The sequence below is a fragment of the Pipra filicauda genome, unplaced genomic scaffold, assembly GCF_003945595.2.
Source record: "Pipra filicauda isolate LSUMZ 115617 unplaced genomic scaffold, ASM394559v2 scaffold79_size2787110_pilon, whole genome shotgun sequence".
Lineage (NCBI taxonomy): Eukaryota > Metazoa > Chordata > Aves > Passeriformes > Pipridae > Pipra > Pipra filicauda.
In genome coordinates, this window is record NW_024104975.1 from 602045 (window position 1) to 674133 (window position 72089).

Sequence of the window (72089 nt, forward strand, 5' to 3'; positions counted from 1 at the left end):
CATCTGCTCTCTTTTAGAGATTCTGAGATTGCAAAATATAAATGAGATATTTTTGAGCAAAAATAACATTTATTTTAAGTAGATATGAGAAAGCAAAAAAATAAATTGTGAAAGTCTACGAGAATGTCTATCTCAGTTATGTGAGTAGTCTGAACTTTTTGAATCATATGTTAATGAACATATCTGTCTTCCTCAGGATATGTTCGATTATTTTAGAGCTTTAGTAAGCTCTTCTTTGGCCTAACTTCATTAACTGAGGAACTGTTTCTTCTGGCCTATTCCTTCCCTCCTTAGGTCTTTCATCATAGAGCTTTCATTTAAAATAACCCAATATATACTGACACACAAAGTGTCTCAGCAATTTACAAAACATGTAGTGTACATAAACTGCTATTAGAAGCTTCCAATTTCTCTCACAAACTGACTGTAAGTGGCTATCTCCTGGGACTAAGAGGAATCCATGATAAAACAGCAGGTTTTCAGAGTCATCGTGCCTGGAGCTGCTCTAATTTGCACAACACTTTCAGCCTGCGGCTGTGTCAAGTTTTATTAGCTGGAGTCTGCAGGGCAAACAAGTACTGAGGTCAGTTCAGAAAAGTTTCCAAACTTGGATTTTAACTCAGTTACACAGGAATTGATAGAATGCTGGGATGTATGCAACTGTTAGGTTCAAATATTAAAGGGACAAAATATTCCCTGTCAAAATGAAAAAAAAGTACAACAGGATTTAAGATAATTGATAATTTCTATTATTTTTCTCTGTGAGGTGACAGTTATTGAACAGACCTAAGATGTTTGCATAAAACTCACTTTAAGTAATTCAACAATAAATAAAGGAAGATAATTTCAGAAGCTAAGGAGGCCTGAAAAGTTTCAAGAGTGTTAGTAGAAATTATGCATTCCTCATAAATTCTTGTGCCTCCTTATGTTGACTTATAAAGAATTCTGAAGTTGGAATGGTTAATAATGAAATAATCCAAATCACTTATATGGTAAATTAATGGTCGAGAAAGGCAAGACGGAAATACTCCAAGACCAATAGTTTGGGCTGCTACTGCTGCAAATAGCAGTAATTTAATTTATTTTTTAAATGCTCGTCCTGAGGGTAACCTACTATTTTAATTCTTATTTTCAGCATTCTTTTTTTTTTTTTTCACAATTCATAGTTTTTCTCACAGTTATAAGCGCATTTCTTTTAGGCAAAATTATTCCTGACCTGCTTATTATATAAACTAGGTAATATGTCTCTATAGATTGGTGATAGTAAAGTAAGAAATGAAAGACTTGCCCAAATCATTCTAATAGGAACGTAGCCTATGTACCCCTATGTTGTTGAGAGCTATGCTGGCGATAGTACATGCCTTCGGTAGGGTTGCCCATGCCGGACAGGTCAAAACTGTAGGGCCAGATTTAATACATTCTTGGGCAGGATGAGCTTGTAAGCCTTCTGGCAGTTATCCTAGGAGAAGGACAACACTAATCCCAAACCCAGGTAGATGGAGCTCGCTTAGCCCTGTAAGGCCATCCATCTAAGAGAAGGTCACTCTAATCAAACCTGTGTCCTGAGGACCTTGCTGCCATTGTCCAAGCTTGCTCGGCCCTGGCAGATGAACCTTGGTATTAAACGGTGGGTTCAGTTCCACGCATTCTGCATCTCACTTAAAAAAATCCATCATCCCCACATCACCATTGACCAATCAGAGCTCAAATCAGACCAGCAGTTTAATTACCTAGGTAGCCTCATCTCCTCAGATGGTAAGATTGACAGAAGGATAGACAACAGGTTAGCAAAGGCATATAGTGCTTTCAGAAGACTCCATAAAAGAGTTTGGCAAAATAAACACCTGAAGAAAAGTACAAAGATCAGTGTTTACAGAGCCATAGTGTTGTCTACTCTCTTATACGGATCTGAATCATGGGTCATCTACCGCCACCACCTGCGTCTCCTAGAACACTTCCATCAACGCTGTCTCCGTACAATCCTAAACATCCACTGGTCAGATTATGTGACCAATACATCTGTTCTAGAACAAGCAGCAGTCACAAGTATTGAGGTCATGTTGCTGAGAACACAGTTGCGTTGGGCAGGGTATGTCTCCAGGATGAAGGACCACCGCCTCCTTAAGATCCTGCTTTATGGTGAACTTGCCACCGGCTGCCGCAAGAGAGGAGCCCCAAAGAGAAGATACAAGGACTCCCTGAGACAACACCTCAGCCTTGGCCATATTGATCACCATAACTGGTCTACTCTGGCCTCCAATCAGGAAGTCTGGAGACACACCATCTATAACGCTGCTGATGCTTTTGAGAATGCACGCAGGATCACTCTTGAGGAGAAAAGACAGCGCAGAAAGAATCGTGCCTTGCAGAGTGTACCACCTGGGGAATCTTTCTGCTGTGCCTTTTGCAACCGGACATGTCTATCTCGTATTGGCCTTTTTAGCCACCAACGTGCTTGCAACAAGTGTGGGTAGTGCCTTCCCAAATCTTCGTTTGCGAAGCCCAGTCATGATGTCTCTATACTGTTTGTAATGTATGTACATACATCATATGTGGACATGTAAGAAATATAATGTATACAACTAACCTCTTTTTCAGGATATGGTCCTCTTACCAGTTAACAAGCCATTTCAATGTGTCATCTAAACAAAATATAGTGCTCAAATGCTTTTAAATAGCTTACCAGTTATAAGACTTGATTTCTGCTATAATATGCTGAAAATATCTAATTTCTTTTCAGTACTACACTTCATGACAATGAAAGTTAGAGATAGATTTCAATTACTTCCACATGACAGTAGAAAACTACAGTTTAGTCTTTTGTTGAATAAAAAAAAAAGAAATTAAGTTCCAAATCTCTTGTAATTTTATTGCAATACTTGTTGTCTTATTCTTATATTTATAATTGTTAAAAAGAAAAACATTGCCTTCCTATTCTTCCAGTACAGGTTGCTTATTCTTCTGTGTATGGTTGGAATATAAATGGATTGTTCAGAAGGTTAGAGTGACAAACTCAGTGTGGTCTGGAAAATACCTCTTGACAAGCTTACAAAAGATTTATCTGTAAAGAAAGTGCACAGTCCTTGGCAGAAGGATACATTAGGAGTACATAACTCCTTTCACAGAGGATAATGTTCTGAATCTGGTAGGTTTGTCTTTAGAAAAGTAAACAGCTCTTTGTGGGTGACTTTAACAGTCACAGAACAACATTTTACTCCATCATTAAAAATTTAGTGTTCTATCCAGAAAAACAGTAATTTCTCTGTGAGCTAAAAGAACAGAAGATCAGATTAATCCATGCTGCAACAAAGTAGTATTTGTATTTTTGTATTCTCATTCAACATTCTATAGCTAGAACATATTGATATTACTATATATTACCTTTGCCGTATGCACTTATGAAGTTGTTCTGTTTCCTCAGTGCTTTTTCCATATATTTTCTTCTGTCTCATTTTCCTTTCCATGTTGTACTATCTACCACTTACATTCTTTCATCACTGAAGACAAGTTTATACTTTACAGAAAACTGTTGACATCTAAATGTCAAGCTCTTCTGCTCTCTTTTTGTAGGGGAAAGAAACACACAGAGCTAATTGCCTAAAAATAAAAATATCCTCCTTTTTAGCTTTTTTGAATGTTCTATCTATTCACAAACATCTGTGGAATAATTTGTGTTGAAAAATTTGCATTGAGTCTTTTCGAGCTACACCCACTAGCAAGTAGCAAAATGCCTATTTGGCATTTTGGCATGCCAAGCAGTTTGGCATGACCAAATGTCACGTGAGCTTCCAGGTTGTTATGCACACACGCTGTTCTTACAGGTGTCTGATCTTTGTGCGCTTAGTACCCTCTTACCAGATTAAACTACACGTCTCAAGTAACAACATAGCCTGACACTGCCATTTCAGAACATTTGTGGCAGATATTTCAGTTTTTCTAAATGACTTTTCCCACTTCTGTAGCATCAAAATATAACAAATACAACAAATCAAAATATATTGTTATGTATTTGAACCTTTGATGAGGTCTAGCTGTCCTTTTTGCTACTTCTTTTTAGGTCCTATCACCTTTTCATTATTAGTTCCAGCAGACATTCAGATAAATTTCTGAAGTCTGAAGTTTTTATGCCTGTTTTCCTAGGACAGAGTAATTAATATTTTGGAATATTATGAAGTTTGAGTCAGTAGTTTTTTACTGTTCATTAACATGTGGGTATACACTTACATGCTTATAAGGTCCGTTTCTACAAATTATAATTTTATTTCCTCATCCTTCTGTTTTCATTTTCTTAAGAAAGCTGAAGCTACACTGGGAGACCAAAACATCCTTTCCATTATTCACCCAAAAAACCAAAAAACTAAAACAAATCCCAACATGCTTTTGATTTAAATATTTAGTTAGAATAGCAGAAATGTTATGAAATTAACTAAATTATACATGTCAAATGGATGAGTTACATGCTTGAGCATTTAGTAGTAGAACACTGAACCTTCTGCTCCAGCTCCGGGTTTATTCCCAACCCAGACCTATAGCAACCACAGTTGAATTCTAGTGGATATTTTGTAGCTCATCATGACAGACATGGTTTACAAATAGACAGGAAGCAAATCTAAACAAGAGCAAAAATAAAATTGAAGTAGTGCAGAATACCATACATGTATTGAAACATAAAAATATTATTTTTCAGGATTGCACATCACGCCTAATTATTTCTTTTTTGCTACATCCACACACTGGAAAGTTGGTCACTGAGATTTATCTAACCACCTGCTATCTGTTGTTCACTGGCACTTTGAATCAAACCCACTGAGTGGATGACCAAATGTTACAGTAGAATTATCAATGATTTCCATGGGAAAAATCTTCAACTTTAAGTTTCCCTGTTTAAGTAAGGAGTAAATGTACTGTCTTTAGGTGTTGAAAATAGTGTAATGAGAAAATAAAATTTTGTTTTGAGTTGATATACGTATAAAAAATATATTGGATTTTTCATTGGCTTTTCCAATTTGACACAGCAAATTGATTGTAGAAATACTTTATTTAATGACAGTGTTTTAGAGAAATGTGAGAACTAAAAGTCAAGTGAATATCTAATGTAAAACTTAATTCAGAAAAAAAAGTGGAAAACATTAAAAAAAGTAATTTCAATAGGGAAAGAAGGTTATTTGTTTTTAGCCATGTATGAAAGTTTTGCTATTGCAAAGAAAAGAGGGTAAAAAATGTCAAGTGCAATACTTTAATCACATTTAATTGTAGAACTAGTTTATGTAATTTCATTCTGTTCTGATCAGACTTATCAAATTTTGGAGAAACACCTCAGAGTTCTGTTTTCAGAAGCTGCTATTCAATATTCAGAATGTTGCTCAAGGCTACTGCATTTTTGTGGGTAGATATTTCATCCGGTATTATAACAGCTCCCTCCAAAAAATTAAAAAACCTAAAGAAGTGTGAATCTGTGGAATCTGTAAGTGATTTTTCCACAGTGTCTGTCCCAGTAGAAGTAACCTCTTTTGCTTCTGCAATCAATGTAAAAATTAGTAGATATTTTAATATATTTACTTAGAATACCTAGCGAAAGGATATTGCATTTCACTTTGAGAACACAAAATGACTTAGAGAGATCAGAGAATTACACCTTAGTGCACGTAAACCCTCTACAGTGACAAACACCTCACCTTGTTCAGGCGTTATAGTTACACTGGAGACTCTTAAGAAGAATAAAAGCTAGAACCAATTTTACCAGGACCTGTTGAAATTTATCTTTTGTCATAACTGGGTCTTTGTTTTTCTCACAGACTATCTACTCTATGTTAAGTATGTACATAAAAGCTTGAGAATATTATATGGCTCCTTCCAAGGCGAAGCCAAAAATAAGTGTGGCTCATAAAAGCTGTCACAGAAGTAAAAACACTGCATCCAAACAAAAAAAGGTGTTATAATCCAGGAAAGTAATTAAAGGATCCTCTTGAAATTCAATACCTCAAATAAAGGGATATTGTAAAAGTAGTCCCAGCTTTCAGTTTCCTGATGTTAACTTTGAAAGTAATAAGCATGAATAGTCAAATATATAAGTAACAGCTACTCCAGTATAAGTATATTCTCCCCAAAAACGTTTGCAAAATTTAAATCAGACCATAAGTCATCAAGATAGGGACTTTTACCCTAAAAAAGGAAAGCAAGCAATACTTATGGCTACATTGATATTTTACACACAGTTCCATATCCAAACTAGTATCTATTATTGTTTCATTTCATATATTTTGCTATAATCCAATCTGATTTAACCTCCTAAAGCCATAACATTCTACCTTTCTCTATAAATTAAGGGTAATCCTGTTAATTTTTTGTATAGTTCTGTGCATCTTTTTTATGTTTGGGGATTTTTTCCTCTTCTGAGAAGCAGATTCAAATATATTAGAATATATTAGAATATTCAGATATTCTAATACAGGCTAAATCCACTGGGGTAGATACTTCTGTTTATCTACTTACTTGTATTGTGAGGGCTACTTAGTGTATGGCTATCTTTTGAATCTATATTTTCTGCAGCTACAGTAGATTCATAACTCCTGGGAAACTCTTGGCATTGCCCTCTGCACATCTGAGTCCAAAATTTCAACCTCTTCTTAAGGAACCAGAAAACAAAGATATTATTTTAACAATTACTACAAACAAAGTAACTGTCCCCACCAAGAATTCTATATTTTCTATTTCATTGAAAAGCCAGTACATGACCCTTTCTATACATCACAGACTCAGAGAATCATTAAAGTTGGAAAAGACCCTAAGATCACCAAGTCCAACCCTTAACCTAACACTGTCAGAGACTACACTAAGTCCCTAAGAACCAAATTTACATGTTTTCTTGGACACTTTCAGGGCAGTGATTCAACCACTTCCATGAGCAGCCTGCTCCCATACCTAACCACCTTTACAGCAAGGAAATTTTTTCCTAATATCCAACCTGAACTTTCCCTGGTGCAATTTGAGGTCATTTCTGCTTGTCCTGTCCCTAGTTGCCTGGAAGAAGAGACCAACCCTCACTTGCTACGTCCTCCTTTCAGGTAGTTGTAGGGAGTGATAAGGTTCCCCTTGACACCCCTTTTCCTCAGGCTAAACAACCCCAGCTCCCTTGGCTGCTCCTCACAAGACTTGTGTTCCAGATCCATCACCATCTTCGTTGTCCTTCTCTGAATGTGTTTCAGCACCTCAATGTCTTTCTTGTAGTGAGAGGCCCAAAACTGAACACAGGACTAGCAATGTGCCTCACCAGTGCCAAGTACAGGGGGACAATCACTGACCTGGTCCTGCTGGCCACATTATTTCTGACACATTGGCCACCTGGGCAGACTGCTGGCTCATGTTCAGCTGGCTGTTGACTAGTGCCCACAGGTCCTTTTTGGCTGAGCAGCTTTCCAGCCCCTCTTCCCTTAGCCTGTGTTGTTCCATTGGGATGTTGTGACCTAAGTGCAGGACCTGGCATTATCAAACGTTTATGTCTGGGAATAAGCAGTTTCACAAAATACAGAAGAGAAATGTAATATTGTTGAGGTCTGACAGGGACAAGATTCTGTTTTTCTCTCCTTAAGGACCTTTCCAATTTAACCTGTTGCAGATTCCTAAACAGTTAAAAACATAGGAAATGTAAGGTTCACAGTAGCCAAGGCAGTGAGAGGTCACTTAATGATAAAGTAAATCAATGTATTTCATTATCTGTATTTCATTACCTGAAGTATTTCAATATTTCAGCCATTTGCACTAACTATATATATTGCCTGTACAGTTTAATTAAAGATTAGGACATATAAAAGAAAAGAAGAAATTTTGGAGAATATGGATGTATTTGGCAGCATCTTTTGTGTAACAGGAACAGTAACATTAAGAAGTGAGGCACAACAGGGTTCCCCGAGGCACACTGCTGTGCTCAAATACTAGAAACTGGTTATCACAAGTACCTATCTCGGCCAACTTTCTGCTTTTATTGTGTGTTTTATAATATAACGTAAGATATTCTGCAGGGTTTAGATGATAATTTACTCCACTAGTTTTCAAATTAATACACAAAAAAAGAGGAGGTAGCATCATTTTCTTCATGTTTTCAGATGTGAAAGTCGAGAAATGAAAGGTCAAATACCTTGCTGAATGGGAAGAGTCAAGATTTCATCTCAACATTTTATGTATATATTAGTCAATGAAGATATATGTGCAGCTTCAGGCACAGGAAGACCCAACCTCCATTTCCTTTCAAGATTTAAACCCAGGTGAATATTTTATGAAGTTTTTTATTAAATGTTAATTTAAATTTCCTACTTACTCTCAGACTTTTGCTCTCATCTGAATCGTATTTGAAAGGAAAAACAAAATATGGAAATTAATTGATCTGGTATTTGACAACAAGCTGAAAATATAAAGTAGGATAAAAATTTATGAGAAACCTGGAAGATGAAGGCTGAGTAATTTTTACTTTGAGCCTGGGGTTCCTGCCTTATCAGAATAATTTTCTTCTTACTGTGTCATCACACAGGTTCATACATTCTGCTTTGCTTCAGTGAGGACTTCTGAAATATGATGTTTATCTTAAATGCCTGAAGAAAGTTGGTTGAAAGTGCACTAAATGCTTGAAAAATTCTGTACATAAAATGGTACATATTTGTACATAAAAATGGTTGATTCTGATCAGCTTAGCCAACTGAATCCATGAGTGGAAAGGGTGCTATGGACAGTGAATGCACTGATAACCAGTTTGCTGCTACAGGTAAGTGCAATTTGAAATATACTCTTTCTTTAAAGCTTAAATGATGGAGAAAGTAGAAAGGCTGAAAAAATATGAATATATTTTCTTTTGGTCCCATATATTCTATTATTGTTAAAATTTGCCCAAAGGAATACTACACTATAGAAAATCACATACTTCTAGTAAAATAAAATTTTTTAAGTTTACAAGATCAAATCTTTGCTGTTTAGCCATGATAGCAGAAACCTTTGTTCTCCCTGAAAGGATCAAGTATTTATTTGGTAATTCTTTTTCAGGTGTTTATTTCACAGTTGTTTTTTTCCTATCCTCTTCCTTATCTGTCTTCCTAGCAATGCCACCATAAAGCTCACAGTACCATTACACAAAAAAGTTATTTTTTTAGGCTAATTATTTCATTTTTTATGTTGGAGGTTTTGTTCTGTTGTTTGTTTTTGTTTGTTTGTTTTTGATGGTAGTTGTGTCTTTGCTTGGTTAGTTTGGATTTGTTTGGGTTTTTTTTGTTTGGTTGGTTGGTTAGTTAGTTAAAAGACCTGACTTCTTTCTATTTCTCTAAAGGAATTTCTTTACAAAGATATTTCCAAAGATTTTTTTCTATAGTTGGATTTAAATGAACAATTTAACAACAAGGAGGGTTGTGCTTACCCTTCCAAAAAAATTCCTCATTTTAAACAAACTGGAACGTTTTCTTCTTGGCTGAAAAGCAAAAGCATAAGGTATTCAGCAGAGTTAGAGTGAATACATAGATAAGTTAATCCACATTCTCATGTGTGAGAAAATTCAAAAATCTCCAAATAGTAGAATTGGAGGGTTTAATATAAGAATATTATTGAAAACAAAGCTTTTATTCTTACTTTAACTTTGAAATATTTCATGTTATAATAAATGAAATCTCTGTTTTACCTCCTAAATCATCACAGTGAATAAGGCCAAATACCTTAGTAAAGGAAACTTAACATGGCTTTAAGAAAAAAATATTAATTTGTTCTTCAGTGAGCTACATAGAGATTGGGATCATGTTTACTGTGCTGTAGAAAAAGAACTTTTCTCAAAATCAGTGTTAAGGTCCAATTTTTAGGATGTGCCATTAGTAAACTCATGAAAAAGTTCTACTGGGTAATACTGGTGTGAGAGACCTTTTAGAAAACCGCTATAAGGTTAAGAGTTGAATCCAAAATAGGCTTTATATCACTGACATTCAAGTATTCCATCTAAGTCCTTACCTCAACCAGTAGATTAAAATGAACTGATTTACTACAAGCAGCAACATTTCTACAATATAAAATCTTGAAACTTGACAGTAATGCATGTGAGAGTGCAGAAATACTTCTGAATGCACACCTGCATCCTTTATTTGTTTTTCTCACAGTCAATAATTCTCTCAAAGTAGTGACATGGTTTTTGTAATTAATCATAAATACAAGTAATTAAAAACTACCAAAAACATAAGCTACTGTTTGTTTATTTAGATATCTTTCTCATTAGCAACGTATTCAGAGCAGGAATACAGGAATACATTCAGGATATGTTTCTAAACAAGACACCAATTAATAACAGAGTACAGTCCTACATCACCTAACATTATAATTGTATTCCAGCAAAAGAAGAATCCAAGAGTTCAGGTGCCCTCATCCCTGAGAACTAATTATTGATCAGAAACACTTCCTCTGCAAACCATGTAATACCACATAAAGGTCACCATGGACAGCACAAATTGCTTTTATTGAACAGTATAGTGAAGAGGCATTAAAGGCAAAAAAGCACCTTTATGTTGTTTTGGCAAGCAGTTGATTGTGACTGTGTAGTTCATAGTTCTGAAATCTGAAATTGTAACACTGGCTCTCCTGAGTACCTAAGACTATTTGCTTTGGGAGTTCAGTATCTCCCAAATGAATCAGGCTGAGCAATCTGTTTGCACAGAACAATAAAACATTAAAAGAGTAATGAAATGCATCTGCAATGTATTTTTTGAACATCTACACAGGTGAAGGGAGTGACTCTTTAGAAGACAAATATCCACTTGATTATGTCAGACACTTTAATTCACATTTTGTTATTTGATTGATAATAACTGGTAAATCCTACTTCAAAACAGATTATTTAAATAAAACAATATTTATAAGTGACCGTACCATAAAAAAAACCTCAAAACAAATAGATGTAAAAGTCCCCAATCATACTAAATAAATTAGGAAATAAAATGTTTTGATCCTTCTGAAGCTAAATTTTGTTCCATCTCTTCTTTTGAAGGAAAAGATGTTCCACAAAATTGAAATACTCAGAAATACAATACTCAGATTGTACAGAAAACTCCTAACAGCATCGACTAAATCTGAAAAGAAATATGCAGTTTTTAAGACAGTTAATGTTTAATGCCTTGTTCCACCATTGCTGTTGACACCACTCAGAAATTAGAAATCAAGAAAACACAATATATGGGAAAAGGTTAAGAGTTTGGTTTATATGAAAGCCAACAAAGAGAGCTATTTTGTAATGCTCTTCAGGCAAGTACAAACTTACTGCTAAGAAGAAACAAACAACATATTTTCTATCTCCCTAATGAATAGGACAGAAATATTTAGTTGTAGCAGTTGTTATTATAATATTTTCAGATGAAGTATTAAGATAAACTTTTCAACTGTGAAAATTATTAAGCACCAGCCTCTAGAGGCTATACAACATCTAGCCTTGGAAGTTGTTAATTATAGGCTAGTACAGTATCAGGAATAGCCACTGGTACCATGGGCATGTTCTTGGCCAGGGCAGTTGACTTTTTCAAGTTCTTTGGTCTTCTATGCTTTCCCTGTGGCTCGTTTTTGTTTGTCATACCATTTCAAGGTTTTCTCCAAGCAGTGTCTAGCCCCAGTCTTCATTACTGCAGAATCCAGTTTGAGACAGCATCTACAGTCTTCTTTACAAGAGAATCATAGAATCATAGAATCAGCCAGGTTGGAAAAGACCTCCAAGATCATCAAGTCCAACTCTTGATCCAACACCGCCGTGGTTACTAGACCATGGTACGAAGTGCCACATCCAGTCTCATCTTAAAAACCTCCAGGGACAGAGAATCCACCACTTCCCTGGGTAGCCCGCTCCAATGCCTGATTACCCTCTCTGTAAAGAATTTCTTCCTAATATCTAAGCTAAACCTCCCCTGGCAGGGCTTAAGACCATGCCCTCTTGTCGTGCTGATAGTTGTCTGGGAGAAGAGACCGACACCCACCTGGCTACAACGTCCTTGCAGGTAGAGTGATGAGGTCTCCCCTGAGCCTCCTCTTCTCCAGGCTAAACAACCCCAGCTCATAGCTGAGGTAATTCACAATTCATGCATGACAATGATCACTGATATAACTAAAATAGCAAGGGATATCAGTTTTAAAGTGTCTAAAACCAATTGTATCCCCATCTGAGACTTAGAAGATACTTATCTAACAATATCAAATGGCATGTTTAGGTTCCTTATGGGGTTTTTTTTCCTTTCTCATGTGGCACTCGTTGCTCAGGCAATAAGATAGCGTATTAAATAGGATCAGAATATCCTTGTGTCACACTGTGCTGCTAGATGATGCACAGAGAGACTTCTTGAAGTCAGAAGATGAAAATATATATCCTTCAGAGAGGAAATGGCCAAGTTTTTTAAGCTATGAAAGTATAACACTAAATACTTGAAGAGCATGGAATCCCCTGTATCATACTCAGCATTTAGGCATCCTTGAGACCGTGAAAAAGCCAAAGTACTGTACAAGTAAGGGCCTTTCTAGACAGCAAATGAAGATGGAATATATCTATGGCCAGTGATGTTCACTTTGGCTTATCCAAAGAAAAGGGATAGAGAAGATGTGTAGAAATTCCCACAAAGAATGAAAATGAAGCAAAACAGACACTTGACGGTAACAGAGGGAGCTGCAGAGAGATGAAAATGGATGGGTGGCTGCTTAGGGAATAAAACAACAGCCCCAAATCATTCTGCTGGAAATCAGCTGACAAACCTGGGTAAATAATTCTGTCATTCAAAAACAAAAGCAAAAACTGAAGTGTGATTTTCAAGCTCTGCTTCACTGTCTAGCATATATAGACATGAGATGTGGAGACACATAAAGATGTACATTTACATTTCAACAGCTAACTGAAGCTGTCTACATCCAAGTACAGACCTTCACCTCAAGTACAAACTGATCTGGTTATTGTTCTGCAGTTTTGAATCTCGACTGTTGCATCTATAGATGGTAAACTTAAATGAGTTTATTTTCCTATTTACCCTCAGTCATAACTCTCTAAAAGTCAGCAGCATTACCATTTCAAAAGGAATTTAACTGATACTGTAAGTTTAACTCATACTGTAGTAATCAAACATCACAGAGGGAAATTCGTATGCTCTGACCTACCTTCAGGTAGATTAGAACACTATGCTTTCATTCACGTTGTTGAAGACATTTTATTTTGGGTCAATATTTGTTCTAAATTAGATCAAAATCAGGCCTAGTGTTAATACTTTTCACATCTTTTTTCTTTTCCCCCACCATGAGGTAGATCAAATAAAAGCAAAACAAAAATCCACCAAAAAATAAGAAACCTCTAAAGTCCAGAGTTCTCCCTTCTATGATGATCACCAAACTGCCCAACATTAGCAAAATCTTGCTCTATTTGTGAATATATTTCTAATTTAAAATTTCCTAAGACAGCCAAAATCTGGAACAAATATCAATCAAAAATGCATATCAAAGCCTCTAATTAATGTCACTTGAAATTTTTTAAAAAAAATCCATCAAACAAAAGAAGTTATTTTTCAACTAATGTTGTCCTTTAACAAACAGTTAAAGGATAAATAGAGATATAATTAATTAGATTTTAAATCATTCAGTTAGTGAAAAATAAACTTAATGTCCTTGATAGGATTTTGGGTTTGGTATTGATTTCCCTATTTTTAGCCAGAGAAAATCAAATACTCCAATTCGCTATGGTATGATCGCAAAGTTTAAACTTCTGAGCAAATGTGAAGAAAATCACTGTTTGTAACACAATATTGTCTAAAAATCCAAAGGAATAATTTTTGTCACCAGGAGTCTGGAAGAAATACTATTTTAGGAAAGACTGAAGGAGTTACTTGAGTAGAAAGTTTATTAAGTAACACAAATCATGAACATTTTCATATATTTTATGCCCACTGTTTCCGCATCCAAATCCTTTACCTACAATTCAGAGTAAATAACAAGGACTAATTTTCTGATATTGGGAGTGTTAAATAAATGCTTGCAGAAAAAGTTGGCAGCTTCATTGTTTAGAGACTTTCAGCACTAAAATAAATCATAGCAGCAGCTCAACGATGGCCTCAGAGACCTTGTTTTTGTTCTCCTTCATACAAAGCCACCTTCTGTGCTTGCTGTGCCTGAATCCTCCTTCTAGCTAGAAAAGAGCAGAGAAAGAAAAATCTATTTCAAGACAACTTTTGATATTCCAAAATTTGCTTTTATTTTTCATTCAGACAAATGTCATGTCTATCATTCATTTGTAAAAAAAAAGAAAAAAAGAGAAATGTCTGGGGTGGCAGTTCATGTAGTTTCATTACTGAAGGATACTAATCTGAAAAGGATGAAATGTACTGAGTGATTCAGTTTGTCTGGGTTCAAGGATGTGTTTCATCTCCAAATTGAGATGTGGAATTCAATGTAGATACCTACATGTGGATGTGTAATGCCATTTGAAATATTTGCTGCTAACCTCCAGCTGTTGTTCCAGGGTGACACAGGACTCCCCTCAATCTTTTGTCACTTCTGCCAATTGTGAGGGTTTGGATTTGGATGCTTTGGTGCACCTCAAACACTATTATGCATGTATGTAAAGCAACTAACTGAAAAGTTAGGAAGGATTGTCATGGTTTAACCCCAGACAACAACTAAGCCCCACACAGTTGCTCACTCACTCACTCACTCATGTTCCCTCAGTGGGATGGGGGGGGGGGAATTGGGAGGGTAAAAGTGAAAAAACTCGAAGGTTGAGATAAAGACAATTTAAGTAAAGCAGAAGCCATGCAAACAAGCAAAACAAAACAGGGAATTAAATTGCTCCTTCCCATGGGCAATGGGTATAGCCACCCCCGGGAAATCAGGGCTCAATCAGTCATATCAGAAACTTGGGAAGACAAACACCGTCACTTCAAATGTCTGTTCCCCTTCCTCCTTCTTCCTCCTATTTTATATACTGAGAATTATGTTTTATGGTATGGAATATCTCTTTGGTCAGTTGGGGTCAGCTGTCCCAGATGTGGCCCCTTCTAACTCCCTGTGCATCCCAGTCCCCTTGATGGTGGGCTGATGCTGTGTAAACGTTGCTCAGTGATAATGAAAAAATCAGTGTTATCAACACTGTTTTCAGCACAAATCCAAAACATAGCCCCATACTATGAGGAACATAAACTCTATCCCAGAAAAAATCAGCACAGAAATTAATTTTGAGGTTAGACACTTAAATTTCAGTGTTTATATGTGAACCAGATACACAAGTTTGCACAGTGGTCCGTGGGGATTAAGTCAGTGCAGCCAGGGATGTTCAGAATACTCCTCAGCTCATTCCGAAGTAGACTGTGCTGAACTGAGCCTGTGGTCTTTACAGAGCACAGGTTACCTTCAAACAGCTATCTAAATTCACATTTTAATCAAAAGAGATCATGTCAATACAGTCAATGGAGTAGAGAGAGGAATTCATCTTATTTTAAAGCAGATGGCTGTGTATTTTAGACTCCACTGCCTGTATTGAATCCCATTTACTAAAATGGAAATCCACACTCCTCTGTCATAAGTAGATGGCTAACCCTGTGGACATGAAATGTCAGTGGGAGGAATCCAACCTCTACTTTAAAATCTTGATTCAGGACATCATTTTTATTCATATCAGTCTCTTTAGAAACACTCAAATGCACGTTTCTTCATATCGGAGACCAGCTGGGACATGCACAAAAGTGTCTATTCACATATAGTAGCCTTTTTTAAGGAAAGTTGGAACTAAAGACTTCACAGTCAAGAACTTTGTAGAGCCAAAGCATGGCTTTTCAATTACGGTAATTTTTGATTAAAATCTTTTACTTAGGTCTATTAATATTATTTCTCTCTTCCAGAATTCAAGTAGGTCTCTTAGAGAAGGTGTATAATAAGTTTTCTTCCACAATATTTCAACAAAAATATACCAGTTCTGAAATTCACAGTTTCAAAGATTTTCCTTGCAGGTAGCAAGCCCAAAAACACAGAAATTTTCAAGACTTTTAGTTGATTAAAATTCTTATGAAAGAGCTTAAATTTTAGGTAATATTGATGACTATTTCATTTCAATTTAAGAGCACCTTTTTAAATTAAACTAAAATTAGGAGCCACAAACCCAGCATTATCCCCAAAGTAATGGACACATACTTCCATGAATCTCTGTAATTTCCCTTCCAGTTGTTTTTTTTCCCTGTTGTAGTCAGATATCTATGCTGACAGAAAATTCTAAACGTGCAAGGCACTTAATTACTCAATTTCAGCAATAATATATCTTAGATGAACAACATTCTTGGTACTGGAATGTAATAAACATATATGTGTGTATCTGTGCATGCATTTGTATAAATAAGCAGAATGATATAAATGGGTTTAAATGCATTTATCAATTAAAGAATTATATTCAAATCTTCCTGAAATGCAACACTTAAAAAAAAAATTCAAGAAAAAACAAACAACTTCTAGACATTAGTGGCCATTTACATAACATCATTTCACCATATGACTTATAACTGGAGTTGAAACCTTATATGGCCTCAGTACCTTTTAAAATATTCTGCTGATATGATTTATTTTAACTGGACACAATGAGTTTTTATTTCTGGATGCATAAAATATGAATATTGGCAATATAATAAGGATCTAGGAAAAACTATGCATGTTTTAGATTGCAAACCATTGCATCGTTTCAAGGGAAACCTATGCAAAATTGTATTGGAAATAGTACAAATGTCGCTTGAATCCTATTTCGCATATAGGTCTTTAAAAGGAAATGTGTCTGAGGAAAATTGCCTCAGAGCTACTGAAATGGGCTCTGAGGTGACAAGGTATCATAATGAATAGTGTAGAAGTGTTATTTAGCTATTACTTGATAGAAGTTTTTCATTATTTTCTTACATCCTGAAGATGAACCATGGAACAGGGATATGGAAGATAAACTATTTCTCTACATGACCCTTGGTCATTCACTAGCTAAGAATTATGAAGACTTTGTTATCTACCTCTATATCAAAAACTATTTGACTCTTGGTTTTACTAGAGCTGACTTTTTTATTTTTGGTCATAACTTCACGAAAAATTAGCACTTTTCAATATTTATATCCTATCATATGAAATGTCAAATAATAGCTTAAGGAATTGTTATACCCAAATGAGTAGCAGGAGACTTTGCCAATGCATTTATGAGATAATTCCAAAAAGCCTGGGACTATAGAAATAAGCTGGAATTATTTGTGACACAAAATAAATGATTAATAAAACAAACCTATGTTTACTTTATGGAACTTTATAACTTGGCCTCTCAATTGTTTTTTTTCTTTTTGAGAGTTAAATTTGGAGAGTAATAGAATGGTCCTGTCCTAGCTAAAGCAAACTCACGTCTAGTCATCCACACTCCCCATCCTTCTTTCATCGATATATCATTGAAGGAAGATCCTTCTACAGTTAAAAGTTGCCTGATAGTCTTGTTGCAGTTGGCCAGTCAAAGGTCCCTTTAGTTAAGGTATATCCAGATAATGCCAACAAGAAGCAATGAATGGATGTGGTAGACATATTTGTCCTTTAAATTTATTTATATTTTATAATTTTAAAATTATTTAAATTTAGGGTTTAAAGACGTCCTTTTTTTTGAAATAAACTACATGTTCTTTTTAAAAAGCCTTTAAAATTGGATGATGACTTTTCAGAATCAGAACATTTGCACAATGTTCTTCCATCTACGGCAAAAGGCTCCAGTGAATTTCTCTGAACTCTTTTCCCAACCTTCTCTTTTGTAACACAGTTTTACCTAAAAGTATTTTGGCTGCCTAGGACCAGGCTGTCTATAGACAACCTGAATGAATGGATGGACATAAGCACTTTATAAGTACTTTTTCAAAAAAAAGTGCATGTGATAGTGATAAGGCTATAGTGATAAATCTGCTTAACAAAGAATATTGAAATTTTCTAGAACAAAAGTAATAGTTTCATTAATATATGCCTTCTGTTATGCAGCAATGTTTTACTGCTCTGGAACATTACAGAAGTTGTAAATACATTAAAAAAAAAGATGAAGTTGACAGAAAGTAGTAAAAATATGTGAAGTAATAAACCAGTGCATTTTCTTTGCAGAAAATCTTCATGTACACAACGAAGACACATAACCTTCTTAAATATGCTACAAAGAATGTTCACCAATTTAAAAGAAATTGATTATACTAATGCAATGGTAATTCAAAACTCAGTAAGCAAGGCTGTGGATCAGAATCTGTCAGCTTTTTACAAAGTCAAAAGACATTATCAGTCAAACTAGCTAGTTAACTTTAAGCTTAAAACTTTTTAATGGATAACTGCTGCATTTATTTATAACTCAGGGTTCTTGCTCTCATGACAGAATCACAGAATCATTTAGGTTGGAAAAACCTCTAAGATTATCAAGTTCAACCTTTGACTGACCACGACCCTGCTGTATTTTATGATAGGAATTATAGAAAAGGAATTTACAGCAACTGCAATAATTCTGAAAAACATGATTTCTGCAGTTTCGACCTGTCTTGATAGACTGAAGGGAGGGTGATGAAAACTGCAATCTTAATAAATCTCCTGAAGCTAAAGATTTAAAACTCACGCTGTTTCAAATTAGTGAGGACAGCAATATTTATTTGCTGTTGAATTCTAGCCAGCATGACATTTCAGCAGGAAACACTTTATAAGACTTCAACTTATGATCACAAAAGTTGCAAATGTGTACTTAAACCATGCATAACTATGAGGGTTTGCGTATTGAAAAAAAAGATGAGTAAAACTGATTGCCATTCCTGTCTTTGATCTTTCCAGAATCAGAAAGCTACATGTGGATTGCAAGCAAAGGAAGCCTAGAAAGGACAGGAAACAAAGACAGCACACACATTGTCATCCCTGCATTCTTGGGAGCAACTGAACAACATTACAGTCCATCAGATCCAGTGCTTTCCAGCAGGTTGTCTCTGTTAAATAACAACTAGGAAGATGTGGATCCTGCTGACATCTTTCTTATTTGTCTGTTTGTTTGCTTGTTTTCTAGAGTTGGATGGCTAGCTAGCAGAAGAAAACAGAGAGTAAAACTCATCAGCAGAGTAAGCAGTTACCAATAAGAGCCTCAGCCACAGCAAAGGAAGAAAGTCCATCATAGCTCTTACCACTACATTTATTTCCAAAACCAAGGCTTATACTATTCTGAAGCAGCATTGCAAAGCCAGTGTTATTTTCAGCCTGCTTTCCCCTCATGACCTGGTGTCTAGTTGCAGGTTGAAGCTAATCTATGCTTTCAAAAGTGGTGATGTGATTGACCCAAATAATTATCAGCCTATCTCAATACTCCCAGCTGACTCTGAAATCACTTTGAAAGGTGTGGCTCAGGTTCAGTGGACAGCCTGCTCAAGAGACCATAACATTCTCTTTCCATATTGAGTAGGTTCTGTAGCTAAATGAGATGCCTTGGCTGCCAGAAACTCATGTTCATATAGACTTCGCCACTGAAAAAGTGAGACTGAGACAAATAAATCTTCTAATGACTCACATCACCCCACCGTTACAATGGATTTGAACAGTTTAATAAGAAGCTGATGGAAATAAAGCAGCAACTAAGCTCATCAATGAATTTCCAGAGTTGTAGAAAAGACATTTTTGTATAAGCGAACAGCAGCGTCTACTTTTTTTTTACAAGGTAACAGGTAGCTTGCAACCACCTTCGCGTGCGGAACATAATTTAGCTAGTTTGGAATTAGAATATGAATTTTTAATGAAAAAGACAAAAGAGTGTGATAAAAGAAAATATTTCCTTTAAAACAGTGTGAACTAGTAATTTAGGGGTAGAGACAATCCAGGAGGATGTCTGCAGTCACTTAAAATTATATTAACTGGGAATTTTAAGTGAGTTAACATGGTGTAAACACAGCTTCTATGAATAAGAATCAATCGGAGGTTTTCCAAAGCAACACCTTGGTAGAAAAATAATCACAAGAATATGTCAAAAGCTGAACATTTCTGGCAATATTTCTAAAGATCTAAAAAAAGAAACATTTCAACATTTCATGATTATAGCACTTTCCTTTTCATGCAAATATTCCTTTGATATAATAAAAGGTGAAAAAATGTCAAAATAAAACATTTCAGTAGGCTGAAAATAATGAAAGGCCTAAGCCTAAACAATTCATGATTTCTACAGAAAGATATGATGTGTTCTTTTTTAAAAAAGAGTAACAAAAAAGACTTCATATGACTCACGAAATGCAAAACCAGTTTAGACCTGTCTTATAAATGCACTAATAGCACAGGTTATTGTCCTTTGGATGACACATGTTCCAGATTAGTTGTGCTGGCCATCTTCCAAAATGGATAATTACATTCTGCTTACCTGTTATCCTCCCGCTGTTTTTCTTGTAAGGTGTATTTTTGTTACATCCTGTTCTGAAATGTTGTTAATGATGCTGTCTTCACAACACCGATTTTTCTTTTCTTTTAAACATTAGAAAATATACTTTCTATAGAATGCGTGCCTTAAGCAATAACAGATAATCTCTGACACCTAAAAATGACTATTTCTATAGCACTCAATTTGTCTCTTTTTAAATCTTCAGCAATATGAAATAAATTTGGCAAAAAAATCCACAGAACCTGTCATGTTAGAGAAATCTGTGTTTCGATAATCTCAAGAACACCCAAGAGCAAAAATTCTTAACTGAAGCAGCTAGTGTAAATTATGATCATGGATTGAATTGGGCATTTACATATCAACAAAGAGAAGGATTTAATTCCTCTGTAAACTTTGTTTAGTAAGATCTCAAGCATTTGAAATATCAATGGTATTATGTAATTATATAAACAAATAAAAATCTACTGCCTCTATTGATTAGTTCTCCCACATACTCCTGGTCAGTATTTATTCAGGTTATTATTAAAATTCAGATGCATGGGAGTAGCCTTTTGCATATATTAACTTTAATAAAGTTTGAAATTCTACTTTTCGGATAGTGTCTCAAAAAGCTATTTCATTGTTAAGGTCCAGCCAGATTTCCTTCATCACTAGAAATTCTGTTGGACTGGTTTTCATCTTCCAGGCAAAACTTTCAATGCTTGTATGCCCATGTATCTTTTCTGGTAGGCTTAAATACTTCTGGAAGACACAGGACTTTTTTGCCATTCTGGTACTTTGTTGCTATTGGGATTTCAGCTATTCATATTATCCCACATTTCAAATTGAAATAATTAAAGGAGTTATACTTTATTGCTAATCTTCAGAGTTTAAACATATTTAGGTATAATTCCAGGTTAATCACAAACTAAACAAATCCTGGCCAATGGGAATTATAAAATAAATGTGTAGAAAGAAATACACAGCCTGTGTCTCTGGGCAACGGGCACAAGTCCTTCCATAGAGAGTAACAGTAAGTAGTGTTTTGATTGGAAGAACAATATGTTTCCCCTTCCCTTCCCTTCCCTTCCCTTCCTTTCCCTTCCCAAACCTTCCCTTCCCAAACCTTCCCAAACCTTCCCAAACCTTCCCAAACCTTCCCAAACCTTCCCTTCCTTTCCCTTCCCAAACCTTCCCTTCCCAAACCTTCCCAAACCTTCCTTCCCAAACTTCCCTTCCCAAACCTTCCCTTCCCAAACCTTCCCTTCCCTTCCCAAACCTTCCCTTCCCAAACCTTCCCAAACCTTCCCCCTTCCCAAACCTTCCCTTCCCAAACCTTCCCAAACCTTCCCTTCCCAAACCTTCCCTTCCCAAACCTTCCCAAACCTTCCCAAACCTTCCCTTCAAACCTTCCCAAACCTTCCCTTCCTAAACCTTCCATTCCCAAACCTTCCCTTCCCAAACCTTCCTACCCTCACTTCAGCAGATGTGGCTGTCAGAGCTTACCAAACGGGCTATCTATTATAAAGACAGAGATTCAGCCATTGTTTCTAATAAATGTGAAATCAAAAATGTTTACATGATTCTTGAATTCTGGTATATGCCCTCAGGAAAGGTATATCTCCTTCCAGTAGGGATTTTGAAACTGGTATTTAATTTTCATTTTCGAGTCTATTTAGAGCAATGTGTTCTCCAAATCTTTGGCATGCCTGGCTTTCATATAATAATCAGAACTGCCATATGTTTAAGAGATTTTCTTCCCACTTAACAGCTTTAACTTGCAGAAATAATCAGCATGACTCAAAGCCAAATTCAATGGCTTGATGAAAAGAACACTCACGAAGCAACTGTCCATCAGTTTTCATACTGTGACAAAATGGTTTTCATTTTACTGCAATTATTTTGAACAGTTGTGTGTTAACAGCATTCTGGTTCAAACTTCCTTTTGAGAACAAAGATGAGTTAATTTTAATGGAATAGCTATTGTAGTTATATATATATATTGCTCACTAATTCATGGGCATGATAAACAAAACTCAAGTTGCTATAGACTAAAATACTAATTCAAATTGCATATACAGACAAATTAGAAATCACAATCTTACAGAACTTAGATTTGTGTCATAAATGAAAACCTGGTGTAAAAAAGTTTTACTGAATGCAAAATCTGACCAGGAGGTGCTCACAAAATCAAATGTAGCTTCTCTGTGTTGCTGCTTGAGTATTGGTTCAAATGTAAAAAGTGAAAAGAAAGGATGGATTATCTTTTGGACATGATTTACATACACTAAGACAGACATTTAGTGTCTTCATTAGGAAAATCTAGATTTTAGGCTTTGCATGCATTACACTAAAGTTACTGAATCTTTCAAATCACTGCTTTCATTAAGCCCTAAATGAGCTTTGCCTGCTGGTATACCTTAACAAAATAAAACCCTATGATTTTCTCTAAGAGCTAACTTCATTTCTTATCCCCTTCCTACACAAATTGTAAGAAGGGAAGGCAATAAAGATAATGAGTAAATATATTTCTATTAATCCTTTAATTGTACATAAACATGTTTATTACAATTGTCAATACTGGGGTCTGAATGTTGCTCATCAGCTGTGCTCATAGACTCTATTCAGTGTTTTCTACCCATTTATCTGGAAGTAAAACTACATTGTTGATTCATTAACTGCACAAAAGTCTATGTTATATCATACCTTTCTATTTTTATAATTTTTATATATTTATATATTTATATATTTATCAAGATATTAATTTGCACATACATAGTATGATTTTTACTTACAGATGAAAAAATGGCAATATTTTCATCTAAGCAACTTGTCACAAAATTATGCCTATATTATAGATTCAATATTAAGACCAACATATAAATGTCAGAAAAATCTTAAGAGAGAAATAAATTATTAAGAACTTTTTAAGTTTTCTGGTAAAAAGTAACTAAAAATTATATTTTGAAAAATCTATAATTTAACTGCAAAAAATATTTGTAAACCAATTTTTTTTCTCCAGGAATTGGATATATTAATATCTGAATTGTCTTTTATACCAATTTCAGTGATTAAGCTTGGCTTTCTTTCTATGGATATATTTTAACAAGGAAGGTAAGTTTATTTCCTTTTATGTTAATGTTCTTGCAGCTTTTAAGTAGGTATAAAAATAAAATTACATCAGATGAATTATTTTGTACTAGTGCTATCTTCTATTATTTCGATGGTATCAGAAACCAGGTAGAGCTGATTATATATAATATAGTCAGATAGCATTTTATATATAGACACATAACTTGTACAGAACTTTGCTTATTTTGGTGCACTTTTAAAACAGAATATTAGAGCACACAGGAAGAGCACAGGGAACAAATTAATACAAGAGCTGATCACAGTCAGTTGACTAAGAGAGATCAAACCATAATTACATTTAAATGTTAGATGTTATCAAGAGTTACAGTCCCATAAGACTTCAGGAATGGAGGTACCGATAAAATGTGACAGGTCCTAATATTAACATCCAAGGTTGCCATGTCTTAGAAGTAACATGAATGTTACTTAAGGAAATGATAATATCCTTGCAGGAGAGGCAATATCATTATCTTATATCTTCCTAGTTCAGGTTTTTTACACCTTCCACTGAAGCTGCCAGCGTTGGAAGCTTTGACAAACCTATTACTGAACTGCATGAGCAATCATGCAGCCCTGTAATATGGTGTTGCCATTGTTAGTACCAGGTCATAATGCTTGAAGCTTTGCTTTACTTGGTTTAGCTGTAATAATAATTTCTCTAATTGACCAGATGTCTTTATCTAGTTAGTTTTAATTCTCCTTATCTTTGTATGATACAATTAGAGTTTTCCACAGTAGTAACAAGTAGATTTTCCAGGTAGAATAAGATGTTTACAACAAATATAATGTACTGTAGAGAAACACAGACATAGTATGTTAACACAGGCCTTAAGAAGTGCAGCTAAAGGATGCTAAACTATTCTACTTGCTTTATGATTCTTTGTTGAATGATCATTCTTTAATTAAACTTAAGCTTTCCATCATACTATCAACAAACGTGACTTTACTTATATACACTTATACATAGTGTTCCATTTCTTGCACATAAACTAGATTATGAATGTAATACATTTGAATACGTTCATATGCTTAAAAGCTGTGTTTAGATGTTCAGACGGTTGCTAGATATTTTAACATATGATTGAGAAGAAGGGTGGATTGTATCAAAGTTCTTTGTATTTTATAGCAAAAAGTAATTTTTCACTCAGCCATTGTAACTCAGTCCCATTCTGTGTAAGGTCTCTAAGTTTTTCAGTTTATCCAGACAATTTTGATTCATTAGAGGAATGTTGTGCTTATGGCCTCAGTTATGCTGACAAATATGGGAAAAGTAAGGTGAAGGACAACCAAGAATTCAGCACATGATTCCAAACAAAGATAATCTAATGGCAATGGCTCCTTTTTGCCCAAAAGCAGAATCATTTTTTGAAAAACATATGTTTATAAGGATATTGGCTTAAAGGAATTCAAGTAAGATATCCAGAAAAAGATTCACTTGAGAATCTTCGTGGGATTTTGAAGTGAGTTAGATTCTTAGCAGCATCTTAGCTGAGCAGATGTAAGCTCAGGTATGTTGATGCTGAAGTACCATTAAGCAAGTTCAGAGACAGAATTTCCCAGGAAATATTAATGCATGAATCCACTTCAGATCAAAGTGCCTATGAGAGCAGTTCTAAGAGCTCAAGTCCTTTTGCAGTTCTAGTTGCATATATCCACCTACAGCTTTACATATATCAATACTTTAAAAACATTACCTTGATTTCGTATAAATAAAATAAATTCAGTCAACAGAAGAAGCAGATATGTGGAAAATCAGGATTTTTCACGGACTTTTCTTACATGCTACTTTTCTTACATACGTTTCTTCCCATTTATTTCTTAATTTCCACTCTTCCACAGATAAAAATTAATCAACTGTATAGAATAATTTCCAATCCCCTTTCCTGAGAAATCAACAATGAAAGAAATAAAGGTTATTGTAAAAACAAGTTTAGTCTTTTTTAGCTATTTATGAAACTAGACTTTTAAAAAATATAATGATGAAAGAGGTAGAGAGATGGCTGAAGACATTATGGAATCATGACTACATTAAGTCCTTTGTGACTCAGACTGGATTACCATTCCTTGGACTAAGCAAGTTGTTCAGAGACACCTCCCTGGAACATCTGAGACTCCATACCTAGAAAAGTGAGTGCAGGGACCAGGGGAAGTGGTGGAGATCTGGTGAACGATCCCTATTACTTGGCTCAAGGTTGTAGTTTGTTCTTTTACATGTATTGAGAATACTGTGCCTCAACTTGTCAAAATTGTTGTGTCTGGTTTTAGCTAGAGACTAACACTGTGACTAAGGCAGTATCTTGAGGTGCTTGAATTTTTCTTTAGCTAACAGCTTGCTTACCACAAAGAATAAAATATCAAGTCAGAGTTTTGGACTAGGTAGATTTTTTGGGGACCATGGTGCTTAGACTAGTGACTTTCACGAAAGTCTATGTTATTTTTTTTTTTATATTCTTGTATCTCTTATTTTAGTAGCATAAAATTTCAGTTTAACTTTTAAGGAGGAAGGCACTAGTAGAATCACATGTGCCTCACAGGATACAAAAAAATTCTTGATCAGCTATATTTTTTTTAAAATCCAGTTGATTGTTTAATTTTCTTCCAACATTTTTCTCACAGCAATTAGTACAGAATTGCTGCATTACAAAATGTATTTAATATATTGTTAAAAATAAATTAAAATCTGTCAACTAGAACCTCACTGCTAGCTTCTAGTAACAGATTTTGTCCCACTCTTTTTAAGATTGCATTTCAGATAGTAATTTGAGTGGCATTACCCTCTCACGAGAATACAGCAGTAAGATAACCTGGATAGTCAATGTACTTAGGTGTTAACACAAACATGAAAATATTGCCTCTATGTATTTAATACCAAAATTTCATGTTGACATGTTTGAATACATCTTTGCCAAGCAAATGTGCCAATATCAGAGGAGCTGCTGAGAAGACGTTTTAGCTGTTTCATATAAAATAACATTGACGCAACTTTTGCCTCAGAGACAGATATATCTGTGCACCCAATTAGTTCTCTGAGCTGGTATTAATTGCACATTGTGTTGACAGATTTGCCTTTTTCTCGAGAATGCAGATTTGATGTTTTTCCTCCTTTTGCTACACTGCCCAAAAAATAATCTGAATTCCTACATGCAATGAAGGGGTGACGCTCGTTCTCTACCACTTACCATGCTGCACAGACCTACATCTTACAGTAAAGGCCATTGTTTCATTGCAGCAACCGATATATTTTTAGGTTACACTGCAGTGCTTTGCTACACTATGGTCTTCTAGTTGTGGAGAGAGAGTTTTTGCACTTTATTCCTTCTTAATTTTCTAATGCGCTCATTATTTTGTTTACAGCCTGTCATTTTCACCTGGCCTTTGCAGAGTCCAAAGTGCAGTTTCTACAATACAGTTTGGGGTAGGAGGGCCTGGTAAGTCACCGACTGACAGAAAAAAGTAAAAAAACCCAAACCTCAAATCTCTGAAAAGGTGCACCCACTCCACAGACATATATATTGAGAATACCAACACCAGAGAAAGGGTTAAAAGTCTTGTTAAGAATTCAGGTCCTGTTTACTTTTTTAGTCAGATGGGAAGCAAAAAATAAATAAAAAAACTATAGAGGTAGAAAAAAAGAAAATAAAATGCTTTGGGTCTGGCTAAGTATGATAAAATGGTGTGCATCAAAGACACGGTCTGATTGGTGGTTGAACAATTATCAAGAGATAGATAAACTGCTGCCTGGCATTCTCAGCTTTGTAAACTTGAACACTTTTATACGTACCAGGCCCCAAAAGGGTCTGCCAGATGTCTTGATTGAAAATGTACTGCATAGAAGAAAATTTAAAGGGCAAGTCACTAAAATAAATCCCTGAATTAATCTCTAGTGTTTTCATCACAAATGCTGGAACTGCTTACTGTATTACAAAATAAAAAATTAACTTATTAGAAAAATGAAAAGATAATTTTGTAAGCCTTGCATATAAATATGGTGTTTGTCCCACACACAATTTTAATCCACAAAGATAAAAGTGCTTTAAGGCTGAATAAATAAGAAAGTGCTGTTTTAAATAGATAACATTATAGGTTTGAATACTGCAAAGTAATTAAAGGACATAATACCCCATTATAAAAGATCAATATGCACTTGAGACTAGGCCAGGATCTATTTCTGAAATTATATAGCTCACACTGATTTCTATCACATTTTCAGTATTGATCTGATGTGAAGCTTGTTGATTTGACTTCACAGTTTGTTGTTTGCAGATGTCTGAAGACTGCCTGTGCCTCCAGAGTTAAATTAAAGTCAAGGCTGTTTGCATGTCTACATAAACTGCTGTTAGCAGGTCTCAGTCACAGACTCTTCAGTAAACAAGCTGTGTATTCCTTTGAAATGATCAGTTCCAACTCTGTTTTGACAATTTCTTAGAAACTGATTTTCATGAGAAATTCTTTGATGGGAATGGTGAGTGCAAGAAGCACACAGCTATAATGTATTACTTTCTCTTACATGTTGTTTGTTCTTTTACGTATGAAGAAGCTCTTTAAAGTATTCTAATAAGAAAAAAGACAGTGAAATTTTGGCAATGATTCTTAATTTGCTTTACTACACTAGATATAGTTGATATCAGCAATATTTGAATAAAATATATGTATAAAAATAACTGAATTAAGGAAATGACAAGGAATCAGTGCAGCATTGCTTAGTAACAAGACAGCCTACAGAAAATGCCACTCTCATTTTTCTTAGTCTATTGAAATTAGAAACCCCAGAAAGACACCTGCATTTACACACAGGTTCCAAGATGTCTTTTTCATTTCACTCCATGAAATATGAGAAGAACAAGATCTTTGGACAGTGGCTGTTGGCACTTACAGACATTGGCAAGGTTAGAGGTTGGACCCCAAAGCCCCTCCCAATTCTCAAAGCTACTGCTGAGCTTCCACATAGCATTTCAAGTCCAGGTTCAGGTGACAGCAGTTAACTTTTATTTTAACACCAGAGAAAGTTTAAAGCTTTCTTCAAGATTTGACAAGGGAAGATTGATGATACCTAAATGTGCTTAGAGCATAGTGGGATTTATAATAGACAGAAGTTCTGTTAGTTATTTGTACTAAGCTTCTATATGCAACTTTGTTACATAAAAGAGGAATAGAAGAATAGAATATTTCTCTCTTCTCCCCATGTACCTGGCATTTCAAGGTTATATGTCAGTTTGAAAGACTTGGGTTCGAGTATGCATTTTTGTATTTGTGATCTTGTTATTGTCATTACCATGAGGTTAAGCTGTTTTGAAATGTCATCTACCATGCTTCTAAAGGGCTCTGGAACACTGGGTCAAACTCATTGGCTTCAGTGCTAATTGTAGTTTTTGTAGAGTTGAAATAATTACTTAAAAAACATACTCACACTCCTCTCAGAGGAAATGAGGTCTGTGTGGGAGGCAAGAAACAGGGGTAGGCTCTCACAGTCATGTTGAATATTGAATTTTTTGACACAGAGCAGAACAGCTTCATAAGAAGTGGCTGGAAGTAAGACTGCTCCTCCTCACTGAGTGCCTTCAGCCTGCTGGTTAGGACACCCCTATGGGAGGTGAGATGTGGGGTTTGGTGCCCTGGACTCCCACGTCCTATTAGAAGGTCTCTGATGCTCTGGTATGAAATTAAAGGATCACAGTAACAGATCCTCCTCCAGCTATCTCCTACAAAAAGCAGTGACTCATGTTACATTTAGAAGGAGAAGTGAAAGATACATTATACAGCAAGAAGATCTGGTGCACAGAAGTGCATCTCAGTAGCGCTGAGTTCACCATTCAGCAAAACCACTGCTTTTCTGGGTTTATCTGTAGGCTGGTTTAGGTAGTTTCCTACTGAGTAAACTGTTATATAGTTTTGGACCCTATGCTGAGCTGCCTAGTTTTCTTCAGACTGAGGGAAAGCCCTAATGTAGATTCTGTTTGCAGGATCAGAGACCTCCGTGCTTTTTTTTTACCTAAGGCTGTAATTCTTATATATTTTTAAAATTTCTGTATTTATTTTTCCACAAAGGAGTAATGGAAAGTCAAACTTAAAAAAAAAAATCCTTTTAAAAGGGATAATATCTTTTCCTACAAAGAATGACTCACTTCTTTGATAATACATATTTTATATACAGTTTATATACAGTACTTGTATTTTGTCCATTACCTGAGGCTTTCTTTTTATATTTCCATAAATTCTGCTTTTTGGTCTGAATCAGTGTTGCAAAAAATCCATCTAAAATCCTAGCAAAAAAAAAAAGCTGTTTCAAAGAGGGTAAACAATGTTTTGTAGTTTTGTTTGTTTTGTGAGTCTCTGTAGCTTAAGCTTACATTTGCCTTGACTTCCAGGTAAGTCTGATTTTAGTTTAGTTGTACTGATTTGCTTATTCTGCTAGTAAGATACACCTTTCCATGAAGGGGTAGCTTCTTAGATTAGGTAAATCAATGTAGTTCAATTAAGTTTAGTGTTATGATGATCTGCGCAAAATAAGAGTCTAGCCAAAAGCTGAGCTTATCCATTTTATTGCCTGGATTTTTTTTTTTTTTTAGTCTAAAAAGACTTAGTTATATTTTGTCTAGATTCCTAATTATGCAGTACAGCTGACAACCAGTGCTTCTAGTGCTGTCTAATCACTATATATTACAGACAGCAAAACAAAAGATTTGTAATTTACTCCTATGTCTCCCCGCATCTTAAATCTACAAGATTAAGTGCTTAAATGTTGCAATCTCTACAGTAGCTTAACATTCAAGGAGCATTTACTCAGTTAAATCATTTAAGTGGCTTAAAGGGGTTAATGAAAATACAAAAGAGCCTCAAGCTTCCTAAATAGAAGCTCGAGGGTGATTTTCATAAGCTAAGAAATACCAAATTCTAGACATTTCAGGAGGGTGGTAGAAAGGTCCTTTACCAGATCTATTTCACAGTAAAAGAAAAAAGTAAAGATTATCAACCTGTTTTAGCAGTTTGGATTTGTTTACTAACAAAAAATTCATCAAACGGTGGGGGCTTTTTTTCTGGGTAATAAATAAGATACACAGTATAAAATGTAATGCACAGAGACATTTTATTAAAATAAAATTTGGATTCTACTTATGTGGATTCATAATCAAGAATGATGTGACCACCACCCTATTTTAAAAAGCTAATTGAGGTGGTTATTCTTGGATTGTAAAAATACATACAAACTATTTTCTGATTTTCTGCAATATTATTTTGGAATCTTCCTATTTGCATATATTTCATAGAAGTTTTTCATAATAAGCAGCAGTTCAAGAAAATAAATTATTTCTAAACATTTATTAGACAAAGTGCTGCTGTTATTGCTTTTGCCAAAATTCACCAGATATACAGTAATATTCTTAATTTAAGGAATACAATAAGTCCTTTGGAGAACTGATATGTCTACAGTCTTTTATTTTTGGTGGGGGTCTTTTAAATTTCCTACATATTCTAACTAGATCAACTTAGTTTCTTGCTTATATTCTTTCCTCAGGTGAAGTTCCCTCATTTTGTAAACCTTATTAATGCTGTAGGCAGAAACCAAGAAGGCTACCCACCTGTAACTATTTTAAAAATACTTATGTGAACATTTGCCATTTCAGGGTCAGTTTGCATTCCAGATGAATGTCCAGATCTGCTTTTTTTATACTTACTGATTTATCCAGCCTCTCAATTACTACCTGCTTGGCATCCAAAGTCACATCTCATATCTTACCATTTGTGCGGATGTTGTATGTCATCACTTCACTCCAATAAACATCTGAGATCCCAGCTTCTTTCAATTCTTGCAACTGTGTAAACAAAAAAAGCAAAGGATAATCTTGGAGGAGGGAAAAAAAAATAAAGAGGAGAAATAAACCCTTTCACCTGTGAAACCTCAGTCTGTGCTGCTAGAAAGCAATAGGTTTTGCTTGGCTCCTATTCATTTCTTAACTTACATCCCAAAATTGTCATGCATAATTTGATCCAAATGTATTGCTTTAATTTCAGGAGGGAAAACACACAGCTCAACCAGAGGAAAAGAGTGAATCACCTGTAAGTTATTGAGAAGTCAGACTGCCTCCTGGGTCAAGGTTAGGGTAATTAGCTGGTCAGCCTGAACTGTGATTTGCCTGAGGAGAAACAAATGAGTTTGGTTTCCACATTTTCGGCATGACCCTTGTTACATTCTTCCTGAATCCAACAACCTCTTCCTTACACAACTGAAAAATAACTATTCAACTGCTAAAATACTAATATTTCTTTCAAAGACAGTAATGAATGTCAGCAGTCAGGTCCATCCATAAATGTTTCTAATTTCTTGCCGGTCTGTTACAGCATTCACACTTTTTACCGCTGACATTGCAGAACAAGTTAGCTGTAACTAGATTATGCATGCCTTTTATTTTTCAGTTCCCATAATTTTCTCAGTAAATACAGAAACCTGAGTTATTTGTTGCAGCATATTGCCCAAGCTTCTGTAATACAAGCACATTTATTTGTGATTCTTGTGTCTTTCTCAGCATTTTTTTTGCATTGTATTTTTAAGTGTTAGATATTTGTTTTGGCTTTATGTATGTGTAAAAATGCCTTATTTAGAAATTATAGACATTGAATCATTTAATTGCCTCTGGTAAAGACAACAGAATCTTCCAGCTGATCTCATTATTGTACTGTAGCTAGTGTCTAGAATGATCACACCAAAGGATTAAGTTCAGTCTAAGCAGTCAGTTCTACTTTGTGCACTAGACTGCTGGGAAAATTCAAATTAAGATTATTTCCACTCGTGATTCTTTAGTAAGAGTCTTCTTTGCATATACACATGTGCATGTATGTATACAAAACCTTTAAAGTTTGAGGAAGCAGTAAAAGAGAAGATTAAGATTGTACCTGTCTGGAGCTTGGCACAGATACTTTCCAGAGCTTCTTCCCAATCCAAATTATTCTGTAACTTTCAGATAGTAATGGATTCTGTTGACAAGTTTTGGCAAATATTTCTGTGATAACTTATGAATATCCCCACTGGATACATCTTCATGCATTAGAAATGGTAAAAAACTTTCATGTATTTAATGTTAATATTCTCACTAATAGAATATTTTCTTGTGCTATGCATTTTACAAACATATGCAAAGACAGCTTAAACTAATTTTGATTGCCTGTTTGTGGAACTAGAAACATGTAGGCTTTGGCTCACATGGCATTCCTCCCAGGGGAATGTAACTGTGACATTAAAGTATGAATAGGTAATATACAGCAACGTGTGGGATCGTCAACAGAGATGGACAGTGGAGAGCAAAAGTTATTGAATGAAATTGTTTGGATCATGTTTTCAGCCTAAACTAGATTAGCACAGAACTTGGTTGATGCAGCTTTTTGCCTACATATAAATGTGCAAAACAGAACTGACATTTATCAAAAGAAGAAAGTTTCCTAGGTCATGTTGAGTAGTAACCTATTATAGAAATTAAAAGAGTTTGAGAAACCCAGAATCCAACAGGTCTTGTTTTCCTCTACAATGAACCACACTGGTGGATCATTGCTACCACCTTGACTCCCAGATCTTATTTAATTGCACAGGGGCCAGGAGAGTATCCATAACACACTTGCAGGATTAACTTCTGTCAAAAAAAAGTAAATCCACAAAATTCATTTGTGCATGTGGGAAAAATGCTCTGTTTGGGGGGAAAGTTATTTAGACCTACTGTAGAGAAAGATTTCTGCTTTCCTATTAATCAAGCAGTACCCTAAAGCCAAGTCTAACCTTTCCAGATCATGCCCTGTGGTTACCACTGAATTGGCTGTTTATTTGCACAGTTCACATGATTAAGATACAGTACTATGAGCTACTTTGAACTTTTACAATGTGAGGAGCTTATATATCAGCAAATCTTTGTCATTTTCAGCCTGGTATAAATGTATCTTGTTTCTGTTTGCTTTCTTTTAGTAAACAATCTGTCCTTTTCCATTTCACATTTTCCTGCCAAAAAATATATCACAGTTGCTTGAATTAAGGCCTAGGCAGAACTGAAGGGTGAATGTCTTTGTTTCTCCTTGGGGAAAAACATGTGAACACACAAATACATATAAGCATACGCTATCAGCTACAGCCTGCGGCTTAGCAGCAGCCCGTTTATATTGCTTTAGGACAGACTTTCTGTAGAACATTTTTATGCAATTTTCTTATAGGAGACTCATGATAGAACAACATTTCTCTGTCTCCATGTGTAATCTTTAAATCATTCACAAAAAGCCTGAAAACTGTCCAACTTACTTGGCTTTAAATACTTTAATGCTGCCACTAAGTTTGGAGAAAGCAATTCTCAATTTGAAAGCAAATGAAGGAAAGCTAGTATGCTTACATTGTGATTATCAAAGCAAATTTAATACACATTTAGATTCCATGCCAGCCCATTCAGAACTATTTCAGCTTATTGGCAAATTTGCGTTAGACTACATTTAGACCTCATCAACAAGCCATTCAATATAAGCTTCAGTACTTAGCTCTAGAATAGGATGCACTAGGACAACATGATCTTAGTGATATTTATATGCCCCACAAAGTACACCAGGCACTTCAGAGATCAGGATTAATATGCAGTTTTATTCCTAAGGAATTTGGTGTCACAGAAAACCTATCTGATACAGAGATATCTTTCCTAAACCTTCTGCTTTTACAAGATGAAAAGAAAGTGTCTAAGCTGTTTCCTTCAGCTTACCACAATGCTGTGAAACAGAGCAATGTTTTCATGTCCAGATGGGATGGCCGTACCAATACAGCAACTGATTTATCTGCCAGTGTAATGTGGCTGTCTTGCCTCACGAGATCATAACTGATACAATTATCAGCCTAATGAGACAGATATTGTGCTCTACAGTGTATTTTCAAGGATTCTGTTATGGCATAAATACCACAACAAAGTGTTTGGGCTGTCACTGCTAGAGGGGGCAAAAGCAAGGCATCATGGATTAGCTAAATTTCAGGGCATTAGTGTAATTTGGGTGGTACAACTCCATGGGCAGGGTGTGAGAGCGATGATGTACTTTTCTGTAGTTACAAATGGATAAAATAACATTAAACATACGTATGTGTTCCATATGTGCCATTTAGATATACTATGATCATATGGTATCATCCCATGTTCACAAATAGAGTGTTTGTTGTAGGTTGGCCCCAGCTGGCAGCCCAGCTCCCCACCCTCTTTAGCTGCTTGCTTACTCCCTTCTCTTTGTTGGGATGGGGCAGAAAATAGAGGGAACAGAAGTGTGAAAATTCATGAGTCAAAATAAAGACAGAGAAATCACTCACCAAGCGATGTTATGGGAAAAACTTGGGGAATTCAACTGAATTTATTCCAACTAACATCACTGTATAATTACTGTTTGGGCACTGAGAAACTAAGAAACAAAAAAGACAAACACAAAAACACCAAAAAAAGCCTTTCCCCCTCTTTGCCAAACTCAATTTCACTTCCAGTACCACTTCACCTCAGATACCTTTTTATTCCGTGCTTTAGTCTTTCACTCCAATCGCCTCTTTCCTTGACTCAGCTCTCACTCAGTTCCTTCATTGCAGCAACAAGCACTGTTGGACTCATGACCGCAGTCTGCCACTCCTACCCTTTCACTTTTTTCTGCTCCAGTGAGGTTCTCTGTGGCTGCAGTCCCTGTGGGAGTATTTGTTTTGCCATGGAGCACCTCCTCCTCTGACCTTGGTGTTCCTTCTGCTTTTTCTCACTCTTTCTCCCCTCATCCTCTACCAGTCCAGTATTTCTTCCCTTTTTAAATATGTTTTCCAAGAGGTACCACCAGCTTGACTGACTGGCTCAGTGGTGTCCTGTGCTGGGTCGGCTGGAGCTGTCTGGCACTGTCTGTTTCCAGTTAGGGCAGCACCTGGGTTCTTCTCTCTGCAGCCGCCCCACTACAATCACCTTGATGACTACACTTGATACAGTCATAAATGACTTATTTGTTCTCCCTGAGTTTTTCTATGGCATTAAAATGTCTTTGCCAGTTGTATTAGGGAGGATTCAAGCATACTGAAATCTTGAAACCGTGACACCATTGCAAGCTCAACAAAACTGAAATTTATTACCAAGAGGTGGCCAACAAAACGAACAAACCCAAAAGGGAGGAAGGAAGAGAGAAATAAGCCCCCAGCACGACCTCCCCAGTTACCCAGCTGTTGCCCATAAAGTTATCTTACCGACCTAGCATGCCTATAATTACCCATAGCAGAAGCTGCATCCTTGGAGAGTCAGTAAGTTCACAAATTGGCAGGCAGCCCCACCAAAAGGCAACATTGTCCTTGATGTGAAGCTAGCTCACTTCCAAGGAAGAGCTATCTGCTTTTTATACAATTAACTGAGTGACTTCAACCTAGGCCCATGTGGCCGACACCGCCCAGCCAGAGGTTCTCAGTCCCACCCCCTGGTTATATAAGTGCATCTCTTCTGTGCACGCGTGGCTTTCCCTGCGCCTGCGTACTGCACTCAGGAGGGTCTTTTTCAAATGAGTCTGGGGGTTCCCTTCATCGTCATAGTCTTCAATTTCTCCTTCAAGTGACCTTGGAGAACAATTAGCCAATCACAGAACACCAATTAAATATAGTTTATGCAAGAACTCCCTTCAAGGACAAAGTACCCGTTTATCAGTGCTTGTTTTCTCATAACTTGGCAAGGAAAAAACGAAACTTTTACAGATGGCTGGGCCGAACACAGACCAAAAGTACCAGCCTAATTAACCCCTGATACACTGGTGCAAGGCTTTTTGTAGAGGAGGCAGGCAGGAATCTGAGGCCTGACACGAGCCAGCTGGGCAGATTTTTTTCTCACAGTGTAGAGGCAGGCATGAGGCAGGCTTTGACTTTGCCCAGACTTGGATACCTAGTCTTTCCCAAACTGACAAAAATCCCTTTCCTGAAGAAGTCCTTTTTTGCTGCCATAACTGTGCAGTTAAATGTTTGAAAAATGTTGTACATTTTTTTTATATGACGAGACTCTCCAGAGAATCAAGTGTGGACCACAGTGTGCTCTTAGGGTCTCTGTAAGAGGACATGATAAAGGCATTCAATAGGCAGGTATGCATGTCTCTCTACATTTCTAGGTGTTACCTGAGATCAGAGTCTTCAGATGCAAACTGATAAATGAGAATAACAAAAGCTGTTCACGTTTCACCTTAATTTCAATGGAATTTCACACACAAGCAAATAAAAGGATCCAGAGAATTATATGCCAGGTAGCCTAACTGCAATACTTATTAAGATAATAGAAAAATTAAACAATCAATTTATAAGTACCTGTAGTATAATGAGGTGATACGAAATATGCAGCCTGGATTTGTCAAACACAAGTCAAGTTAATTTTACTTTGTCTTTGAGAAGGTAAATAACCTAGTGGTTAAAGGTATTTTTATATCTCCATGTTAGCAAGAGTTTTTGATACCCACCATGTGATGCTGTCATTAACTAACGAGGAAAATATGGTTTAATAGAATAGCAATGTGGGAAAGAAAAAAAAAATGCTCACAAAGACCTGATTTTCCTGAAAGAGTAGATCACATGGAAGAACAGATCAAGCAGGGTCCCATGTACTAGGACATGCTGGGGGCAAGACAGCTGGAAAGCACCTTGGCAGAGAAAAATCTGGAGGTTACTCTTGACACCAAGTTGAACATGAGCCAGCAATGTGTTCTTGCATCTAAAAGACGGCTCATAACACCCTGGACATTAGGAAGAGTCTTGCCAGCAAGTCAAGGAAAGTAATCCTTCCCCTCTGTTCAGCACTGATTAGACCACAGTTTGAGTAGTGGGTCCAGTTCTGGACACCAAAATACAGAGCTACTGGAGGGAATCCAACAAAGGGCGACTAAAATGGTTAAGGAACTGGAACATCTCTCCTATGAGGAAAGACTGAGAGAGCTGAGGCTGTTCATCCTGTAGAAGAGAAGGCTCAGGGAGGTCACATCAATGTGTATATATCATTAATGTACACAAGAATGGAGGATGTAAAGAAAAGGGGCTCTCTTGAGTGGTGCCCGATGACAGGACCAGAAAAAGTGTGCCCAAAATGAAGTGTGAAAGGTTCCATCTGAACACCAGGAAACACTTCTTTTACATTGAGGGTGAATAAGCACTGGCACAGGCTGCCCAGGGAGACTGTGCTGTCTCCATCCTCGGAGATACTCAGAAGCTGTGTGGATATGCCCTAGGTGGTTCTGCTTGAACAGGGGCATTGGACCAGATGAACTCCAGAGGCCCTTTCCAACCTCAAGCATTCAGTAATTCTGTTCTTCATGCATGTACTTGTCATGCAGCTTTGGTCAAAATTTTAATTAAGGAAATAGATAATAAACACCAGGAAATTGCACAGGACATCAAACTCAGAAGAAATGCAGGGGAACTGAAAGCCATTATACTCCAGCATGATCTTGAGAAACTGGAGAGATAAGCTGCTATTAACAAGACAAATTTAAATGGATAATGTGCTACACTTTAAAAAAAAATAAAAGAACCCAATTTAAAATTGGCAAATAGCTGGCAAATAACTGGCTTGAGAGCAGCCCTGCAGGAAAGTGATTGGCATATAGCAGACATCAAGCTAGACGTGAAACAAATGGTATTTTAAATTATTATTATGGATCTCATTGAAACACAGAAACCAGTTTTGCTTTTGTATTTAACATTAGTGTAGCTTAAACCTAGTGGCTACCTGCTGTAAGCTGCTATTTATAGACTGGGTAAGTAAAAAATGGAGGGAAAGACAAAAGGATTGTACTGGTTTAGTATATAAAGGAGGTTAAACATGGGATATTAGAGTAGTAATTTCTATGTTTTATGTAAGAAATTAAGTATCAGAACCAAGATAAATTTAGATTAGCAATGTATATAATTGCAAAATGTTACCACAAACTGTAATAAACATCCCATGGAATTCTGAGAATCTTTGTGAATAAACAGTTTGAGGCTTTTTTTTGGGGGGGGATGTGTTGTTTTTTATGAGAGATTAGATAATTGTTTTTAGTGGTAGAATTAAGGACTAGATGTAGCAGGTCCTTACTAAGAGTATGTTCTAGATAATATTCACAAGTTCATTTTCTGTCTTGCAGTTCAGTTAAAAGAGAAGATTAATTATTTTCCCGTGAGTTTACACCTTTAAAAATATAACTTTATTTATTGTTTTTAAAAAAATGACAACTGAGTTTGAGAGAAAATATTTTCACTTGCAACTAGACTGTCTTTCATTTAAGGATGGGTGATTTGCAAAGAATATGTGTGTTTGTTTATTTGTTTGTTTAGTGACTGGAGACTGAGAAAACTACATTTCTGTTACAAGCAATTTTTAAATTCATTGATGGCTTACAATTTTCAGTTCCTTCCTAATTGTGTTCACTAATGGGGTATGAATTCTATGACCTTAATTCTGAAAAGTGTACAAATTTATGTTTAAATCCATCCATATGGATGAAAAAGAAAGCAAAAGGTTTTTTTCAAAAGGTGAGTGTGAGAAACATCTGTATGTTTACAACACACATTTGTACTTTTACACATCTCCTTGAGATTTCTGCTGATGAGAGGTCTGCAAACATGTACGTAAATGCATGTGAAAGGTCTATGTAGCAGTTTTCCTCCCTTTATATTTTTAATCAAAATCTGCTCTGGTATATGATTTTTTTTTCTAAATCTAATAGGAAAAAAGTGAAATGCATCAAATAAAAGAAATGAGTTGTAAGGATAATGAATGCAATTGGTCAGAGTGGGTTCCTGTGACACTGATGGATACAGAGGCATTGCTGGAGATGTCAATACAAAGGTAAACAAAATCTGACAAGGAGACTGATTTTGCTGTCAAAAAGAGATAAAAGTGACCTTCGGTTTCATATCTGTTTGCTGTGGTTAACATCAGCAGTACACCATCACTGTTTCCTTCAGATTAATTAATCTTGGGAAGAGTGTCAAAAAATACATTTGTTCAAAGATCTGTTTTAGGTTACTTGCTCTGTCCTCTGTTTAATTTCTCATAAATATCTTTTATTTCATTTTGTTGTGAGTATTTTCCTAAATTTACCAAGACAGTAAAGATGTCAAAGTTTTGTGTTTGTTGAATGAAGGCCACTTCCAGAGGACAGTCCCCTAATTATCCTCACTGTGTACTCTATTTGTTTTATAAAAATGCATTCAGTGGCAATATGTTTCCTCAACATAAGAATCCTTTTCTACCCTTGATATAGCTAAGTAATGTTTGTGAATTGTTTATTTGATCCTTGCTTTCCCCACACAAATTGATGAATACATTTTTTCACAAATGAAATGTGCTCACTATTTGACTACATTGCAGATGAATGAATAATATTAAGAAAAGATCTGCAATATTTTCTACTGTTAACTGTTAAATGTAGCTGACTATCATATCTCATCTAATTTGACATCCCATTTTGCCCATCACCCAATACACATTAATTTCTCTTCAATATGAATCACATAACCATTAAAAAAAATCAAAACCAAAAAAGGACATAAAAAGTTTGCCAGATCACAGCAGGCTTTCATTCTGCAGCTCCCAGGACTTTGTTTAGTATGTTTAAATCATAGAATCAACCGGGTTGGAAAAGACCTCTGAGATCATCAAGTCCAACCCTTGATCTAACACCACTGTGGTTACCAGACCATGGCACTAAGTGCCACATCCAGTCTTATCTTAAAACCTCCAGAGATGGTGAATCCACCACTTCCCTGGGCAGCCCATTCCAACATCTGATTACTCTCTCTGTAAAAAATTTCTTACCAATATCCAACCTAAATCCCTTGGCAAAGCTTAAGACCATGCCCTCTTCTTCTACTGCTGGTTGCCTGGGAGAAGAGACTGACGCCCACCTGGCTACAACCTCCTTGCAGGTAGTTGTAGAGAGTGATGAGGTCTCCCCTGAGCCTCCTCTTCTCCAGGCTGAACAACCCCAGCTCCCTCAGTCTCTCCTCATAGGACTTGTGCTCCAGTCCCTTCCCCAGCCTCTTTGCTCTTCTCTGGACCTGCTCCAGCATCTCAATATCCTTCCTGAACTGAGGGGACCAGAACTGGACACAGTACTCCAGGTGTGGCCTCACCAGCACTGAGTCCAGGGGAAGAATCACTTCCCTGGTCCTGCTGGCCACACTGTTCCTGATCCAGGCCAGGATGCCATTGGCCTTCTTGGCCACCTGGGCACACTGCTGGCTCATGTTCAGCTTCTTGTCAATCCAAACTCCCAGGTCCCTTTCTGTCTGGCTGCTCTCCAGCCACTCTGTGCCCAGCCTGTAGCACTGCCTGGGGTTGTTGTGGCCAAAGTGCAGGACCCGGTACTTGGCCTTGTTGAACCTCATCCCGTTGGAATCAACCCAACTCTCCAACCTGTCCAGGTCCCTCTGCAGAGCCCTCCTTCCTTCCAGCAGATCAACACTCCCCTCCAGGTTAGTGTCGTCTGCAAATTTGCTAATGGTACACTCAATCCCCAAATCCAGATCATCAGTAAAGATATTAAACAGAACTGGGCCCAACACTGATCCCTGGGGGACACCACAAGTGACCGACTGCCAATTGGAAACTGCTCCAAAGTGTACACAATACCATTCCTGCCTCAGGTTCACCAGGAACAGCTTCTCCAGACCAAAATGCACACCATATCCCTGGGTACACTTCCAGTAATGCTGGATCAGGTGACCCTCAGAGAGTCTGGTAGTTCTTTTACTACGTACATGTATGGTGGGCCAGGAGAGAACCGCAGTTTCTCCTGACTTCACTGTATGTAATTTTTTAGAGTATGTATGTATGTATCTTTTAGAGTATACCAGCTGTAGCCAGCGTTTACTGATGTTTATAACTTGGGATGTCCAAACAGAACAAGTAGCTGGGTATGTAGCTAAAAGCATTTGACCATAAAAGTTTATTTTTAAGAAAACAACAGTGTTAATGGACTGTGTCCTGAGAAATTTGACTTCAACTCCTGTGTTGGCCTCAAATGTTTTTTCTGTGCAAACTGTGCAAAAGAGCCCAGTGGTTTATGTCAACTGTGTTTTGTCTGTGTAGCAGTCTTGCATACGACTTTGGTCCAGTAGGTAGGATGTGCAATTGAGTTTTCTTTCTCACTTCAGCACTCTCCTCACATTTCACTTCATCTCTCTTGCTCCTGTGTGCTCCCCTTGTGTAACACAGCAATAATGCTTATGTTATTTTTACAGTTAATTATTTGTATTTATAATTTTAAGTCATATACTGACTGTTCTGTAAATTACCACTGCTATTACATGTTTGCATTAAAACAGCACAATAGGACTCCAAGTTCAGTTGGGTTTCTAGGCATTACAAGAGAGATTAATAATAAAGCTTATCAGAAACAAAAATACATTTCTTGAGAGATGGAGAAGCTTCAGGTTTGGAGCACCTTGTAATTATCATGACAGAATGTATATCTTAGGTACTGTTCAATTTAAGCAGAATAGATAAAACTCTTTCACTGTATAAATTATTCTTGTAAAAGTAAAGCAGAAAAAATAATAACCTCAGCCAGTGATAAACTTTTTTAAGTTCGTGTTTTATTTCACTTCTGAAATTCAGTCAGTATATTTAACAGCATACTCTGACCTAACTGTCTTTCAAGAAAGAAAGGTATATTTTAGTCAGACTTTATTTACTATAATTTGAAAAAATAACAAAACACAATTAAACCAATGTCCTCTGGAAGCTGGGAGATTATTGCTCTCTGATCCCCCTTGTTCTAACTAAATTGTATAGACTAATCTGTAAGCTTCTTGTTTATGGTTGATGCTTTAGATTCCTGAGAATATTTGTTTTCAATTCAAATTAGACAATAAAGAACTGTGGCAGAAGGCTACCTTTCTGAGTTCAAAATTTGTGTTCAAATTCCTGTATTTTTTTGAGTTCTCTAATGAATTCATGGCAACAAAATTTATACCTCAGAGCAATCTTGACTCTGCGCCACCCTCACTTTTTTCCAGTGAGAAAGGCATTCCTGATGCCAAGGATAAAATAGTAACAGAATATCTATCTTTTTCCTCTAAAAAGAAGTATTATAATTATTCCACTCTAAATAGGGCATGCAATCTTATATTGATGTCCTGTAGTGTTTCTATGTCCATGTCTTGATTTGGTTTCATTATGGGAATATTTGAGCATTCTACTAATCATGAAAGCTTGAAAAAGACGAAGGATAACCTTTCCTTTTAGGATTTCTGTCTCCAGTTTCCTAGTGAGAGGGGTATGGCAGTCTGCTCTATTGCTTTTCTCTCTGATATTTAAACTGGTTTTCTCCCCTTTTTCCCCTTAGTAATGCCACTTCCTTCCTCTAACAGAGTCCAGATTTTGTAGAACTTAGGAGTCAGTCCAGTTGCATTTGCTGAGGAGTCAAGAAAGATTTCTTCACTTTCAGGTAAAAATGGCATAGGCATGATGGATTTGCTTAACTTCCTCAAAGTTAAGCAAAAAAAAAGGTATACATTTTTTGGTGAGGATTCAGGAATTGTCATTATTCATCTATAAGAGTACTGTACCCACTGTGAATAAAGCTCAAATAACCAATTTTACTAAGTAAGGAAATCCTGGGATTTCATCAGTGGACGTTGAAAGAAGAATAGAGAAGAATCAGTGAACTAATAATGAACTAATATCTTCCACTGAGATCCTTTCACCTATTGCAAATAGGCAAATCTGCATCCTTGCAGATGGCAGGATAAAAAAAGACTGATAAGAATAACTTTTGGAGCAGCTTAAAGAAAACCCTATCTCTATGAAGTATTATGATGTAAGTCACGTAAGTTGACCTATTTAAAAGGTTGGAAAATTAAGTTAATACATTTAGTCCCGCTTCTTGAATTGTTCTTGTTATGTCAATTACCTGTGTATTTAATTACTTTTAGAATTTTACTTTGATTGATCAACTTTGTGTAGGAACCCTCTGTCACCACCGTACTGACTCCAAGCATTTTTAGGCTCGATACTGGTGGGATGCATAAGCTTTTTTCTATGAAGGCTCCTCAGTTCCAAAGGAATTCAATATAACAGTTGTAGAGTTTCAGGGAAACTGATAGAAAAATTGTCACTCAGATCCTGAAATCTTTTGAATTAGGCAGCAAGCTACCTGGTGAAATGGATATCAGGACCAGTAACTCAGCCAGTAGAGGGAACCCTTACACAGTACAAAGTCAGGCAGGAATACAAGGTAGGATATGAGGGATGTAAATATGCATGAACGTATACACTGAAAAAATCTAATAGTACTTTTTGGCTTCTTTGTACCTGGCACATTGACCTTTGTATTTTTCTCCAACTGCAATTTAATGCAGTGAGTATAACTATGTTAGATACAAGACTGCAACTGTTCAAAAGTAATTTCACAAAATTTAGTGATTGTTTAGGGAGAAGAAAAGGGAATATCTGTTACTATTTTTTTCATTAGAACCTGCAATTTGTCTTTGAGAGCAGCAAAACAGTTTTGTCATTCCCTGAAAGTTTGGGATTAACTTTTTGTTATCAGAATGCAATTGTTTCTTTCAGAAATTTACAATACTGTGACTGTGTGACTTAATTCAAGTACTTTGTTCCCTATGAGGAAAACAAATATTACTGGCTAAAGTGAGCAACACGCAGCCTTATATTGGCCCCAGGAGCTAGATTTACAGCAGTGCTTAACATCTTCCTCACAAGAAAAAGCATCTAGATTTCTGTAAGTGGGTTTAGCCATTGAATACTTTAAAAAATGCTTTCAGCAAACACTAAAGGTTTTTCCCAGTATCCCTGTTATTGTGTTTTGTCTAGATCCACAGTTTGATCACAGCTATCAAACATTTATAACTCTAATAATTCATTTTCTGAGCTATTGCTAATCAGCTGAGTGATGACTTCTCTTGATTGTCTAATCAAACTAGATATTGCTTCAGGACTCCTTTACTGAGAGTTTGCAAGAACACTAAGTTTCATAGAATAAAATGTTTTTTTCTGTTTGTATCTGATATTGGTGTCAGCCCCAAAGTATAAGATTCTACTTTTATCAAGAGCAGCTATTGATGGATAAGCCCTTATAATTAAGCATGTTGCCATCTATAATCCTACATCTCACTCCTGCCTGGCAAAACCAAATGCAGTGTCTACTTTTTCTTTCACACTGCATTTTGTAAGATTTCTTTCTGTTATGAGCTTTGCATAGGTACTGACCTCCTACAGAGAAGCTCCTCATTCTTTGGTGGCCCAACCAAGTATTTTTGTTAATTTTTAACCTTACCTTTCCTGTTTCATTTTCCCCTAATTCTGGCAGTTTTTGCACATTTTGTGACTGGCAGTCATGGCCTGTTTTCTGGTGATTACGAACATGTGTCAACCTTTTCTTGAGTCCTTTTTTTGTGACCTTCTTCCATCTATGGTAGCAGAACAAGAAAGGTACAGTAGACTGGATTATGTTTTCTCATTGCTGTAAATTCAGGGTAACATCTCTGATAATACATATTCATCCAGTGTTCAGTGAACAGATATTTTGTCTTAGCACTTTCTCATTTCCTAAAGAAAGGCAGTATGTTCCCATACCAACAGGCTGTGATGGACGTCTTGACATGTAAATAAGTGGTTTTTTTATTTTTTTTTTAATCTCTCTCGTGTCACTCAATCACTAAGGGTAATAATTATTTTTTTCAATGTTTCCACGGAGTTCAGAAAGCACTTTTCATCAATGGAAGCTGTAAATACAGCATTTAGGTCTTACTGAAAATGTGTTTTAGAAATTATCCTGTACGGAATCCGCCCTACCTCATGTTCTCTCAGATGGAACATTTTGTTACATATTTCCAGGCTTTATTTGTTAACACTTTAGCCCTTTTGGCCTCATAGGGGCAGAGGCACCATAAATGACTTTGGATCTGCTCTTTATAATCTGAACAGAAACACCCCAACCCAGGCCAAATTTTGTCTCCATTTGCTCAGTGCTGCATCCACACAAATGATCTCTTCCAAACAAGTACTGCCTATTGACCTTCTAGAAGTTGCTCTGTAATTTCCAAACTTGAGCTATGTATCATTTAGGGGTACCATATGGGCATGTCAGATCTGATATCTGCTATCATTTACGTTGACACGTACATCACTATAATGTCAGTGAGAGTATGTTTAAACCAAAATTTGAGTAAATTGTAGCAGAGATCATCACATTTAACTTTGCACTGAGAAAGGAAGATGGCTAAATATAATGTTTGCATATTAGTAGTGAAGATACACTCTTTCCACTTACATGTAAAGAAACTAAAAGCAAGTATCACTGAAGGCAGTCTGGTAAAGTCAGTTTTAGCCTTCATGTGACAGGGTTCTTTGCGGTCCTCATACCGAATCTGGTAGCTGGTTAGAGGAAAACAAAAAGGAAAATTAAATCACAAGTAACACAGTGGGAAAGAGCTGGGAAATAATGGAAATCCCACCCCCTTCCCCCTGCAGCACAATTCTAGCCCCAGCAGATCAAAGTCTTTCTATTTTAGAACCAAAGCTTCCTTATATTAAATACCAAGAAAGTATGTTTAGATAACATTAAGGGAATTACTTAAACCATAAAAATCAGGAAATTCAGAATTAAGACTGGCACTCAGATCTTAAATCACACAGCAGAGAAAGGCAGGGATGGTGATGGGATGGTGAACCCAGGCACAGCAACATAAGCTGAGGACTGAAAGTGAAACCTGTCTTGGTATCTTCCTATATGTGTCACTGGAAACTGAAAGACTGAGTTTTGAGGGGTGTATTAATCATTATATGGCCATTATGCCACTGCTTTCCATTTTCTTCTGACATATTAGCCAAGTAATTATATGTTTTGGATATTGCAGAAAGCTTTTGGTTAATGCCTAGATCCACTATGTTTTCTGTAACTATCCTATCCAGCCAGGGGAGAAAAGGTGATGTGATTAGTTTTGTTTTCTTTTTCTCCTCAGATTCATGCTGCTCTTAGCCCCACTGGTATCAAGTTATAACTACCTTGTTCTGAAAGCTAGCTTTATGCCCTTTTTTTTATTTAATTGAAACTCCAGTTGTCCTTACAGATTTTCTTATGCAACTTCAATAGGATATGGTTTTTCTCTTAGATTTTTTAAGAGGTTGTTTTTTAAAAAGCTGAATCTTTTCACCCTAATTTTAATTAAAGTGTCTAAATTGATTCATCTATATAGACACATACAGACTGTATAATAACAGCATGCATATCTGGGATTATTCAGAACAAAAGAAAATAGAATCAGTGTCAATGTCACAGTGTTTATTCACTATAGGAAAAAATTATTATTTACATTGAGAACAAAGTCATCAACTATAATTTAAGATATCCATTTATGTGTGCTTGATAAAAAACACTTCACCTATCTATAAGACTAGAAGTTACAGCTCTGAAAAGTCTGTTGGTTTTAGAACTTATTTGCCTCATGGTTTATTTTCTATTCAAAGTTTTTGGATATTTACTCTTGGTGTGCTACTATTACATGATGGGTGTCAGAAACCACAATTCCCAAAATTCCTCTTTCATTTATTAAAATCAGAAAGAATACAGGTTGTAAAAACTTTTTATATTAAAACACTGAAATGTTTTTTTCAATAAATATGCGTATTATGAAATAGTAAAAATAAAAATAGCAATACACCTTCTGGTCTATGGTAAGTTGAAGATGAGTCAGCAGTGCCCTGGCAGCCAGAAGGGCCAACCGTGCCCTGGGGGGCATCAGGCAAAGCATCACCAGCCGGTCATGGGAGGGGATTGTCCCGCTCTGCTCTGCATTGGTGCGGTCTCACCCTGAGTATTGTGTGCGGTTTTGGTCACCACAATGCAAGAAATATATAAAGCTATATGTCCAATGGAGGACAACAAAGATGGTGAAAGGCCTTGAGGGGAAGCCGTATGAGGAGCAGCTGAGGTCACTTGGTCTGTTGAGCCTGGAGAAGAGGAGACTGAGGGGAGACCTCATTGCAGTTAAACTTCGTTGTGAGGAGAAGAGGAGGGGCAGGCATTGATCTCTTCTCTGTGGTGACTGGTGACAGAACCCAAGGGAATAGCCTGAAGTTGTGTCAGGGGAGGTTTAGGTTGGATATTAGAAAATAACCGCCCAGATATGTTCAGCCAGAGGGTGATTGGGCACTAGAACAGGTTCCCCAGAGAAGCAGTCACAGCACCAAGCCTGACGGAATTCAAGAAGCTTTTGGATGACTCTCACAGGCCCATGATGTGACTCTTGGGGATGCTCTTGCCAGAGCCAGGAGTTGGAGTTGATGACCTTTGTGCATCACTTCCACCTCAGCATATTCTGTGATTCTGTGAAAATTAAATGAAAAATACTGAAATATAAAATGAAAAAATAATCTGGAAGCTACATATCTTACTTTTCCATTAGTCTTCATGGTCACAAAGAACTATCAAATGGGCTTTGACGCGACACACCAGTCATTCCATTCTGTTTTACTTTGCTGTGACAGCAGATGAATGTTGTTTTGTGGTCTCACAAAGAAGCTTAGCTTCTATCAAAGTTGCTTTATTCAGGAAGACAAAGTGCTGAACAACCCTAGAATTGTTCATTTATATTTTGAAATGAAATATTCATTGCTGCATTTGATCTTCATATTGTCCACAATGGATTAGTTTGGATTATTTTGGAAAGAAGTTAGTGCATTTGGACACTAATCAGAAAAACTATAATCATGAACAAATAGGAAAAGCATAGGCATATTTCTACAGGAAACCTGATTTAAGAGAAAACATATCTAAATGGAGTAAAAAATACAGAACACATGAGCAGAGTATGGTGTGAAAAGGATGATATTTGCATAGTACATCAAAATGTGAGGTAGATATATAAACATTTTCATTTTTTCAATCCAGAGAAAGAAATTGATATTGACAATATTTTGCAAACTGTACTACTTTAATGCTTTTCTGTTGATTTTTGTCATCAGATCTGTAATTTTGTCATTTGAATTTAAAAAATAACTAGCTTGCATTTCAAAGAAAAAAATTGTTTAAAACTTGAAGCAAGTCACAAAATTATTCTCATTCCCACTTAAAGATATAAAAGAGAAATATCTCTTCAATTTCTAAAACTCTGCTTGATTCTTCTTTTGATTTTTCTGCTCAATTGAAGAAGAATAATTCTCCTTTTGTATGGAAGACAGATTTCACCTTCAGTGTGTAGCGATGAAACAAAAGGAGATGAGAACATTCTGGCTGGTTGTGCATGCAAAGAAGAATGAAATGTTACCTCACACAAAACAGTAACCAATATACCACCAGTTCTTACCAATTTTTTTTTATTCTAGTTTTAGTTCCATCCAATAAAAATATTGTGTGTATAAAAAATTGATTATATAATACAATTTACAGGTCTGATAATCTTTATAGGCTTTAGTTCCTATAAAATTCTAAGTACTAAAAATATTTGAAAGACATCATTATTTTTCACGAGAGACCAGCTGGAAACAGGTTTATATGTTTATATACTATCTTACAAGTAGTACAAACATCAGCTTTAAATCTACTGAAAATTAGAAAAGTTTTTATGCAGTTGAAAGTTACATAAAAATTAAATATATTTATAGTGTTAGTTTTTAAATTTCTATCCACGAATTTTTCCAGTAGAAGATATTAAAGTATTTGGTGAAAGTAATTAAACTACATGAAATAACTGTTATATATGTCGCATGCAATATCCTATCTTCTTTTCAAGCCTATATACTTAAGTGCAAAGAAATAAAGGGTACACTGATAGGATGTAAACAAATGTCATGTAGGCTTATCTGAAGAGAGAGCTGTATAAACTGGTTAGAATGCCAAAACCAGACACAATTTATATGATCCATCTATATTAGCAGTGTGGCTGCTGACCTTTTTTTTGTTTTGATTAAAAGTTAAATCTAGTTATATTAAAAAAGAAAAATCATTAAAATGGTAGATAGTTTTTATTTAAATTTTGGTACTTGTCCATAGGCTGCTGTTACTATTTTGGAATCTGCAGCTTGGAGGTTTCCAGAGTAATTTTTTTGTCTTTGATTAAATAAGTGAAAGATATCCATCCTACATATGAGAAATCTAGATGCTTAATTCCACTCTCAATCAATTCATAGCACAAAAATATAAAGTCCTTAAGATAAAGATTATTATGGAAATGCCAATGAAACTTCATCTGGTACTGAAAAGAGGGATTCTATAGTCAGAATTAGGTTAACTACCCTTTATTACTCATTATAATTGGCTTCATGAAGTTAAGACAATAAAGTGAAGCTACCAACATACATGCAGTTGACCTTCACTGCTTTAATGTAATTGGTTCTTAATTCTCTCAGTAGGTCCTCTGGATATGTTTAAATTTGGAAAGTGATTCAAAGAGATGTCTTAATTATTACAATATGCAGCTTAATGCATGCTCTGTAGAATCTCAGCAGCTAACACCTACAAGTTCCCCCCTGTGCACCTTTTCTCTGTGTCTGTATCCAATTTCAAGGTTTCTAACAACCAAGTGTGCAGTCTCAGCAGACCCACAAAGCAGGCTAATCGTTGCTGTCCTATGACATGCACACATCCCAAACTTGCCATTTGACTGATTTATATGAAGCATACACTTTTTTTGGTCTGTTTTTCACCATCCTGATATATAAATTTGACAGTGTTTTTCTGATAAATACTGAGTCTTATTTTTTTCATTATGGATTTGATTCCATATTCTTTAGCAACACTTTTCTTCAGACAAACTTTTATCAGAAATAAAGGATTAAGAGACCTAGTGAGCACATTACTAGGTAAATCGGTTTTGACTGAGAAATTCTGTCCAATATTTGATAGCACCATACATAGTGCAGTTCTACATCATAGCAGTCAACATGTAGATAGCCTCCTATTCTTTAGCTGGGATTTTTTCTCTGCTTATTGGCCCTGCAAATTAAAGGCACATCCATCGTATCAGTCTACCTGTATTTTCTCTGGAGATAAGAATTTTGAATACTTGCAAGTGTACCAGATGTTGTCTATTAATGGAATTGTTGCCGTGGGAGTTAGGTGCTGAAAAAATCTCCCGGAGCAGTTAATTAGGGGTGAGATAAGAAAGGGTTTATTGTGCCAAGGCAAAGATGTTACAAGATGCGGGCGAGGCCGTGCCTGAGTGGTTACATTTTATAATACCATCTATCCAAGCCCAGATGTGTCCACCCTGTGGCCTTTACTCTGGTCTGCCCCGGGTCCACTCCCTGAGAATGGGTCTGGGGGCTTTTTGGGACCCTCTGTTCATCCCATCTTCATCTTCATCAGAGCACAAAGGGTACATAGTTACGTAATTCTTGACCGTATTCTGTGGTTTAGGCCCTGATATGCTGTTCTGCCAACCATCTAGGTCTTGCCTTGACAAAAGACTAAACATTTCTACTGTATTCGGGGGTAGGGGTGATATAGGGAGCATAGAATGGGGTAAGAGGGTTAAGGAATGTGTAAACAAGGGTGCTAGAGGGAAAGAGGTGCTGCTTTTAGAGTCTACTTCCACTACTTATAAAACTTACAAGTATTAGAAAAATAAAAACCATTAGGGGCTTAAGGCATCAGAGTAAGAAAAGACATTGCTGTTGTTTGGAGTGATACAGGACTAAGATATACTGGTACATGCATTCACTGAAACAAAGGGAAAAAGCGGATAAAAAATACAAAACAGAAGATTTCAGGGAAAAATTGTCCCAAGTATTTAATGAGAACAAAAGAGGGGTAGAATAACACAGTAATCTTACACTTTTCATAAACTCCTCCCTCCTATGAGTATCAGGACAGGGCAGCTAAAATATATCAAGTCACAAAACAGCCTAATTACAAATCTAGACTTGAAAGTTAGGAGGCCTGGGGATCTACAAGATATGCTCAGCAAGTGTAGCAGAGCTTTCCTGAAATCACACACTCTACAATGCTACTCTCCTAATGTCCCACCTGATGAAATGTCATGCAACCATGCAGCTTCCCAAGTCTATATTTCGGAAAAGTTCATAAAACTGTCAGTACTTTTCAACATAACAACTTCATTTGACAAAATGTTTTGGGGTTTTGTTTTTGTTTTGTTTTGTTTTTTTTTCTCCAGAAGAAAAAAAAGTAATCAATTATGTTTTTTTCTGCAATTTTGCAACCAAGTCTACTCATACATAGAGTGCAAAATTTGTCTTCTATTAATATTGAGATATAGCTTTCTTTTACTTCTGTGGTGTGATTTTCAGATATAAACGATTCTTTGTATTTCACAGGGACCTAAGAATTATCATGGATCCATCTCATGCCTTCTCATATATCTAGCAGGGCCCAAGACCCCATCCTTCAGGAGAACACCACAGATGATAGTTGTTATGACTGCATCCAACCATACTCTACAACATTCTTTAGAGTTAAGTCTGCTAACTGAATATCATTGATATCTGTGCAACCATCCAATCCAATCTAATAACAATCACAAAACTTTTATAGTTTCATTCGAAGATGTAGCAAAGTACACTCTCATTTTGAGTAAAAAATGTTTCTTTTACAAGCTTTGAATTTTATTCATTTTAATTTTAGTGTGCCCCATTGTTCTTGTATTACAAGCTAGTGAATTCAGTAGCACCTGAAACAGCTCTCTAAACTGTATGTCTGTTTCTTTTCCTAACTTCTTCATTACTTAAATTTCCAATATATATTTTTCTGGAAATAAGTGGGTATATCAATTAAACTTTTGACAATACCAGTTATTAAAGGAGAAGTTACAAATTGGTTATTCTTTATTTCTAAGTACTCATAGTAAAAAAGGGATTTTCTTGAAATTATAGTAAAAGATACTACAGAATGTTGCATGCCTTCTTTTTTTTTAAAAATACATCTCTTTCTTTTTGAAAGTGACAATAATTATTCTTGAAAAACCTGTGTTGCTACATATCACCTTATGTCACAAAAAAATCATCATTTTTGGTTTGAACAGCTTGGAATAAGGCCACATGAAAATAAACCCATATGATTCGGAGAATGAAACCCAAATCAGCTGGACTAATTCAAGTTCTATACTCTTAGTTATGATGCTGAACTGAGCCAAAATGCTATCAGATCCCATAGAAATCACATGCTGGTGTGTGAATTTTTAGTAGCAACCACTGTCATGCAAGTTCAAAACCACACCAAAGAGATCTGGTTTAGTGATGAGCCCTCTGGTAGTTACAGTAACAAAGAGGTCATATACTGAACACTAAAATAAGTACAGTGAATAAATCTATTTAAAAAATAGATATAATTTGAAGTATAAAAGGTGTTATTAAGATGTGAAGAGGAGAAAAAAGTAAAATAGAAGTGTAAGGAAAAGGTTATAAAACTACATTAGGCACATAAAACACAGAGTCAATATTATATCAAATGTTTTAAGGAGTGGTTTTCATTTATTTTAGAGCATTTCCAACTGAAGTTTTGCTGGAAAGAAAATCCTTGGCATTAATTAGTTCTTCTAAAAGAAAGATAATCTCCAATAATTAAAGGGTTAGAATTAATCCTTTTTAAAGAGAGAACATCCACCTTGTTCACATTAAATTACTCTTCTGAACACTTTTTAAAAGGAAAGAAATTGCTTAGTAGTGACATGTTCTACTGAAAATCATCAGATGAAGGAATATCCAAATTTAGTTTTCTTTGCAATGACTTGAAATATATCAGATTATCTTTAATGTTATCTACCTTAATATACAGAGTAATCAGGATGTATTTATACTCATGGCTGTAAAATTGCTGTGCTGTTTTGTTGACACTTAGAAATGTCAGTTTTCAAGCATTTCTATAATGTCAGTGTATAGAATTTCATGTAGGAAATGCAATCTGTGTTTTAGACCAATACCACAGGAGGTCAATAAAGTTTTCCAGTAAGCCTTTCCTTCTTCAGTTTTCAGGTACCACCCCTCAATACTGAGAACTTGCCTCAGTGTGGGATGCATTAAATGAAACTGAACTCATGGAAAACTCTGAGTTGCGTGCTTAAAAATGATTGCATCTTATATAGTTTCACAGTCTTCCAGTTCCCTTTCAGAAGCTACTACATACATCGACTTCTAAGTCAGATGCAAAATTTAGAGATAAGATATAAAAATTTGAAAATACTCCTATCACAAGCACGTGTGCTCTCTGGTGAAAAATGAGAATTTGAATAAATTCACTTGAGCAGTAAATTGTCAGAACATGCTTTGAAATTAATTAGGAAGATGATGAGCAGCCTGATTGCTGGACTCAGGTTTTGCATTTTTCTTTCCAAATTTTCACAAATCAGTAACACCACTAGCAGCGAGCAAGGAAAGACATGCAGTAGCAAATTAAGCTTTTTCAAAAGGCTGTAAGGAAGAACATTTGCATTTGGAAGGCAGATATTGCTGAACATGATCAGGCATCCCTCCCAACCAGGAAATAGAAGTTTCTTGTAGAAAAAAAAATATAATTTTTAATTTCTAAAATGATGGATCATTAGATATGATAAATTTGATGACATACTAGTCCTAGAAAGTTGACAAGGGTCAGATATTTGAAATTTAGGATGGAAGATGTTACCCCTGTATTTTGAAGAGGAACGGAGATTTGGGGTAATTTTCTGGGTGTTCTTTTTTTTTTCCTTTCCTATTTTCTCTTCTTTTCCCTAAGCTCCAAATTCTAGATGGAATGTATCTAAATTAATCTAATCGCTATGTAATAATGGCCACATTTTTCAAGCCAAACAAATGCTTAACTAGACCTTAGATTGGGCCCCATGTTATGTTTCCTATTATATTTATTAGAATTGGTTGAAGTGTTGGTAAAGAATAGGTCAGCAAGTAAACTTAGCCCATCTCTCTATTTGCATCTTACTTCAGAAGACATCCCATTGATTTAATTTGAATTTTTTGTGGGACTATAGTAGTCCAGTCTGAATGTGCATCAATTAGGAAGATAAAATCCTGATTCCCAGAACCCTCCTTACATATGTTATATACTCACTACATAATCTTTCTTGCTTCTTCTTTCAATCACAGCATATTACCTAAGCTCATAGGCAAACTCTAAATAGTCCCACTGGAATGTGCTTAAGTATCTTGGGTGAACTAAACTCCTTTCTTTCGCCTTCTGAAAATTAAAACAGCAAAACATGCTTGAAAGTTTCTTAATTCAAACCTCAAATAGCAGGTCTCCACATTTAAAACATGGCTTATTTCTTTATCTTTCTTTTTGATTTCTGCATCCTCTCCTGGAAGACATTAATCTTCCACTCTTTAATACAGAACACTGAAGGAAGGAAAGGGCACCAATTAAGCCTCTGTTATCTCGGTAAAGACAGGCAATTTCTTCACTAATTGAATTAAAGATTGTGGAGGGCAGCCATTTCAGTATAATCCAAATTTGTTTCTGTAATTAATAAAACATGTCTCTGATGCTGACGAGTTAAAATCATAAACTTAACTAATATTTGACCTTAAGGAATGATCCTTGTTTCTAAAACATGAACAAATGTGTTTTCAGCAGAGTATATTCAGTAATATCAGCAACTATGGTTTTGGGGATTTGTTTATGTGTAAGACAATATTTTCTTAAAAAGAAAGAATATTACACTAGATGGTAGTATAAAGCCTCATAAATGGATGAGTTTCTTACAGAGAGAAATGGTGAATGTCATTCCTAAAAGGCACCAGTGGATAAATAATGTAGCATAAAAAAAAGGAACCTATGCTTTGATACAAACTTTATTTTGTGTTTGGATGCTGGCACATATGAGGAAGCTGAGGGTATAGTTTTCTTTTTTGTCACAGCCACATAAGAATGAAAATAAAAATATTCCCTTTTTATTGTTGTTTTCCTTTTCTATTGCATTTTGTTATAAAATTAGAATCTCGGCTGAGCGTGTTCACCAGCATCCTGATCCTCCTACACATTTTTAGTTACCCACATGGATGTGTCAGATGTAATCTGAAAAATGGGATTAGTATCAACATTTGCAGTTTTTACTTTTGTGGTAACCATTTCACAGAAAAGACGGCACACTTCACTGTGCACCAGTGTTATTGTCACAGGAGGAACAGAAAATGGTATGTTTATGGAGCTTCTAAAGTGACACTTTTAACTGCAGGATATCATCCCCAGCAATGTTTAAGGAATAAAATGGTCTCCTATTGACTTAACCATCCTGTTTTCTTATCATTTTACCAACTTTTTAGAATCTATTTCCTGAGATCTAAAGAATTTGTAATCAAATCCATAGAGAAACATGATTGAACCTTTGTCAACACCTGTCACTTGAAAAGTATCTTATCTCACTTTTCATTTCTGTTGACTCCAAGTTAACAAGATTCTTAATTTTGTGCTCAAGATTCTTAATATGTCAATGTGATGATTTATGTTTAACATAGTAAGAAAGTTCATAACTTATTTTTATGAAAACATTTTGACTTAGATTATATGATGCACATTTATTTCAGTGGGGACCAAACTGAACTTGACGTGATGGATTTTTACCCACCATGATTTTAGAAGTATTGATTCATTTTATATTTTATTAAATGTGGAACACATATTTAAAAATAGGTAGGAGACTTCAAATGAAAACTCCACAGATTAGCACTGAATGTTCATACTCTAAATTTTCTTCATGAATATTTAATTAAATGGCACAAACTCCACAAACTTACAGTTTCCTTGCTTTCCAAAAGTCTCTAAAAATAAAAGACCTAATTTGCTAAAATAAGAGTTAGAGGTTTATGCTGGAATAATATTAAAGATACCAAGAGAATTATACTAGTAGTTATTGCAATAAAGTCAGGATGATTTAGGGCTAAAAAATTTTAAATTTGTTTCACTAAGCAAAAGGTCTAAACATCTGAACTAATAACTTCAATGTAATGTCACAAGACACTCAGAAACACGCCCCAGCTCTGACAGCTCCATTGCAAGCCTCTTGCTATGAAGTACACCACTATTCTTTGTCATGAAGGAATACAGGGCAACATTAGCACTGTAATTAAAGAAAATACAATATTCAGCATTTGCAGTATCAGAAAGTTCGTTCAGAGAAAGGAAAAAATTAATTCAGAAAAGCAAACTAAAGAGGGGAAAAAAGAAAAAAAAAAAAGAAAAAAATGGACCCACAGAATACAGTTACTGGAAAAGAGAGGTTTAATTTCTTAGCTAGTATAAATCAACACAGACTCCCTGGCATGAACAGAGCATTGCCAGTAAACCCAATAGTTGAAAAAAAAGACAAAAAAGTTTGTTATGGAGGAAATGAAAGGATTAGAACAATAGAAGATTCAGAAACATCCTTTGTTTTACTGCATACACATCTGTGCTTCTCAAATATATGGGTGTGCATTTGAAACCAGATGTAAAGTTTAGATTTAGTATTTTTTTACATTCTTATTATTTGGATAACTTAAAAACACACAGTCCAAGTGGAGAATTATCAGTGCTCTTAAAAATGTGGAAAACGCTTGAAGAAAAACATACTTTCTTAGAAAAAAAGGCAAAGCGAAGTAAAAGTTCTATAAAGAATATCCACCTCTCCTCTGACAAATTAAATAAATTTAAACATGATCATATTTTGGCAGAAATAGCACTGTCATACAATTTCCAACTGTTGCAAACTTGATCTGAATTCTGATCAGAAAGCCACCCTAGCTTGCTATTCTGGCAGAGTATGCCTGTTATGTGTCTCAGTGTTCAACAGGAAACTGTGAAAAGCATCCAAGACCAGGGAGTTGAGGAGAGCATGAAATAAAGGGTTTCCTACAGTGAAATGTTTACTATTCTCATTGCAGGAAAGACAACTTGGATAAAATAAGCAAGCCACTATTATGTGATTAATAAAAATAACATTAGATTACATTTACTCATTCTGGAAACAAATTTTATTTCTTTCTAAGATGTGATTATCATAGAATCACAGAATATCCTGAATTGGAAGGGACCAACATGTATTACTGTAGTCCAACTCCTGGCAGTGCACAGGACAGCCCAAAGAACCACACCATGTGGTGAGCTCATTGTCCAAATGCTTCTTGAACTCTGTCAGGCTTGGTGCTGTGATCACTTCCCTGAGGAGCCTGTTCCGATGCCCAACCACCCTCTAAGTGAAGAACCTTTTTCTGATATCCAACCTAAACCTCCCCTGACACAACTTCAGGCTATTCCCTCAGGTCCTGTCACTGGTCATCAGAGAGAAGAGATCAGTGTCTGCCTCTCCACTTAACCTCACAAGGAAGTTGTAACTGCAATGTGGCCTCCCCTCAGTCTCCTCTTCTCCAGGCTCAACAGACCAAGTGACCTTAGCCCCTCCTTTTATGACTTCTCCTCTAGGCCCTTCACCATCTTCCCAATCACATCCTTTGGACACTCTCTGATAGTTTTATGTCTTTCTTACATTGTGGTGACCCAACTGCACACAGTACTCAGGGTGAGGCCACCCCAGTGCAGAGCAGAGCAGGACAATCCCCCCCTCAACTGGCTAGTGAAGCTTTGCCTGATGCCCCCCAGGACACAGTTGGCCCTCCTGGCTGCCAGGGCACTGCTGACTCATACTCAACTTTCCATTGATGAGGACCTCAGGTCCCTTTCCGCAGTGCTGCCCTCCAGCATCTCATTTCCCAGCCTTTACGTACGTACAGAGTTGCACTTTTTCAGGTGTAGAATAAGGCACTTGCCCTTGTTAAACTTTATATGGCTGGTCACTGCCCAGACCTCTTATTTGTCTAGGTCTCTCTGCTTAAATGAAGACACTGAAGAGAACTAGCACTAAGATGGAGCCCTGCAGAACTCCGCTAGCGACAAATGCCAGTGTGATGTAACCTCATTTACTATAACCCTTTGTGGCAGTTGTTCACCCATCATGTTATATCTTTTTCCAGGAAGTGTCTGTTTTCTCAAGTATGTGCAAATTATGTATTATAAAGATGCAAGAAACCTCTCAGGTGACTGCAGCATCGCTTAGGTTTCTTACGTGATCTGATTCCAGTTATTAGACTTATCCTAAAATCTCTCATTTATTTCGAATGCAATGTTCTTAATTTTCTGATATAATTAATATACATGCAGACATGTATGCAGAGATGTTTATCTTTAGTACTTCCCTAAAATTACTGAACTACATTTGGCATGACAGGCTTGTAGTGTCTGTGTGTTGGTGGTACCAGCAATAACTACATTTATGAACATAGATCCTTCTGTTCTCTGCATCTTCAGGATTTAAATATGTGCTTGTTAGGAAGCAGTAGCAGACCTTGCACAGGTTTTATTGTGCTCTTATTTATTCTCACACAAATTATTGCTATTATAACATTTGCTGTTCCTTTCTTCTGTTCATTTCTTGTGCAAAAAGAACTTCTTAGTTTTATCTGTCTTTTGTAGCAGTGATAATCCCAGGAGAAAGGCGGAAACTGAGAGTAACTGCCACCCAACTGGTCTTCAATATCCTCACAAAGTGAAGGAGAGGGATAAGTACCAGTCTGTTCCCTCTCATGACCAGTGACAGCAGTCAAGGAAATGGCATGAAGCAGAGTTGAGGGAGGTTTAGGTTGGATATCAGGAAAAAGTTTCTTACCCAGAGGGTGGCTGGGTGCTGGAACAGGCTCCCCAGGAAAGTGATCACAGCATCAAGCCTGACAGAGTTCAAGAAGCATTTGGACAATGGTCTCAGGCACATGATGTGATTCTTGGGGCCAGGACCAGGAACAGGGCCAGGAGGTGGACTTGATCCTGATGAGTCCCTTCCAACGCAGCATATTCTATGATTCTATATGCCATGCTTAGTGCTACATCACTCTCTCTGGCCCTTGGCTCCAGCATTCTTAGATCCATATTGCCTCAGACAAAAAGATGTGAAATATCCTTGTTCGTGCTGTAGAAAAGCATTTAAATTATTTTTTCAAAAAAGTGAAAGGTGGTGGCTCAAACACTTTCAATCTAAGGGAAAAAAAAATAAAAGCAAGACTCCTGCTTGCAGATTGAATATTTCATCCAATATGTTGTTATGCAAAAAATGTGAGACTACAGCTGTGACGCACTGTATTGGATTCAGATGATAGGTCATCAGAACACTTCTAAGCAGGCTGAAGTTAATCCAACAGTGACAAATAACAAGACTGCTAAAGCAGAAGCTTTATTCCCAGGTAGTATGTGTTGTGTTCCTGGTACTCAATCCCCAAGACTAGTCTACCTTTTAAATATAGGTATTATAGATTAATCTCTTGGTGTTAAGTAATAAAATTTCACCAAAATCCCATTTTAGGAAAAAAAAATAGGAATCCTGAATATAATTTCTGTCCCCTATTCCCTATTCATCCAGTGACCTGCTAGGTAGCTCTGAAAAAGTCATGGTGCTCTCTGCTATCCTGTCTTATTATCTCCACAGATAGTTTCAAGAAAAGCAGGAATGATTCTATGCTGTTGTCTGTCAACATCCAGTTTAAACTGTTCCCAACCTAGATGTTACTGTGATAAAATTCTTTGTTACTTTTTTGTGGGTTTTGGTTAGAACATAATGCTCCAACATTTGGTGAGGCACTGCCAAAACTGCGTGTCTGTTGGCCCATTGGATGGTGGAAAATAGAAAGAAAGATCCATCAATCAAAAGAATGGAGAAAAACAATTTACATTGAAGAGTTTCAATGTGTCGTGGTTTGAGATCCCCCAAAAATCCAATTTCTGAGTCCAAGCCCCCCTCCCACAATTCAACCCCGTGTGAGAGGGGTTTTCCAGACCCAACACAAGATTCAATATGAGGGGAAGGGAATTATATTACAATTATTACACAAATAAACATTATAATACATTATATACACAATTCTAACTATCTCTCCTATGATAAAGCAGTATTTACATTGGATCAAATCTCTTTTCCCTCCAATAAAAGTCCAGAAGGGAAGAAGGAAAGATCCTTTCCACTTTCAGGGCAGCAGTGTCTCTCTTCTTCAATGCAGCGGTTGTAGCTGGATTGTTGTAGCTGGATCTCTCTCTATTACACACAAGGGGGTCTTCTCTCACCCCTCTCAGCCCTTCTACTCCAAGCAAGGTCTCTCTCCCATGGACTACGATAACCAGGACAAAGGTTTACCTCACCATGTCATATCATGGGTTGCAGAGATCTTCATGACAGTCCCTTCCTCAGGGGATTTAAACTTCCCCTGAGTCAGAATGTTTAGGGCAGCTTTCAGTTCAGTCTTTGCCCTAAGTGTTCTATCAGAGCTCCTTTGCTCTGTCTCAAAACTGCCAGTGTGGCAGCAGCAGCGGGGGCAAGACCACTTCCCCTGCATTCCGGCCAGCCGTTCAGCTCTCAGGACGTCTCCGAGCTCTCAGCTCTTCTCTCTCTGCCGCATGTTGCATTTTAGGACTTCCATCAAGTAGGAGTCCACCCCCTCCTGCTAGGAGGGGTCTCAAAGGGGTTTTGGGGAGATCTGATTCAGTTCTTCCCCCAAAACTGTCTTTGTTGAGCTTAGTCCTCTCTCTCTCTCCATCAGATAGCTCTGTGTCTCTCAGCTTAGCTGCATGCCGTCTTTGCTGCTTGTTTCTTATCTTCTTGGCCTTCTGCCACAGTTCTCCGTTCACGGCTGCTCCACCACCACTTTCAGTATCTCTGGCTGTCCACTCACAGCAAGGAAACTTCCCCCAGCCCTTAGCTACAGTATTTGGTCCAGTTTAAAGCTGTTTCCAAGTCTCTGCAGCCCCCAGCTGGGGGTCAGGGGGGCCTAGGCCCCCAGTGGGGCTCCTGGCCCCTCTGTCTCTCTCCTTGTAGTCTAAAACATGGCCACTTCTCCTCCAACTACATCATCATCCTTCTTTTCTGATCTGGTGTGATATGTTTAAATTTTGCAGGGGTGCTGGCTGGGTCAACATCAAGAGATACCACCCCCTCGGGGGTTACCATTTTTTTAACTCCAGGGGGAAAACTACTTTTTTTCCCCACCACACAATGTTTTCATTTTCAGTTAGATCTTACTTAGACCACTTAATGAGGTGTTCTGTCCCACTAAATACTGTTTGATCACTTGGACTACAGTCAATACATTCTTGTATATGCTTGGAGTTTTGCCTGTTTGCCAAATTTATCGCTACAGCTTATTAGACCTTGAACTTGTGCTGGGCACAGCAATGTGAGCTGACAGTGCCTGCTGATCGGTGCAATATACATGCAGCACATGTATATTAGAGTTATGTACTTACTATTTTTTCATCCTTACTGTTCCTTTTTCTAATGCATTCTTTTACATCATACAGCTCAATGGAAACATGTATCCAACTTGTAGCTGTAGTTGCAAGAAATCAAGCGATGCAAGGCTGTATTTTTAAATAATGAAGGATAAAATAACTATTATGAACACATTACACAAATAATTGGTTCATAAGTATCTTGAATATATCATTCTCTATAGCTTTTATGTCTAAAGGTGGTTGTGAAGCTGCTTATATTCGTCACACTTTTATTACTTCTATCTGTTTATTATCACAACACTAATTAGCATAAGAAATAGGCACAATTTTTTATTCTAAATGAAGAAAAATCTGGAAGAAACAAACATTTTCCATCTTAAGACAATGAACATGTTCAGCTACAGCTATGAAGAAAGGGTATGACTGAAAAAACACTAGCAGTGGTTGTGAAAACATGTGTAAGCAGAGTTGAGATTCAACTCTTTCTAAATTCATTCAGTTTCTATTTTTGCAAAGCCAAAAATATCATAAATCTAGTGCAATCTACTGAAAGCATAATACTCTCTCATGTCATACTAAAAGCAAGCTGAATTTTGCTTTCATGAAACCATAATCCAAGTTTCAAAACATTTCAAACATAGGGATAAAAGACAATTCCTACCATGATTAACTTTTTTTTTAATGCATAAAACCAGTCATAAGAGGTTATAAAAACAAAAACTGTGAGACAATAATGTCTAAATTAATATGTAGTAGGAATGGATGCATCAGCAAACTGATATCAACATTTTTCATAAATATCATGATGCAGAATTTGAAGGGGAGAGATGAAATATGGTTACAGTTAGCTGCTCTGAAAATATTTCTGAGAAACTTCTCCCTTGCCTGAGGAATAGCATGAAGCTTATTTGAAAATATAACAAATAGTGCCACATCCAGTTGAGATGTGAGATGATATTTTATCATAAATAAGATATGATAGCTGGATTTTTCAACATTGTGAAGGTCCTTGAAAATGACGGTAAGTGGATGATGCTTGATTGTAAAGAGATAATGAAGTAGCTGATGTAAGAATTTAAAAAAGGAGGGCAAAAGCAATGAAAAATTACAGTGGATGAATATAAGTGGGTCAGCACTTACCAGTAGATGTCAAATCCAGGAGAAAACATTGTATTAACTGAAAAGCAGCAGATAAGAATTTAGAAGAGTTTTAGCTCTTTAATTTGCAACAAACTACAACTTAAACAAGTGCAAGCAAACTTGGCCTCTGAAGAGCCAGAGTGATATCAAAGACAAAAAATGGCACCCAAAAGCAAGCCACTGTCATGGCACTTTATTAGCAATTTTGCTTTAGAGCCCCTGTTGGGACTGTTACGGTGACATGACGTAATGGGAATGATTTTCATTTGACAGGTAAGAAAGTTGTACTGAAACAATAAGCAATGAAAAGCTAATTCGACTGTAAATTATTCTTGTGCGCTACATTTTTTGTAGAAAAAAGCCCTGGAAGAACAAGAGTAAGCAATTGGAAATGGAGGGTGGGAGGAAAAAGAACATTTCCTGTTATTTGACAGTCTGTTTTAGGTAGGTGAAGAGTGACCAGGAAAGGAGAGAGTCCTGAAACAAAAATCATACAAGTTTTCAGGAAGATCTTGGTTAACAGCATTGAAGGCAGTTGACCAGCGAAGGAGCATAAAAGTGGCATAATTTTGCAGAATTTGACTAAGTTTCAAAACTGTGGGAAGAATAGCCTTGTGTCAAGTTAACAAGTGATTACATAGCTTTAGTCTCTCTTAAGTTCTATTGCTTTTACTGGTTTTAGTAATTCATCTTGAACAAATAACTGAAAGGAAATATAGTTACCATACAGAGTTTTTAGAAGTCATTAATAGGTTCATTTTGGTTACGTTTCCATTTCTAACTTTGTTCATCTTTCAGGATGCTTAATTATCTAACACATGATAAATCCAGAATTTTCCTTTCCTCCTTTTTTTAGTATGTATTTGAAAACAGGGATTTGAACATGGGTGTCTTGATTCCAGCAAATTAATTTCTACAAGTGGACTCAATGAACTTAGAGATCTTTTCCAACTTGTTCTATGATTCTATGAAATTTGTGTTTTAAAATTGTAGAATAATATTCAAAAATGACACAGAAGAGATGGAGAATCCATTTGGATGCCTGATTTTGGAGTAGTGAGTCCACAGCAGGCCACTAATGACAATTTCTTTCTTTTAAGTCAACAAACTTTTCAAATTTAGAAATAGCTCGGAGGATTGGCCTATAAAACTAACCAATTGACTATTCAAGAACATCGTATGAAACATGAAATAAAAAAAATTTTTTGATCAGAATTTTTCAGAAAAGACAGTCTTTTGGACAAATAGATCCCATATAAAAATACACTGTTCTGGCTATATCAGCTATTATATAATGTTCTGTACAATAATCATCCAGAAACAGGCAGAAATCTTTAGAAGGAAAACAAAACAAAACAAAAGCTTTTGTTTTCTGTTGAAATACTAGAAATACAGAGGTACTTGCATAGTGGCAGATCTTAGGGTCTTGAGTTGGTGGTTTTGGGGGTTTTTTTTGGCATTATCAGAAATACAACAAGTCATTTTACAGATTTCTGCTGATTTTTATGTGTCTAGAACATATTTTTAGTAGAACTCATGGTAGGATTGATAAACCTAGATTCAATGATAGTCTGGCATTCCAGTTACTGAAGTACCTCTACTAATCATCTTTGGAAATCTTGTCCATGACATTTTCATTAGTTGCAGATCTCACAACTGTTGTGTTTGTTATCACAAAATCAAAATACTATAAGTTTTCATGCATTTTTCATTTCTTTATTTTAATACTATAGAAGTACAGAAGCTAGTCCACAGTATATACACCATATTTTATTTTAACTCTTTTTGCCAGAAAAAGTACTCTGTGGTCCTGCACCTGTTGCCTTTTCATTTCCAGGTAAAACTGAACACGAGGCACGTAAATGTTTGAGAACATGCCTTGAAATCCACCCATCTCAGACATCGCACCAGTAAAGGTTGCTGTTTGAATTTTGTGTCATGCTTTAATGTTCCCTTTGGAACTCTTGGTGAAATAGAAATTGACTCTGCCCATAGCAGGGGATTGGAACTAGATGATATTTAAGGTCTCTTCCAACTCAACCTTTTCTATGATTCCATGAAAAGTCTGTTATAAAATGGCCAGTATTGACCAATTTTATTTTTTGTTGAATAGAAATATTTTTTCCCCTCAAAAATCCCAGAATGGAAGCAACAATTTTTCATGTATATATTAGCTGTCCCTCTAATTGACAATGACTTCTCTTCTGTGCCACTTTGAAGTGCAAATTGTTGATGTTCAAAAGTGACTACAAATGCGTTTCTCAAAACAGCAACTGTCCTTTTCTCAGATAAAGTTCAATTCTGAGTGGCTGTCATGCTGAACTCCAAAACAAAAATCACACTGCATGAGATAAAATGCTAAATCTACTAATTTCAGCTAAATACTTGCTGGATGCCAACTTTATTAAAGTTTCTATGACTCAGACACTATATAGTTGAGCAAAAATCAAGTACATCAGCATAGGTATAAGCTGTTAAGGTGGAAATTTCACGTGAGTTTCCAGAGAACTGTTACAGAGACAATATTGGATGTAACTAAAGCCTCACTGTCTGGTAAATGGTATTGAATCTATCATATTGAAGCTACAGTACATTTGCAAGAACATTAAAATACTTCATAAAATTAGGAGAAAGGATCCTAGGTAAACTTCTAAAAGGAAGCACAAAAAAAATCAAATTTTTAAGCTCTAATATAAGCTTCAAATTGTGCATAGAAACATGGCAATTCCATCTGCATTTCCAGAGATTCTCTGATGCCTCTTATTGTGCCAAATGCTTTATCAGGTTCGATTTTCAGGTTCTATCTCTAATAACATGTGGTCAACATATGTTTGGTTTCCTTTTTGTCTGTGTTAGTTGCTGTGTAGTGGGAAGATTGTATTGAAGTGTCCAAGGAACAGAAGAAATGGAAGATTTCCAGATTTCCTGTCAATCAGCTTTTTTTTTTTAATTACCATCATTTTTTTAAACATTGTTTCCTAATAGACGATGGCAGTTGAACTAAATGGAAATACAATACAGAGAAACAAGCCAGCAACAAACTTCACTTAAAGCAAAATTGTAAAGGTAATTTATCTAAACAGCAAATATCATGGCTCAATGCACTCCCTGCAATGGTCGTGCAACTCTATGGTTCATTAAATATAGAATATATTTGTGTCTATTTTTTAGGCTTCATTCTTTTTGAGAACTTCTGTAACAGTACTCTCACACTGTGATTAACCCTTTCTCCTACTTGTACCCTTTCCTGCATTCTAAATAATCCATGGAGAGATAATCAGTGTCTTGATTATACTCTAAGATAAGCAAATATATGTATAACAGTGGAACTGATGTCAGTTACAATTAAGCAAACCATAAATTGCCATCTCATTTAAAATTTCTCAATTATACTTATCTGAAAATTACTCTCTTCAAATAGTCTTTAAATATTGCAGAATCACATAGTCGGGGTTGGAAGGGACCTCTGGTGATTATCTATTCCCACCTCCCTGCAAAAGCAGGTTACCTTGAGTAGGTGGCAGAGGATCATGTCCAAGCAAATTTTTAGTATCTGCAGAGAAAAACTAGTTTCCATAGTTACTTCTAAAATTTGACCTAAGTGAATTCACTGCATATATGTATGCATATTCATATATATATATATACACACACATATGTAATACTTGTGAAATTTATACGCTAACTTCTTCAACATTTTGAAGTCTGCACTGAAGTCCTTCATATGAGCATTTTATTATTGTTTATTCAGAATCAGACAGAGATGAAGGCTCAACTCACAATTGTGTTACTGTAGGTTAAATAACTTCTAGCAACAGACAAACAACAAAAGAAAACTTTAATTAGAGCCAAAGAATATTCTACAGAAATAATTATTTAATCTTTTCTTCCCAAAAGAGAAATGTTTTCTTTTTAAATTGCAGTGGTTTGGACCTTGTTTTCCCCAGAGGCTAAGAGAAGTAGTAGACCCCAAGGGGTGGAAACCCCTGGAACTTTTGAAGTTCTGCCCAATGGGCGCTCCTGCAGAAATGTAAACATACCACAACCAGAACGGAAAAGAAGAGTTGTAGTTTGGTTGTGGTAGAAGAGGTGGTCATGTTGTAGAGCCACGAGGAAGGGGCTCTGAGCCCCTTGGGCCCTTTGGGGCCCTCCCAGCCCCTGGCTGGGGGGTTGCAGGGACCTGGAACAGCATAAAGCTGGGCTAGGTGCCTGTAGTTATGCCGGGAGATGTTTTCTCCATGGGCACAGAGCAGCAGCCGACACTGACCAGAGAAACGGTGGCAGAGAGCCAGAGATAAGGACCTGAACTGAAGGAGCAGCAGAAGCAACATGCAGCACCAGAGAAAGGACTCCTGGAAGGAGAGCCGAGGAAAGAAGAGCCAGCAGCTGAGAGCTACAGAGTTCTTGGGGGTAAGACTGTACCACACTCCCCCAAAACTCCCTTGAGACCCCTCTTGGAGAAGAGGGACATGGACTCCTATTTTGGAGAGCAGTTTTGGACATGCAGCACCGGAGAGAGAGAGAAGCTGAGAAGCTCAGAGCGTCCTGGAGCTGAACCGGGACGGCCAGATGGAATGCGGGGGGAGTTGACCTTGGCTTCCCCCCTCGCACTGCTGCCACGGTGGCAGCCTGAGAGACAGGGCACAGAGGCCCTGCAAGGGGCTGAGTCCCCTGGAGATACCAGACCGTCACAAAGACCCCCCTGTGCTCGTGATATGACGTGGTGAAACGACCTTGTCTGGGGTTACGAAGCCCACGGAAGACCCCTCGGTTGTGAGGCGATGGGGCCGAGAGAGAGGCTTGGATACCTCCCTCGTGGAGTGCTGGCAGAAAGCCAGCTATCAGCTGCTGCATGCATGAGATGAGGAGAAACCTGCTGCCTTAGAAGATGCTGCTGCTTAAGGACTGGAAGGGATCTGTCCTTCTTTCCCTCCTGGACTTTTATTTGGAGGGGAGAAGAGATCTGATCCATTGTAAATACTATATGTCATGGTAGAGATAGTTATGATCATGTGTATAATGTGATATGGTATCTATTTGTACAGTCACTGTAATATATTCCCTTTTCCCCTCTTTGAGTCTGGTGTGTTTTGTCTGGAAAAAACCCATCTCACATTAGGTTGAGATGTGGGAGGGGGAATGGAGCTAGGGAATTGGATTTTGGGACTATCTCAAACCATGACATAAATATACATCTTTTTTTTAACTTCCTTTATTTTTCTTTGTTTTGCTGTTTGTTGTCTTGTTTTTTAATTTGGTTTTAGGGTGGTGTTTTTATTTGTCTAGATTCTTCTGTACCAGGGACTATATTTTCTAAATATAAATAAGAATTTTAGCCCTTATCAATCTTTTCTCTTAAAGAAATGATTGTTTCATAAAAGGAAAACAGACAAAACTCTTGTTAAAGGTCCACACACACAAACACATACAGAATATGGTGCATTGTCCCTCTAATTTACTGGCATCTACTTGTGATTTTTTTCTTCTGCTAGAAAGATAAAGAATTAATTTAATAACACTTATTATGAGATTTTTGTAATGATTTAACTTAAGTTTGAGAAACAGTATAAATGTTACCTCTCATATTTAAATCCGCTTCATATCTTCCCCAATTTTTTTTCTTATGCACTTAAATAGTACATTACAGAAAAAGGAAGGAATCTACATATCTCTATTAAAAGGGCTATACAAATATCCTAATAAATGGAAGAAGTGGGAGTAACAATAAAATGTTATGAAAATATGGAAATAAAAGAAGGTTGAAGGAACTGTTTTAGTCTTAGGTGGAGCAAAAATGAATAATAGCAAAGATTGTTTCTGTAATTGGGCTCTATTTTATCTTAGAATACTGCACTCGGCACAGTTTAATGATAAAACCTTGTCTCAGATGGTCAAGAAATATAAATACTAAAATTAACCTCTATGTGATAAAGAGTTGTCAATGATATTTTATAAATATGCACATTTTGAAGACTGGTCAAATGTTTCACCACCAGGGATGTCTTTTTCCTGGTAGGATTTAAGTAATATTAATAGAGCAAGGTGAATATTTCAGTGTTCTATAACATGGTCTGGTGAAACTATTCAGGCTGCCAAACCGATGCTGAATACGTGGTAAATGTGTGTTTTTAAAAGCAATAAGCAGAAGCAATCAAGAACAAAGATTGCTTTTAGTTAGAAGCAGTTGGGGAGTGCGCTCAGAATAGCATGAACATTCTGGAAGACCAGGAGAAGTCTCTTATTTTACTACTCATACTATATCATTGGCTGAACAGACTGTGCTCCACACTGTCAGATTGCATAAAACATTACAGCTTCAGTAATGTCAAAGTTCATTAGAAGGATACTTCACCTTCACAAACTATTAAAGGAGCCCCTTCATCATCAGATGGATTCCTTGATGATCAGGAAAATGGATCCCTCATAGCACAACTTTCAGGGCTTAGCATGATTGGCAAAGGGAAGAAGTGATGGAAGAGTGGAGATATGTCTGATTACTTATTAATAACAGCTAACAGCAGGAATTCGTGTTTGCAGGATACACTCATTCTAGCTTAGAAAAAAGTTTTTTTACAAACAAATTTTTCTGTTAAAATATATATCGAAGGTCTTGTTCTTATAAAAGAAAGAAAGATGACAAAACTGTTTTTCAAAAGACTTGACTAGAATATGCTTGAAAATAATGGCTGCTTTGCAGAGCAAGCTAAAAAAATTATTGCATTTTTTATTGTTTATTTTCTATGTATATTTACATATACATATGTAGAAACTTAATATTTCATACATCAGAAATGTTGTAGTTGGAAATAATGCAGTTTGGAATAAATAGTTCATTTTGATGCCATGAGTAAACTCATTAATTAAGTTCAGGAGAGAATTGCATCATTTTAACTCCTACAAATAAGAAAATTTTTATATTTCATATAGCATAATCCAAACATTATGAAAATTCTAATAAAAATCAAATCTATCCTATCAGGTAAGAGATTTTATCTATCTTATCGTGAAAATTATACTTATTTGATATTATGAATAAAAGTGTGACTATAAAGATCCAGTTCACCTTTTATGCAGTTAAACACCATCAGAATAAAGTCTATTACCCTATGTTTGACAGATATAACATTATTTTAGTCTACAGAATAGAACTGAATAAGAAATAAGAATAGAACTGAATAAGAAAGAACTGAAAAGTGATTTAAAATAATGACCCGAGCTTAAAGTCTATTTACTGTGGACACTTTTAACATTAACAAGTGCATATATTCTTTCATGAACCAATTATTAGAAGATGTAGTGGTTTCACTTTATCGTGAAAGAATGTTTCTGTATTTATCTGAGAATTGTATACTCAATATAAGATGAAGTTCACAACAAAATAAAGTGTGAGTACTCTTGCAACAGAGAGGCATTTGAACATTTTACCTCTCTGCTGGACCTTCTTAAAATTTTGTAAGTTTGAGATTTTGTAAGTTTGGGATTTTGTCTGGTAGCATAAATATCTCGACCAAAAGGGTAAACAAGACATAAATAAAAAGTCTTATGGAAATGAGAAGAAGGAGTAAGAGGGTGATTATGACACCAGCTCTTTTGAGCAACGTGATATCTAGAAAACCTGTCTTCATACTCTTCTATTAAAGGTGAGAAAATGATTGCCATTATATTAGGAGGACAGGTTAATCAACCACTAGGTCAGATTTTCACTGATCCTCCTTAAATTTTTAAGGCAAATGCATGTGAGTATCTATCTGTATATGCAAACTCACAGATTTGTGTTATAGAATTCATTTCATGAGCCACATGAGTGCATGGCTAATAAACCTGATTATATTTTTTTGGGTGTAACTGCTCAGCCAACAGTCAATACCTTAAAACATTACACCTCTTTATTTTGCCATTTTCCCTGTCAGAATTGCATTTTTCCAAGGCAACTGTCATAAATACATACATACATACACATATATGTGTGTGTGTGTGTGTGTGTGTGTGTGTGTGTGTGTGTGTGTAACCACAGAATATTTTAGGAAGCTATAAATATGTAAAATTTATGTCAGTCTTTTGAATTATTGCTTTCATAACAGTAGGAAGAGTCAAAATCAGAAACATCTGACCAAATCTGTGAAAAATTTAGTTGCCTGCAAGTTTTCAATATTTTCAACTTGTAGTGATCAGTAATAGTTTCTGTCTTATTTAACACACATAAAAATAGTTTAGAAAGAGAAATTCAAAGTTAATAGTTACATTCACAAATTATAATAACTTGGCAGAATTTTTGAATACCAGTGAAAACGCAGCAATACATCAAATAAACCCAAACAGATGAGGATCATTGTCTAAAACATTATAAAATGAGATTGAGCCTAGAAAAAACTCATCTTATGCAAAATCTGGTGTACAATGATCTGAATAACAGATAATACCTAATGATATAAGTAACTGGGAAGCAGTAATTCTGGAACAGACCATGATTTAAATGTAAAGTAAATTATACACAAATTATAATGAGATATAGTTGCAGTGAGAAAAAAAAAAAAAAACAAACACAAAAAAACACAATAAACCATAAGAAATAAGCCATTAAGTGAAGACATTGCATAAGCTAAAAGGTAATAAATTCTTGTACTAATAATTCTTGATGAAAAGCAAGCAACACCAAGGAAAATATAAGTTTTGATATTTGATTTGTGCCATCCAGGCTTACATAGACAGTTGAAGAATATATAATTTTGAGAAATAATAATAAAAGTTATACTGGCATTTAAGAAAATGCATTTGTCAAATATATTCTTCTGGATAGTGTTCATGTTAGAGAATATAGAAAATACACAGTAGAAGTTCTCCTTGAACATTAAAAATTGATGGTAAACAAAAAAGGGAACAAAAATTCAAAAATATATTCTTTGGTGTTTGATGGAGATTTTAGCCTGCTAAAATATTCCCTAACTTTGTGTGGTCAAAATGTTTTCTTTGGCAATGAAAAAATTCTCTCTGAGTTTAAATGACACAACGGCATTGCTTCTGCAATAGACACAGAAGCTTCAGAGCTTACACTTTGGAGTCCATTAAAAATGTTGAAATATTTCACCCTGAAAATGTCTGTATTAATTCTCTTTCTCCCCTCCCTCTTCTTCCCAAATGCATTAAAAATTCAAGAAGTTTGAAAGCAGTATTCTTGTTGCTGTGCAAAAGCTTTTATCAGCAGCTTTTGCATTTTCTCTTAAGCAAATGGATTTTTAAATCTTAATGAACTCTGGATTTGCAACCCACC

General features: G+C 36.2%; 1 long non-coding RNA gene across 2 annotated transcripts; it reads right to left on the bottom strand.

Moving 5' to 3' along the window:
* Positions 1-13866: 13866 nt before the first annotated feature.
* On the bottom strand, positions 13867-35761 carry LOC113997665. Of its 2 annotated transcripts, none has more exons than XR_005566747.1 (4): positions 35732-35761; positions 31239-31314; positions 29687-29763; positions 13867-14155 (listed from the first exon to the last, which is right to left on the bottom strand). It is a non-coding gene; the product is annotated as an uncharacterized LOC113997665 (long non-coding RNA). The 2 variants fall into 2 exon arrangements; XR_005566748.1 differs by lacking the exon at positions 35732-35761 and adding an exon at positions 31557-31614.
* Between the last annotated feature and the right edge of the window lie 36328 nt (positions 35762-72089).